The following is a 72089-nucleotide window of genomic DNA, read 5'->3' as shown; positions in this document are numbered from 1 at the left end:
TTATGAAAACACTCATGTTGCTAATGATGCTTATGCAATTTATGTATTAGCAAGTTATGTTGCGTTCCTGCATGATTTGGGGAGAAAGTGAGGACTGCAGATGCTGGAGATCAGAGCTGAAAATGTGTTGTTGGAAAAGCGCAGCAGGTCAGGCAGCATCCAAGGAGCAGGAGAATAGACGTTTCGGGCATGAGCCCTTCTTCAGGAATGAGGAAAGTGTGTCCAGCACGCTAAGATAAAAGGTAGGGAAGAGGGACTTGGGGGAGGGGCGTTGGAAATGCGATAGGTGGAAGGAGATCAAGGTGAGGGTGATAGGCCGGAGTGGGGGTGGGCACGGAGAGGTCAGTAAGAAGACTGGAGGTTAGGAAGGCAGTGCTGAGTTCGAGGGATTTGACTGAGACAAGGCGGGGGGAGGGGAAATGAGAAAACTGAGAAATTTGAGTTCATCCCTTGTGGTTGGAGGGTTCCTAGGCGGAAGATGAGGCGTTCTTCCTCCAACCGTCGTGTTGCTATGGTCTGGCGATGGAGGCGTCCAAGGACTTGTATGTCCTTGGTGGAGTGGGAGGGGGAGTTGAAGTGTTGAGCCACGGGGTGGTTGGGTTGGTTGGTCCGGGTGTCCCAGAGGTATTCTCTGAAACATTCCGCAAGTAGGCGGCCTGTCTCCCCAATATAGTGGATGAACTGTTCAACCTTCTCGTGGGAGCACGAGGCAGCGCCGATACAGTCATTGATGTAGCGGAGGAAAACGTGGGGGGTGGTGCCAGTGTAGCTGCGGAAGATGGACTGTTCCACATATCCTACGAAGAGGCAGGCATAGCTGGGGCCCATGCGGGTGCCCATGGCTACTCCTTTGGTTTGGAGGAAGTGGGAGGATTGGAAAGAGAAGTTGTTCAGGGTGAGGACCAGTTCAGCCAGTCGAAGGAGGTTGTCAGTGGAAGGGTACTGGTTGGTACGGCGGGAAAGGACGAAGTGCAGGGCTTTGAGTCCTTCGTGATGGGGGATGGAGGTGTACAGGGACTGGATGTCCATGGTAAAGATAAGGTGTTGGGGACCGGGGAAGCGAAAATCATGGAGGAGGTGGAGGGTGTGGGTGGTGTCCCGAACGTAGGTGGGGAGTTCTTGGACTAAGGGGGACAGGACCGTGTCGAGGTATGCAGAGATGAGTTCGGTGGGGCAAGAGCAGGCTGAGACAATGGGTCGGCCGGGGCAGTCAGGTTTGTGGATTTTGGGCAGGAGATAGAAAGGGGCGGTGCGGGGTTGTGGGGCTATGAGGCGGTGGATGGGAGATCCCTGAGGTGATGAGGTTATGGATGGCCTGGGAGATGATGGTTTGGTGGTGGGAGGTGGGGTCATGGTCAAGGGGGCAGTAGGAGGATGTGTCCGTGAGCTGGACACCTCCAGCCACAAGGGATGAACTCAGATTTCTCCAGTCTCCTTATTTCCCCTCCCTCCACCTTGTCTCAGTCAAATCCCTCGAACTCGGCACCGCCTTCCTAACCTGTAATCTTCTTACTGACCTCTCCGCCCCCACCCCCACCCCCACTCCGGCCTATCACCCTCACCTTGATGTCCTTCCACCTATCGCATTTCCAACGCTCCTCCCCCAGTCCCTCCTCCCTACCTTTTATCTTAGCCTGCTGGACACACTTTCCTCATTCCTGAAGAAGGGCTCATGCCCGAAACGTCAATTCTCCTGCTCCTTGGATGCTGCCTGACCTGCTGCGCTTTTCCAACAACACATTTCCAGCTTCCTGCAACATTTGTCAACGACAGATAAGCTGCAAAGACTATTGCTTCAGATAGCATGGTATGTCTTACTTTTGGAACTGGTGAAGATGGTATCGTTACCGACATCCAAGAGGAAAATAAGCTGCAGAAAGAGGCTAAATCAGCTGGGGCTACATTGTCTAGATTATCGGTGTCTGAGGGTTTATAAAACCATGACGGGCATCGATAGGGTAAATAGAAATCATCTTTTCTCTGGGGTGGGGCTGTGCATAACTAAAGGGCATAGTCCTAGAGAGAGGAGGGACGTTTTAAGAGGGATTCAAGGGGAACCTTTTCACGCAAAGGGTAGTACATATATGGAATGAGTTGCCAGAGGAGTTGTGGAGGTCGGTACAATTATAAATAAAATGACATCTGGACGTGTATATGGATAGTGTTTGGAGGGACATTGTCCAAGTGCATGCAAATGGGACGAGATTTGGTTATGATATTTGTGTGGCATGATTGGACCAAAGTGTCCGTTTCTGTTCTGTCCATCTCTATGACTCTATAATATCGTTACATGCGTTAATAACTCTGGGAGAGGGTTATATTATAACTTCAATGTCGATGCCCTAGAGGTGAGCAGGGTAAATCATTCCCCTACCGGTCATGTCCAAAGTGTTGATAGACATCCAGCAGAATAAATTTGAAGAACCTTCCACCTGAATTGATAACTGAATTCTGTTTCACGTGCTAGCTTGTGCCAAATCTGCTAAGTTTCTCTACAGTTTTTTCCATTTTTTTTTTCAAAAAGACTGAGACAGCCAGCATCAAACCGTCATCGAATATAGAGCTACAAAGTTCTGTATCTATCACTATTGATTTTTTTTTAATGCAGGTGAGGTTATCTGTTTAGTGGCTGCATGCCGGCATGTTGTTTGGAAATGCAGCAGTGCAGCTCCGATCAGCTCAGCTCAGCCTAGACACTGGATGAATCCGATGAGGCTCCATGAAACCAATCGCAGGCTGTCAAACAGAAAATACATCTAAACGAATCACATTTCATTTTCCTGCTGTTGTTGAAAAGAAAAGCAAAGACTAACGCGAATCCCAAACCTTCAAATCTCAACTACCACCTGCTTAGAGTGGCAATCGAATGCACCACATTGGCATTACTCACACCACGCTCTCACAGACTAAGCTAATTGACAGACCCGTATACTGCTATTTTCAGTAAATGAATGACCATTATCTTGATGATCACAGCTATGGCAGCCAAGAATTTTCTGTTTATCATTGATTGCACAACAGTCAGAAGTCCTTTAGTCACTCATCTTATTTCAACAAAACAAAGTTCGTTTTACAATCGTGCAAAGTCGAGATAACCATTTGATCTGCAATCCACGTTCTCAGCAAAGTCCGGATGTATGCAACTTCAGGCACAATGCCACCAGCTCAGGTCATGACTGTCATATTGACCATTAACCTTTGAAGCAGGTTAGCATCAACTCTTGCACACTATGTTGCCTGTACCTCTCAGACATTAGGACTCGTAACGATACTCTGCTGATGTACTGCAACGAACGTCATTCCAAATTTATTTGAATTGCAAACTTCAGCAAGGTTCTTTGCGTTGTGAAACGAAACAGTCTTCTGGCGTCAGCAACAGCTCAGCCCTCAGCTGGACGTTTTGCTAAGAAGACCCATGTTGTTTATGCAATCTTCCTTTGACAGCAAATGCTAGGAAGTTGCCACGCCATCCTACAGAATTTATCAAACACAGGTAAGATGCAAAGAATATTGCTTCAGACAGCATTGTAAGTCTTACTTATGAAAATGGAAAAGATGGATAAGTTCTGGCGGACATACAAGAGGAGAATTAGCTACAGGGAGAGTTTGAATCGACTGGAGCTATTTTCACTGGAGCGTTGGATCTTGAGGGTTGATCTTATAGAGGTTTATAAAATCGTGAGGGGCATGGATACGATAAATAGACAAAATTTGTTTCCCGGGTGTGGGGCAGTCCAGAAATAGATGTCATGGGTTTAAAATCAGAGGAGAATATTTAAAAGGGATGTACGGGCAACTTTTTCACACAGAGTGTGGTGCGAGTGTAGAATGTGTTACCAGAGAAGGTGGTGGAAGCTGATAAAATTACAACATTTAAATGTGTACATGAAGAGGAAGGGTTTACAGGGATATGGGCCAAGTGCTGGCAAATTGATCTAGATTATGTTAGGATATCTGTTTACCGTGGACGAGTTGGACCGAAGGGTCTACTTCCATGCTGTCCAACACGATGATCAAATTATATCGCTACATGTGTTGCTAACTCTGGGAGAGGGTTATGAAGAACGCCTCATCTTCTACTTTCGGGGCCCTCCAACCATATGGCATTACTGTGGGCTTCACCAGTTTCCTCATTTCCCCTCCACCCACCTTACCCCAGATCCAAACTGCCAGCTCTGTACCATCCTCATGACATATCCTACCTGCCAATCTTCCTTCCCACTTATCCACTCCACCCTCCTCTCCGACCGATCACCTTCTTCCCCACCTCCATCCACCAATTGCACGCTTGGCTACCTTCGCCCCAGCCCCACGCCCTCCCATTTATCTCTCCACCCCGGAGGCTCCTAGCCTCATTTCTGAGGAAGGGCTCCTGCCTGAAACGTCGCTTTTCTTGCTCTTCAGATTCTGCTTGACAGCTGTGCTATTCCAGAACCACTTTAATCTTGACTCTGATCACCAGCATCTGCAGTCCTCACTTTCAACGCAGCACTGCAAATACCTCACTTGCCCTGCCTACCAGCTTAGTATAAACTAGCCCTGCCCAAATGTTCTCTGACAAATTACATCTGCCTATCCATTGTTTTCATGTGAACTAAAGGCTTCAACATTTTGCTCATCTAAATGTATGAATGTTTTACATATTTGTATACGTCACTACCTGCTAACTCTACTGCACTTGTCTCTTTCTCTGACACACCTCAGTGCTTGACCAACTTCATTTCAGTTTTAACTTTCCTTTTGTCCCCGCTTAACACAATTCTAACCTATTTGCTAATTCTAAAATAATGTCCTTCCTTTTATCTTTCTAAACATTCTTGGCAAATTTCGGAAGCAGCTTCAAACCCCATAATCTCTTTAACAATATGAGTAGCCATTTCTCTCAGTTTTAATTCAACCCATCACAAGTAACCGAAATTAAACAAATTGTCTCATCTACGTTTTATTTGAAGAACAAGGCAACTAATCGGCAAGTGTTTAAATCTGCTGAGATCTATCGTACCCCACATTTGTTCAAATCTGCCCAAATCTCAGACTGGATCAGTCGAAACCTTTCCAAATCTCAGACTCGTGCCCCCAAAGTCTTATGACATGGAGGTGAAACCTTCTGTTAGTTAAACCAAATTCCCAGAAATGCACACCTCGCCTCGTAATCTGTTTAAATATGACTGAGAACTCCTAAAATCCACTGTTTAAATAACATAATATCAATTTATTCTTTAACTATAAAAGTGAACATTAATTAGCAACTATTTACAACTGTAAGACCCACATTTCTCTTAACTGCTTATGATCTGCCTCCAAATCAATAACAATATACTGTTTCTATAAAACACTTTATAGAATTACATCAACTTAATTTCAAAACCATACAGCGTCTGTCACCTTTGGTGTCTGTCTTCTTCCAGCTGATGATCTCCCAGGGTCTTCTTTTTGCATTTTACTGTGAAGATGTTTCATACGAATGTGATCTTTGAATGTCTTTGGTCGGTCTCTCTTTCATTCGTTCTCTCTGTCTCTCTCTCACTCACACACACACACACACACACACACACACACTCGCTCTCTCTCTGGGTAGCAGTTGCTCTGTCTGATTTTCAAAATGTCTGCCTTTCTGTAAATCCGCAAAATCGGATCATCTTAATGGTTTCGACTTTGTTATTAGTGTGGGGCATAACCTGAACTGATTTGTTAATTTGAAATTGTTGTCAAAACAGCAACCAACTCAGCTAAATGTCAATGTTTTCAATTTTCGAGTATATTCGGAGATAACCATCCAGCCATATGGCATTTGTTTGTCAGATATTGGTGCAGAACAGCATTCACTCTCTCTTCACGTCTTCATTCATGACACTTTATTTTTACAGTGAACATGCTTCATATGTAAAGGTACCTTTGATAGAGTGTTTCCAAATTTCGAGGAAAACAATATTTTCGATCTCCAGGCGTTTGTGGCTTGACAGCAGTTGCTCTCACTTTATTTTCAAAATGTCTGCATTTTTATACTTGCAACATCATATCTTCTTATTGGTTCAACGTTGGTAAAGCAATAAAATGCAAACTCGATAGAGTTTTACTTTCATGAAGCTTAATTTAAAATAATTGGTTAAATTAGAATTGTTGTCAAAACAGCAACCAACTCAGGTATCCATTTCACAGGCAAATGTTAATGTTTTCAATTTTCCAGTACATTCTGAGATTGCCATCCAGACATATACACGGGAGCTTTCGAGTTACCATTTCAGAACAGCATTATTTCTCTCTTAAAGGTACAGTACATGTCTTCACCGTCATAACAATGCTTCATCGAAATTGCATCACATTGCAGTTTGGAAACAGCTCATCCCAACACCACAAGAAATTTCAGTGAATCGTGAACATGGGCTGGTTTCCGTGATAGACTGGGCTTCCATTCATTGATTGATGCCTCGGGAAAGCATAAAAGGTCCCTCCCATCCTATATGTATACTCTTCCACCCTCCTCCGTTGGTTAGATATCATAGAAGTCTGTTTGCACGTCCGAATAGGTACAAGAATAGCTTTCCTGCTAGATTAGACTTCTGAACGGATCCGTGAACTTTTAAATTGAATGTTTATCTTACTCCCTGTGCACGTCCCATACAGCCAGAGCATTGTATTCTTCACGTTTTTCTATTACACTCATGCACTTTGTATGATATGATAGACCTTTACATCATGTAAAACAAAATCTTTCACTCTACCTACGTACATGTAGCATTAATAAATCAAATCAAAGACATCTAAACAAGTACATGAATAAGAAATGTTTGCAGTTATATTTGCAATGTGCAGGCAGGTGGGACGAGTTTAGTTTGGAATTATGATTGGCATGAACTGAAGGGCCTGATTCCATGCTGTGTGTCTGTATGTCTCTCTCACCCTTTATTTGACTGAGAACTGCTGACTCCAATGACAAGCTTCTTACTTTTGTGCCCATGCTAAACGGCAAGCCAAGTCCGAATTAGTATAAGACTGCCATGTCTGGCTAAGCTGGCAGAGAAGACAGGGGAAGCTACAGCAGGGAAGCCTTAAGCAGCTCGGAAGCCTCAGAGTGAGCGAAAGCTTTGACAATGAGTGAAGATCCCAGAGATGCTGTCTGTTCTAGTCCATAAGCTGGGTGTGTCCCCTGTGAGCACTACAGTGTTACAGGGATAGTTGCTGGTGTAACACGAGGCGCAGTGATGAACTGCAAAACCATCTTGTAATTGGATCAAATATAAGTCATGAAGGTTCTTTGAGACTGGCACATGTTGGATACCGAAGTCCATGGATGAGGGGTGCATGTGACTGATGCCCGTGGAGCTTTTCTTAAACGGTGAGTGCCCAGTGACCTACATGTATACCATATCGATCAAGTGGGAAGCTGGCTTCATCAGGTACCCGTTCACGTTTTCTCAATATTTGCCTTGTTCCTCATGGTAGGAAGCTAAGTATTAATGATGCGAGTTGTAGTACTAATAAAGTATTTCAGAATCGAAAAGCCATTTAAATGCAACTTGCTGTTGTTTAGTCAGAAATTGGCCCCGTTATTTGTTGAAAGCACAGCCGCATCATTCAGATTCTGATGATATTTGTCTCTTGTATTGATAAAGATGTTTCTGTGAAAATATACCCTGCAGACGACATAAAATAAATTAGTTTCAAGTGGAATAACTGTTGCATCGCCAGATGCAAAGCTATTCTACAGTAGCCTTATCTTACAAGTATCAATGTGATGATGGCCATCTATTATTGCATGTTCACCGACCCACTGGAAAAACCTCATGCTGTTCTCTAAATAGGGCCATTTTAACTTAATGCTCCTTGAATACTAAAAACACTTCAGATGAAGGCTAAATGTGTACTGGATGCTAGCACTGAAGGCACATGGCGACGGTTATTGAATTAAACTATACTCTCTTGTAACATAGAACATAGAACATAGAACAATACAGCACAGAACAGGCCCTTCGGCCCACGATGTTGTGCCGAACATTTATCCTAGTTTAAGCACCCATCCATGTACCTATCCAATTGCCGCTTAAAGGTCACCAATGATTCTGACTCTGCCACTCCCACAGGCAGCGCATTCCATGCCCCACCACTCTCTGGATAAAAAACCTACCCCTGACATCCCCCCTATACCTTCCACCCTTCACCTTAAATTTATGTCCCCTTGTAACACTCTGTTGTACGCGGGGAAAAAGTTTCTGACTGTCTACTCTATCTATTCCTCTGATCATCTTATAAACGTCTATCAAGTCACCCCTCATCCTTCGCCGTTCCAATGAGAAAAGGCCTAGCACTCTCAACCTATCCTCGTACGACCTATTCTCCATTCCAGGCAACATTCTGATAAATCTTCTCTGCACCCTCTCCAAAGCATCCACATTTTTCCTAAAGTGAGGCGACCAGAACTGCACACACTACTCCAAATGTGGCCTAACCAATGTCCTGTACAGCTGCAATATCACTTCACGACTCTTGAATTCAATCCCTCTGCTAATGAACGCTAATACACCATAGGCCTTCTTACAAGCTCTATCCACCTGAGTGGCAACTTTCTAAGATCTATGAACATAGACCCCAAGATCCCTCTGCTCCTCCACCTTACTAAGAACCCTACCTTTAACCCTGTATTCCACATTCTTATTTGTCCTTCCAAAATGGACAACCTCACACTTGACAGGGTTGAACTCCATCTGCCACTCCTCAGCCCAGCTCTGCATCATATCTGAGTCCCTCTGCAGCCGACAACAGCCCTCCTCACTATCCACAACTCCACCAATCCTCGTATCATCTGCAAATTTACTGACCCACCCTTCGACTCCCTCTTCCAAGTCATTAATAAAAATTACAAACAGCAGAGGACCCAGAACTGATCCCTGCGGAACTCCACTTGTAACTGGGCTCCAGGCTGAATATTTACCATCTACCCCAACTCTCTGACTTCGACCTGTTAGCCAGTTTTCTATCCAACTGGCCAAATTTCCCTCTATCCCATGCCTCCTGACTTTCCGCATAAGCCTACCATGGAGAATCTTAACAAATGCCTTACTAAAATCCATGTACACTACATCAACTGCTCTACCCTCATCCACATGCTTGGTCACCTCCTCAAAGAATTCAATAAGACTTGTAAGGCAAGACCTACCCCACACAAATCCATGCTGGCTGTCCCTAATCAAGCAGTGTCTTTCCAGATACTCATAAATCCTATCCCTCAGTACCCTTTCCATTACTTTGCCTACCACCGAAGTAAGACTAACTGGCCTGTAATTACTGGGGTTATCCCTATTCCCTTTTTTGAACAGGGGCACAACATTCACCACTCTCCAGTCACCTGGTACCTGAACCTGTATGGCCATACCTCTCACAACATAAAGATTGCATAGCATATTTACAGTTTCCATCAAGTTCACCACTCTCTTGTCATTTGTACTGCAAGACTCCTGGAGTCAAAATTGGAGGTGAGCAGTATAAGCGATTCCATCTCTATTAGACATGGATTAACGACTGGAAAGTGTATGGGACAAGAAAAGAAAATGCTTTAAACAAGATGTAACACTTAACAGAGGAGGCAACATCTGTACAAAGTGCAGGGTGGACCAACGCTCCAGGATTACCTAAAATCTCCAAGAATTGAAGATTAATCTCTTAGAAGTGCCAACGGCAAAAGAATCACAGAGAATAAGGAGATGGCAAAGATATTGAAAAAAAACCTTATGTCTGCCTTTACAGTTGAAAATGCTGTTCACCAAAGTTATGCACCAAAAATAAAGGATAACCCAGGTGACCACAAAGAATAAAGAAATATAAATAATGAAAATGAACAGAAGTAACTTCAGAGGCTAGAATCTGATAAATCCTAAATGTCGTCTAGAGATAGAAGTTTGATTAGTCTGGATTACGTTGACGTAAGTAGAGAAAATATGTTGGGTAGGCTAGAGGTTATTAAGGTGCACAAATCCCCAGGACCGGATGAGATCTATCCTAGGTGGCTCAGGGAGGCGAAACGGGAAGTAGCTGGGGCCCTGGCACATATCTTTGTGGCATCCTTTAATACAGGAGAGGTGCCGGAGGACTGGAGGTTTGCTCATGTCGTCCCCCTGTACAAGAAGTGTTGTAGGGAAATACCAAGTAACTACAGACCAGTGAGCCTGACGTCGGTGATGGGAAAGTTGCTGGAGAAGGTACTGAGGGATAGGATCTATCTATATTTTGAAAAAAATGGGCTCATCTGGGATAGGCAACGTGGTTTTGTGTAGGGGAGATTGTGCCTTTCCAACTTAATAGAGTTCTTCGAAGAAGTGACCAAGTTGATAGATGAAGGAAGGGCTGTTGATGTCATATACATGGACTTTAGTAAGGCGTTTGATAAGGTTCCCCATGGTAGACTAATGGAGAAAGTGAGGTCACATGGTGTGCAGAGTGTTCTAGCTAGGTGGATAAAGAACTGGTTGAACAAAAGGAGACAGAGAGTAGTAGTTGAAGGGAGTTTCTCGAAGTAGATAAAGGTGACCAGTGGTGTTCCACAGGGGTCAATGTTGGGGCTACTGTTGTTAGTAATATACATAAATGATCTGGAGGAGGGTACTGTTAATATGATCAGCAAATTTGCAGATGACACGAAGATTGGTGGAGTAGCAGAAAGCATAAGTGACTGTCAGAGAATACAGGACGATATAGACAGACTGGAGAGTTGCGTGGAAAAGTGGCAGATGGATTTCAATCCAGAAAATGTGAGGTGATTCATTTAGGCAAGACTAATTCTAGAGCGAATTATACAATGAACGAAAGAGCCTTGGGGAACGTTGATGGGCAGGGAGATCTGGGAGTTCAGGTCCATTGTACCCTGAATGTTGCTGCACAGGTGGATAGAGTGGTCAAGAAGACAATAATGTTTCAGAGAACACCTCTGGGACACCCGCACCAACCAACCCAACCGCCCCGTGGCTGAACACTTTAACTCCCCCTTACACTCCGCCAAGAACACGCAGATCCTTGGCCTCCTCCATCGCCAGACCATGACAACACGACGCCTGGAGGAAGAGCGCCTTATCTTCCGCTTAGGAACCCTCCAACCACAAGGGATGAATGCTGATTTCTCTACCATCCTCATTTCCCCCTCCCATCTTTTCTCAGTCCCAACCATCGGACTCAGCACCGCCTTCTTGACCTGCAATCTTCTTCCTGACCTCTCCGCCCCCAACCCCTCTCCGGCCTATCACCCTCACCTTAACCTCCTTCTGCCTATCGCATTCCCAACGCCCCTCCCGCAAGTGCCTCCTCCCTACCTTTTATCTTAGCCGGCTTGGCACACCCTCCTCATTCCTAAAGAAGGCCTTATGCCCGAAACGTCGATTCTCCTGCTCCTTTGATGTTGCCTGACCTGCTGCGTTTTTCCAGCAACACATTTTTCAGCTCTGATCTCCAGCATCTGCAGTCCTCACTTTCTCCAAGAAGACATATAGTATGCTTGCCTTCATTGGATGGGGTATTGAGTATAAGAGCTGGCAAGTCATGTTAACATTGTACAAGACATTGTTTCGGTCGCATTTAGAATACTGTGTACAGTTATGGTCGCTACATTACCAAAGGATCCGGACGCTTTGGAGAAGGTGCAGAGAAGGTTTACGAGAATGTTGTCTGGTATAGAGGGTGCCAGCTATGAAGAAAGGTTGAGTAGGTTAGGTTTACTTCCATTAGAAAAAAGGAGATTGAGGTGGGACCTGATTCAGGTGTAGAAAATCATGAAGGGTATAGACAGTGTGGATAGAGACAAGCTTTTTCCCAGGGTGAAGGATTCAATAACGAGAGATCACACTTTCAAGTGAGAGGTGTGAAGTTTAAGGGGGGTACACCCGGTAAGTACTTCGCACAGAGGATGGTGGCCGTTTGGAATGCGTTGCCAGCAGAGGTGGTTGAGGCAAACACGGTAGATTCATTTAAGATGCGTCTGGAAAAATGCATGAGTAGCTGGGTAGTAGAGAGGTACAGATGCTTAGGAAGTGACCGACAGGTTTAGACAGTACATGTGGATCGGCTCAGGCTTGGAGGGCCGAAGGGCCTGTTCCTGGGCTGTAAATCTTCTTTGTTCTTTGTCTCCTGGTCTCTGTCCTACAGTTGTAAAAGAGATAGCAGGTGGAATTTTACCAGAAATCAACACAGAGTCATTTTCGTCTTTTTTTTTGGAAGATTTTATTCCTAGAGCGTTCTTTCACATGATCATCGCAAACCCATCTCAGTGATTTCAGAACAATGTCCCTATGCCAGCCTAGTGACTCGATACTAGATGTATTTCCTACTCCCCATAAGCACTTTGCCGCCAAAAAAACTATGATCTTCATAGTACACAATAACCCGTTTAGCAAGGCCTGTTCACTTGTTGGTCCTGAACGTATTGTTTCAGAAAACCACATAGTACACATCTAATCGGCAAGACAATGGCCTTTTAATTCAGACGCACAGGTAGCATTCTGGGGTCCTGGGTTTGAATCTCACCCCATGGCAAATGTTGGAATTTGAATTTAATAAAAATCTGGAATTAAGAGTTTAAAGATGACCATGAATCAATCGCCGAAATAATTTAAAAAACAAACGCTGATTCAGTATTACCCCTTAGGGCAGGAAACTGCCATCCTTATCCGATTTGGCTACATGTGACTCCAAATCCACAGCAATGTGGTTGACTGTTAACTGCCCCCTGCACTTAGATATGGGTAATAAATGCTAGCCTAGTCAGTGATGTCCTCATAACGCATATGACTTTAAAAACACTTCAGGAACTCCTCCTCTCTGGAATAGTAACTGATTTGTTTTGTCCAATCTCCTTGCAGGTTAAAGTCACCTGACTCTTATAGTCAGAAACTCACCATCTTAATTAGATCTACACCTTTATTACTGGTGGCTCGAATTTCCCGTTTAGTGCCTTCCCGAAAACTTACCAGTAACGTTTAATGGGCTTTATATAAACTTTCTATCCTTGTTTTTTTTTAACTCAACCCAAGCTGACACCATTTCAGTTGAACTAATATCCGTTTTCATTGCCACATTAATGTTACTGTATAAGCCGTAATGCAAACTCACCTCTTTCTTCATAATGCCTGTCCTTCCAAGAAACTAAGTACCCCTAGAGTCTAACTTCAGACATAGTGGATGTGTTGGCTTCTGTTGGATTCTAGAAAGGTCTGAGTGGAGTGGAAGTTAGCTGATGTAACACTGCTATTTAAAAACAGAGAAGGTTAAAATAAGGAAGTAAGGCATGACATCCACTAATTGGGAACGTGTTTCATAAAGTTTCTTAATTAAGTATATTTCAGCAATAAACGAAGAGAAAAGTCGTGATGAAGGAGCTGCGCTACGAAAGCTAGTGCTTCCAAATAAATCTGCTGCATTATAATCTGGTGTTGTGTGATTTATAAAGAAAGGGTAAAAAAGACGGCATTATCCAATATAATTAACACGGTTTTAGAAAGGGAAATCATCTTTGACAATATATTTTCATTTTTAAGTGTCTAATTAATGAGGTAGTTAAGAGGGAACCATTAGTTGGATTACCAAAAGGCATTCTGGAAGATGTCATGCTGATGGTTAATAGGTAAGAAAGTGCTGTGGGGCTGAGGGTGAAGTATGAGCGTGAACAGAGGGTTGGTTAACATAAATGACATGAGAACAAAGTATTGTTGCGTCTGTGACGAAAGGTGGGTAATGATAATCAAGCCCCAAAATATTACCAGTTGCACCACAAATATACAAAATTGTTGATTCAGTTACCATGAGGAGCAATTGCTTTTCTATTGTCATATTATCCAGGATAAAAGAAATGTTAACCAGTCTTCCCTAATGAACTCAAAGCAATTCATTTATAGGAAGGATGTGGAGACTTTGGAAAGAATTCAGAGGAGATATAGTGGAAGTTGCCTGTATTGATAGAAGGTCTTATGAGGAAAGACTGAGGAAATTGAGGCTGTTTGCGTTAGATAGAATAAAGTTGAGTGATGACTGAATTGAGGCATATAAGATAATCAGAGGGATAGACAGGTTGGACAGTGAGAACCTTTTTCCTCGGATGGTGATGGCTAGCACGAAGGGGAAATAGGATTAAATTGAGAGCAGATAGATATCGGACAGATATCAGGGGTAGTTTCTTTACTCAAAGAGTAGTAGGGATGTGTAACGCACCGTCTGCAACAGTAGTAGACTCGCCAACCTTAAAGGCACGTAAAAAGTCATTGGATAGGCATATCGTCGAGAATGGAGTAGTTTAGTTAGCTGGGCTTCAGATTGTTGCTCCGACCTGTGGAACCATCGAGGGCCGAAAGGCTTTACTGAGCTGTAATGTTCTATGATGTAAATTCTATATTCACAGTACTGACAATGGTGTGATGTCATGTCGGACTTTAAGAAATATCCAAGCATTCAACACACGACAAGATGAATGACAAAGTCTATCAACACCAAACACAAACCCAGTATATCACCTATATTCTCAGCCTGCAGATCAAAAGGTGTTGGTGGAGTCTTTTGAGGCTTCACAGGCCAATGTATAAGCTGAGCGCAACAGTAGAGGTTTGCAGATTAATTTGCTTTGGAGGGACTTTAAGGACTGATGTGATCACTCAAATGATATTCAATTCAATTCCTGAGAGCAGACACGCCAGCCCAAACACAAAAGCAATTAATTGACCTTTTCAACACATTTGGCCTGACCGCCTGTGCCTTCACCCCCACTGGTAAGGTTGTAGGGAGGGTGTTGCTGGAGCTGAGAAACTGTATCCATGACATGCTGCCCAATTTTTCCAACAGACACTCCCCACGTGACGACCATGTAAACAGTGATGAAGTGGAAAACAACAGCTAACTGCTAGAGCAGACTTCGTGTTCCTTCTCGGAAGCTTTTGTCTTGTAAAAAAATAAATGTGTCCTTTGATTTCACGATGGTTTGACGATGATATCATAGATCAGTAACCATGGAAACTGTTTTGACAAGTCAAACCACAAGAACCAAAAGCTGGTGTACCCCCATTTCATGTTGAGATAACGTGAATCCAACATCGAAACCATTAAGTTGTGGATTTTCAAATAAGCATTGCTTATATTTTTAATATCCTTCCCGTTAGTGTAACGAGAACAAACACTACTTGAAACAGAGAGAAAGGAGCAATACCGACGTGGTGTCAGTCCCAGTTGTGAGAGAAGTATTGAGGTATTTTGAAATAAGTTTGCACTGAGCAGAATTCGTAAAGAAATTACTTTGTAATCCACATTTCAAAGAAAAGGAAATTGGAAACATGAATGCGAATATGGGGCTAACCCTTCGAATTCATATGTGCATGTTGCAGTTGGCAATGAATCCATGCCCTGCCAAAATGAAAACTAAATTTGTCATTTTTTTATGTGTCTACTGTTTGGACTAAAAGGAAATTGAAAATCATGTTCACTTAACACCGTTCCCATCAAGCAGTCCCAAGACAGGGGAAGAAAATTTTCTTTTCTTCATGGGAAAGCACACTTACTATTGCACCACCCTCCTGTGCCGTTATTTGATTTCAGTTAAAGCTTTTTAAAGATATGAGTGCCAGAACTCCTTTTCAGAATCACACGGGAACAATGAGGCAGTGGGAAATAGAACCAGTTGGAATTGGCTTGGATGAAAAGGTTGGGGTTATTGAATTTGGATAGATAAATGGATAAGTATTAAGTGTATAGTCAATATTGAGTAGGCTAAGCAATAGTGGAAGAAGAAAATGAAGTGTTTGGTATATATTGATGCATTGAAATTCGACTGCAGAATTACATATTTTGTGACTCACCAGGACTGACGTCACCACCCATGCAAAGATCTGACTATTCAGCCCAAGCACAACACTAATTAATTGAAATTTAAATCGCATGTGGCCTGACGTTCTGTTTCCATCACACCCACTGGCAAGATTGCAGGGAAGCTGTTGGTGGTGTTGGAGTACTGCATCAATGACATGGTACTTAATTCTACCAAGAGACCCTCCGCATGTGACGGTCATTTAAGCATTGATGTAATGGAAAGCAAGAGATAACTGCTCAAGCAGCCTTTGTGTTTCTTCTTGGAAGGTTTTCTTTTATAAAGAATATGTACAATGACTTCACGGTGGTTTGTCTGGCTGGACAGATAAAAGTGATAGATCTATTAAAAAGTGGAAATAAATGATACAAGCTGGGATACAGATAAGCCTTGACCAAAGTGATTGTGCTCAAAGCCTCAGAAATAAACAAGATGCAGAAATCAGATATGCTGCAGCTAAAGTAAGACTGCATACAACTGGCCATCAGCTGCAGACAATTTAACATACGCTTAGCATCATAGAGGTATCAAGATGTACAGCACAGAATCAGACTCTTCAGTCCAACTCGTTAATGCCGAGCAGATATCCTAACCCAATCTAGTCCCACCTACTTGGACATAGCCCATATCCCTCCAAACCCCTCCTTTTCACATAGCCATCTAGATGATTTTTAAATGTTACAATTGTACTAGCCTCCACAACTTCCTCTGGCAGATAAATAAATACACGAACCAAGCTCTGCCCCTTATATTTCTTGTATATCTTTTCACTCTCACTCTAAACCTATACCTTCTAGTTCTGGACTACCCCACCCCAGGGAAGAGACTTTATCCGATCCATGGCCCTGATGATTTTATAAACCTCTATACAGTCACAACTCAGCCTCCAATGCTCCAGGCAAAACAGCCCCAAGCTATTCAACCTCTCCCTATAGCTCAAATCCTCCAACCCCGGCAGCATCCTTGTAAATCTTTCTGAATCTTTTCAAGTATAATAATATCCTTCGGCTAGGAAGGAAACCAGAATTGCACGCAATATTCCAAAAGTGGCCTAACCAATCTCCTGTACAGCTGCAACATGACCTCACAACTCCTATACTCAACTCTGACCAATAAAGGAAAGCATACCAAATGACTTCTTCACTATCCTATCTACTTGTGAGTCTAGGTTCAAGGAGCTATGAACCTGCAACACTCCCTTGGAGGTTACCATTAACTGTATATGTCCTTCTAAAATTTGCTTTCCCAAAATGCAGCACCTCGTACTTATTTAAATTAAACCCCATCTGCCAGTTCTCAGCCCATTAGCCCATCTGATCAGGATCCAATTGTAATCTAAGACAACCTTCTTTGCTGTCCACTACACTCCAATTTTGGTGTCATCAGCAAACTTACTAACACTACCTTTTATGCTCATATCCAATCATTTATATAAACGACGAATGATAGTGCACCCAGCAACCATCCATGTGGTACTCCACGGTCACAGGCACCTACACTAAGAAAAACAATTCTCCAGCACCACCATCTGTCATCCACATTGGAGCCAGTTCTGTATCCAAATGGCTAGTTCTCCCTGTAATCCAGGAGATCTACTCTTGCTAATCAACCTCCCATGGGAACCTTGTCAAATGCCTTACTGAAGTTCACATAGATCACGTCCACCACTCTGCCCTCATCAATCCCCTTCATTACTTCTTCAAAAAAACTCAAATAAGTTTGTGAGAAGTGATTTCCAAAGCACGAAGAGAGGTTGACTGTCCCTAATTAGCCCTTGCCTTTCCAAATATGCATAAATCCTGTCCCTCAGGATTCCCTACAACAGCCTGCCCACCACAGACTTCAGGATCAATGGCCTATAGGTCCCTCACTTGTCCTTACCACCTTTCTTAAACAGTGGCATCACGTTAGCCAACCGCCAGTTTTCTGGCATCTCACCTGTGTCTATCAATGATAGAAATACTTCAGCAAGTGGTCCAGCAAGCACTTACGTAGCTTCCCACAGAGTTCTAAGGTACACCTGATCTGGTCCTGGGGATTTATCCTCTTTTATGGGTTTCAAGACAACCCAGAGCACTTCCTCCTCTGTAATATGGAGATTTTTCAAGATGTCAACATCTATTTCCTGACATTCTGTATGTTCCATGTCCTTTTGCGCAGTAAACACTGATGCCCTCTAGTTCTGGGCTCCCCCACCAGATCGAAAATACTTTGTCTGTTCGTCCTATGCATGCCCCTCATCATTTTGTAAATCTCTATAAGGTCACCCCTCAGCCTCCAACGCTTCAGGGAAACAACCCCAGCCTGTTCAACCTCTCTATATAGTTCAAATCCTCCAATCCTGGCAACATCTTTGTAAATCTTTTCTGAACCCTTTCAAGTTTCACAAAATCATTCCAATGTCCTGTACAGCCGCAACATGACCTCCCAACTCCTGTACTCAATACTCTGACTGTTAAGGAAAGCATACCAAACACCTTCTTCACTATCCTAGCTACCTGTGACTCCACTTTCAAGAAACTATGAGCCTGCATTCCAAGGTCTCTTTGTTCGGCAACACTCCCTTGGACCTTATCATTAAGTGCACAAGAACTGATAAGAATTGCTTTCCAAAATGCAGCACCTCACATTTATCTGAATTAAACATAATCTGCCAATTCTCAGCCCATTGATCTATCTGACCAAGATCCTGTTGTAATCTGAGGCAACCTTCTTCGCTTTCCACTACACGTCCAATTTTGGTGCTATCTGCAAACTAAGTGGGCGGCACGGTGGCACAGTGGTTAGCACTGCTGCCTCACAGCGCCAGAGACCCGGGTTCAATTCCCGACTCAGGCGACTGACTGCGTGGAGTTTGCACATTCTCCCCGTGTCTGCGTGGGTTTCCTCCGGGTGCTCCAGTTTCCTTCCACAGTCCAAAAGATGTGCAGGTCAGGTGAATTGGCCATGCTAAATTGCCCGTAGTGTTAGGTAAAACGGGTAAATGTAGGGGAATGGGTGGGTTGCGCTTCGGCGGATCGGTGTGGACTTGTTGGGCCGAAGGGCCTGTTTCCACACTGTAAGTAATCTAATCAAAGTAACTATACCTCTTATGCTCACATCGAAATCATTAATATAAATCACGAAAAGTAGTGGACCCAGCACTGATCCTTGTGGCACTCCACTGGTCACATGTCTCCAGTCTGAAAAACAACACTCTCTGTCTTCTACCTTGGAACCAGTTCTGTGTCCAAATGCCTAGTTCTCCCTATATTCCATGAGATCCATCCTTGCTCACCAGTCTCCAATGGAGAACGTTGTCAAACACCTTGATGAAGTCCATATCGATCACATCTACTGCTCTGCTCTCATCAATCTTCTTTGTTATTTGTTCAAATAACTCAATCAAGCTTGTGAGACATGATTTCCTACGCACAAAACCATGTTGACAATCCTTAATCAGTGCTTGCCTTTCCAAATACATCTACATCCTGTCTCTCAGGATTCCCTCCAACAATTTGCCCACCACCAACGTCAGGCTGATTGGACAATAGCTCCCTTGCTTGTCCTTACCGCCCTTCTTTAATAGTGGCACCACGTTAGCCAACCTCCAGTCTTCTGGCACCTCACCTGTGACTAGTGATGATACAAATAGCTCAGTAAGCTCCCCAGCAATCACTTCCCTAACGTCTCACAGTGTTATAGGGTACACCTGATCAGGTTCGAGGGAATTATCCACCTTCATGTGTTTCAAGGCATCCAGCACTTCTTCCTCTGTGGTATGGACATTTTTCAAGATGTCGCTATCTATTTCCCTACATTCTATATCTTCCATATCCTTTTCCACAATAAATACTGATGCAAAATACTCGTTTAGTATCTCCCCCATTTTCTGCGTCTCCACACAAAGGCCGCCTTGCAGATATTTGGGAGGCCCTATTCTCTCCCTAGTTACCCTTTTGTCACATTTGCTCCCAATGCCTCGTGATAGTGAGAACAGGAATAAGAGGACAGATGAGATGATTTTGTGGCTGGAGAAATGGAACACCAGAGAAGTCGTCAGATTCTTCAGGCATTGACACAGTTTCTGGTTGAGGTGGGACATTTACAAGCTTTATCGGTTACCCAAGGGCAGAGCTGGAACAAATCATATGGAGGGGGCGTTTGCTATTCCGATTGGGAAGGGTTTAAACTAGTCTGCCGGGATTGCGAACCAAAATACAGGCTTAGGTAGATCAGATTCAGATCAGGAAATGGAATGTAGAATAATAATAATTGATTCAGCGGCTCAGGAACACACACAAAAAAAGTAAGATTAAACAAAGATAGATTCTCTCTTCACACAACCGTTCTGACATACCGGGAATCAGTCTGGTGAACCTCATTTTCACTCTCTCAATAGCCAGTATGGAATCCTTCCTCTGGAAAGGATAGCAACGTTGCGCACAGTAGTAAAGGTATGGTCTCACCAAAGTTCTTCTAGAAACATATCCCTGCTTCTGTACTCAAATCCTCCCACTATGAAGGCCACATTTCATTGACATTCTTCACTGATTGCCATTCCTTGCTGCTTCCTAAAAGAGAGAATCATAGAGAAAAACGGAATAAAATGTGGTCAGAGTCTCTGATATAAAAGTTTTGATCACATTGACCCATCTTATCCATGCTGGTCATCAAGCAACTATTTACTCCAGTCCCATCTTCTGGCACTCAGCGTGTAACCGATACTGTAGCGCCTTGCATAATCATCTAAAGTTGACCTCACGATTCAAATGATTGCTGCATCTGCACCATTTCAAATGCTGACTTCCCTGCTGAATATCCCCAAATTTCTTTGTCTTTGTTTCAGATTTCCACCATTTTGCTAAAACAGGTAGAGTTATTGAGTTATACTCCATGGAAACGGAGCCATCACTCCAACCATCCATGCCAACCCGCTCCATCTGTACATGCACCACCCTCTGTATCAAAGAAGCCCCTTTTAAATCTATCCCCACTCATGTTAAATCTATGTCCTCTAATTTGAACCTCCCCCCCCCCCCCATTCAAATTAATAAAATACCTTGTCTATTTACCTTTTCCATTCCCGTCGTGATTTTATGAACATCTATAAGGTAACCCATTCGTCTTCAATCCTCTCGGGGAAATAATCTCAACCTATCCAGCCTCTAACAATAGTTCAAACAGTTCAAACCATGGCAACATTCTTGGAAACCTTTCTAAACTATTTCAAGTTTTACAGCACCTTTACTATAGCAGGTAGAGTGGAATTGAACGCAATATTCCGAAAGTGGCCCAGCCAATGTCCTGTACAGCTGCATCATGACTTCTCAACGCCTATACACGATCTATGACAAATAACAGCAAGCATACTAAATGTCACCTTTATTATCCTTTCTCCCTATGATTCCACTTTCAAGGAACAATGAATATGCACTCTAAGGGCAATTGGTTGGGCAACATTCTCCAAGTGCTTACTATATAACATTCTTCTGAAATCAGAGAGACCAGACTTGAATGCAATATTTTGAAATTGGCCTCACCAATGTCCTACATGGCCGCAAAGTGTACACTCAAAACTCCTATACTTAATCATAGAATGCCTATAGTATGGAAGCAGGCCATTCGGTTCATGAGTCCACCAACCATCCGAATAACATTCCACCTTATCCCTGTAATCCTGCATTTCCCATAGCTAATCCAGCTAACATGCATGTCTTTGGACTGTGTGAGGAAACCAGAGCACTCAGAGGAATCCTGTGCAGATAAGGATGTGTAAACACCACATAGAGAGTGGAATAGAACCGGGTTCCTTCATTGATCAATGCACTGACCAATAAATGGAAACATACCAAACATCACCTTCAGCACCCGGTCGACCTGAAATTCCACTTTCTGAGAATAATACACTTGTTCCTAGCCCTTTGGCGGGATTGAAGGGTATAGGGATAAAGCAGGAACGTAATTGAGTTGTAGATCTAAAACATGTCTCTCCTTCATGCCTGTCAATCCCACCCCTCTCTCTTTCTGTAGTTTTGTGCAAACACTGGCTGGTTCCCTTCCCTGAAGGACATTTAAAAAGCGATTCAGTTTTTATGATAATTCATCAATGATAATTAACCTTCATCTGAAATATCCAAACTCTAGCGCAGTCACACTGGGGAAGATAGTGTGGAAATGTGCGTTTTGTGGGAATTGATTTCTTTACCCATCCCGCCTGGAAATGCACCAACACAGTCATACTTGGGAGAAACCATTGATCTGCTCTCGTTATGGGAAGGGATTCACTCAGTTTTTCCACCTGCGGATATACAAGCGAATTCACACCGGAGGGAGGCCATTCACTTGCTGAGTGAGTGGAAAAGGATTCACTCTGTCATCCAGCCTGCAGATCCACCACCGAATTAAGAGTGGGGAGAGACCTTGTCCCTATTCTGATTGTGGAATGGAATTCATTCAGTCATCCAGCCTGCAAAACACCAACAATTTCACACTGGGGAGAGACCATTCACTTGTTCTTAAAGTGGGAAGGAACTCACTCAGTTATTCAGGCTGTTGATACATCATCAAGCTCATAATAGAGAGAGACCATTACCTGCTCTGAATGTGGGAAGGGATCAATTCGGCTATCTCACTTGCTGAGTCTACAGCAAGTTCACACTGGGGAGAGACCGTTCATTCTGAGGAGAGATCATTCATCTGTTCCAAGTGTGGGAAGTGATTTAACCAATCATCCCACCTGTGGAGGAACCAGAGAGTTGACACTGGGGAGGAACTTGTACTCAGTCAACTCACAAGCTTAAGTACCAGCATGTTCACTTTGGGGAAAGACTGCCCACTTGTCCCGAATGTGGGAACAGATTCACTCTACCATCTTAAACTGTTGACACACCAGTGAAGTGACACTGTGTCGATCGTGTTCACCTGCACTGCTTGAATAAAAGATGTTGCTGTTTGCAAACACACCTGAGCATTCACAAAGAATTGCAGGTGAAGGTTTTGCTTTTACTTATTCCAAGGAATGCATCTTGGCTGTTCGTATTTAATGTTATCAAACACTGCTTTATGAAAAGAATTGATATTGTAGATTGAAATGTTGATACAGTTGTGTATGCATATGTTAAGTTTTGCAAATGATCACAATGTTGCTGAACATCAACACACTGAAACTGAGTAAACTCTGTCCAAACGCATATTGTTTGTAAAGCGATTTTGTGGTTAATCAGGACTGGTTAAACAGCAATGACTTACTGAGTAACTGTCAGTGTTAGATTTTGATGCTGTTGTTATCTGTATCGAAATCACATTTTCCCGACCTGTTTCTGATTTTTTTTGTTAACACTACAGGTTCTGTGACTGACTTGGAATACAAATAACACAAATCAGCTTTTTAATTAAAATTGCGTTGCATTAAGTCTGCTCATGCTGAGTGCTTTAGAGATAAGATAATTATGTGTACCTTTCATATGAGCAGTTGGTAGAGGTCTTATCCAGGGTGAAACATAGCTTGTAACGTTGGAAATTTAGTTAAAAGTGCTGTTGGGCCGTGTATAACCTAACTTGAGAACGGGATGGGATCCAGAGAGAGTGTCCAAAAGGGTAAGAAGAAAAGGGAATAATCAACAAGTGAGTCAGGGAGACATCAACAGTACTCACAAGTTTGAGGTACAAGCGCGTTTGACCTGTTTGAATGACATTGGTTTGGATGTTGTGAGTTTGAGGAACAACGCAGGTGAGTTGAGGACACAAACTTAAGCATTGGAGTATGATAACATTGCTGTCACTGAGACATAGTTGAGAGAGAGGCAATATTGGAGTCTCAATACTCAAGGATACAGAGTCTTCATATGAGACAGTGAAGGAGGCAGAAGAGGAGAAGAGTGCCATAATTATCTTCAGACAAACAAGTAGAACAAGTAAAGAGGCAAATTTCAGGGAAGGATAACCGTAATAGAGTTATGAACGTGGGTAATTTCAACTTATCCAACATTACAGTGCTACAGTGTGAACGGTTTAGATAAACTTATTATATAGATGTAGTGCAGCTTTTGCAGCCAAGATGTTGAAGTCCAAATACGTAAGCGGGGGTCCTGAACTTAACTTCGGTTAACCAAGGCAGACAAATGGACGACGTATCAGTGAATGAGCGGTTTGCAGTCGGTCATAATAATTCCTATAGAAAGATTCAGGATTGTTATGAAAGAGGATGGGCCTGCAATCAACGTTCCAAATTTGGTGATTTTACTAAGACCAGAAATAATGTGGCCAAGTATGGAGAGAACAGATGCTTTCACGTAAATGTACAAGATGGAAATTAAACGTGGAGTTAAGGAGAACTTCAGGTTCGGGGGTGGCGGGGGTGGGGGGCAGGCAGTAATACTGTTCAGTCAAATAAAGGAAAATGCTCAGTTGTTTTACAGGTACATTAATGGTTAAAAGATAATAGACAATAGAGACAATAGACAATAGATGTTCATTAGCAGAGGGATTGAATTCAAGAGTCGTGAAGTGATGTTGCAACTGTACAGGACTTCGGTTAGGCCACATTTGGAGTACTGTGTGCAGTTCTGGTCGCCTCACTTTCGGAAAGATGTGGAAGCTTTGGAGAGGGTGCAGAGAAGATTTACCAGATGTTGCCTGGAATGGAGAATAGGTCGTACGAGGATAGGTTGAGCGTGCTAGGCCTTTTCTCGTTGGAACGGCGAAGGATGAGGGGTGACTTGATAGAGGTTTATAAGATGATCAGAGGAATAGATAGAGTAGACAGTCAGAAACTTTTTCCCCGGGTGCAACAGAGTGTTACAAGGGGACATAAATTTAAGGTGAATGGTGGAAGGTATAGGGGAGATGTCAGGGGTGGGTTCTTTACCCAGAGAGTGGTGGGGGCATGGAATGCGCTGCCTGTGGGAGTGGTAGAGTCAGAATCTTTGGTGATGTTTAAGCGGCAATTGGATAGGTACATGGATGGGTGCTTAAGCTGGGACAAATGTTCGGCACAACATCGTGGGCCGAAGGGCCTGTTCTGTGCTGTATTGTTCGATGTTCTTTGTTCTATAGGTGCAGGAGTAGGCCATTCAGCCCTTCGAGCCTGCACTGCCATTCAATATGATCATGGCTGATCATTCCTAATCAGTATCCTCTTCCTGCCTTATCTCCATAACCCTTGATTCCACTATCTTTGAGAGCTCTATCCAACTCTTCATTAAATGAATCCAGAGACAGGGCGTTCACTGCCCTCTGGGGCAGAGCATTCCACACTGCCACCACTCTCTGGGTGAATAAGTTTCTCCTCATCCCTGTCCTAAATGGTCTACCCGTATTTTTAAGCTGTGTCCTCTGGTTCGGCACTCACCCATCAGTGGAAACATGTTTCCTGCTGCCAGAATGTCTAATCCTTTCATAATCTTATATGTCTCAATTAGATCCCCTCTCAGTCTTCTAAACGCAAGGGTATACAAGCCCAGTCGCTTCAGTTTTTCAGTGTAAGGTAATCCCGCCATTCCAGGAATTGACCTCGTGAACCTACGCTGCACTCCCTCAATACCCAGAATGTCTTTCCTCAAATTTGGAGACCAGACCTGCACACAGCACTCCAGGTGTGGTCTCACCAGGGCCCTGTACAGCTGCAGAAGCACCTCTTTGCTTCTATACTCAATTCCTCTTGTTATGAAGGCCAGCATGCTATTCGCCTTCTTCACTACCTGCTGTACCTGCATGCTTGCCTTCATTGAGTGGTATACAAGAACACCCAGATCTCTCTGTACTGCCCCTTTACCTAAATTGATTCCATTGAGGTAGTAATCTGCCTTCCTGTTCTTGCCTCCAAAGTGGATAACCATACATTTATCCACATTAAACTGCATCTGCCATGCATCTGCCCACTCATCTAACTTGTCCAGGTCACCCTGTAATCTCCTAACATCCTCATCACATTTCACCCTGCCACCCAACTTTGTACCATCAGCAAATTTGCTAATTTTATTGCTGATACCAGCTCCTATATCATTAACATATATTGTAAAAAGCTGCGGTCCCAGCACGGATCCCTGTGGTACTCCACTGGTCACTGCCTGCCATTCCGAAATGGAGCCGTTTATCACTACCTTTTGTTTCCTATCAGCCAACCAATTTTCAATCCAATCTAGTACTTCGCCCCCAATACCATGCGCCCTAATTTTACTCACTAACCTCTGTATGGGACTTTATCAAAAGTTTTCTGAAAGTCCAGGTACACTACATCTACTGGATCTCCCTCGTCCACCTTCAGAGTTACATCCTCAAATGCAGAATGCATAATGCGGACTGAATAAGGACCACATCTGTATTCCATGTGGAACAAGAATGTGAAGGACTGGTTCGAAAAGAAAACTTTCTGTCAGTTTTCACTTGTGAGAGAGATGAATCAAGGTGAGTGTCTGAGACAGAATTTGAAGAAATAAGCAAAGAGAGACAGACGAAGTATCGAGTCGTCTGGCATGCTTAAAGACAAATCAATATTCATGCTTATGCCAAATGTATCTTTCATTATTGGGATAAAAGAGCTGGGGCGCTTGCAAACATTTTCAGCTCCCCTATGAACACAAGAAAGGTGCTAAAGGACTGGAGGACATTGAAAGCAGAACTTTCGTTGAAGAAGGGAGCAAGTGATAAAACAAGAAACTGCAAGCCAGTCAGTCTCACCTTTGTGGTGGGGAGACGATTAGAAAAACAAATTGAAGGACAGACTTAATTCTTATTGAGAGAGGCAGGGATTAGTCGAGATCGGTCAGCATGCAATTTTTTTTAAGGACAGTCCACGGCTGATCAACTTAATTCAATTGCTTGATGGCTATCCAGTTGTGTCAATTAGGGAAATATTTTTCATGTAGTCTCCATGGATAGCAAGGCATTTGGTAACGTCCTGCACGGTAGACTGAGAGCAAAGGAAAGAGCCCAGGGGATCCACTGAAATTTGGCAAATTGGATCCACATGGGCTGAGTGACGGGAAGCAGAGGTTAAGGGATCGTTTTCCGACTTGGTGGCTGTGTTCGTTGGGGTCCCACAATACTCAGTGTTGGGTCCTGGCTGTTTATGGTTTATTTAAATAATTTAGACTTGAACGAAGGAGGGTTGGTCAATTAGTTTGCAGAATACAAAAATAATGAGTCGTAAAAAATTAGGATAGCCTTAGCTTACATGAGGATATAGAAAGATTTGTTATATTTGGACTGGTTAATTTGTTAATTACGTTCAGCTATTTCCCAAAAGATTAGTGGTTGGTAGACGAGCCAGGAAAGAAAGCCAATTTCATTTACTCATCAGCATAGTCTGTGACACAGTCCTGAATTGTCATTCAGGATTTTGACTGCAAGAGAACTTTCTCCAAATGTTGGTTGCTCCACAGCTGTGAGTCCTGAAACAGACAGCTTCCACTTCACATTGTTGTTAATTATGAATAAGGAAAATGGAATATTAACCTTAATTGTTAATTAAACAGCGTATTTTCTACCAACTGAGTTCACCTTACATATATAGCAAGTGTACTAATCCTATTTACAATGAAAGAAATGTACTACTCACGTGACTAACATTAAGATTTAGGTCTCCAATTTCTTCCCTTCTAATATCCTTTAAAGTGAGTTTAAAAAGTTACCACTGATGCTGTTCGGTCATAATTCAGAATCGACTTTTCCAGTTGTAGGTGAGATCAGCAGATCTCTGCTCAGTGCTTACCGTCATAGAGCATAGAACATAGAACATAGAACAATACAGCCAGAACACGCCCTTCGGCTCTTGGTGTCGTGCCGACCTGTGAACTATTCTCAGCTCGTCCTCCTTCACTATCCCAAAATTATCCATGCGCTTAGAACAAAGAACAAAGAAAATTTACAGCCCAGGAACAGGCCCTTTGGCCCTCCAAGCCTGAGCCGATCGAAATGTACTGTCTAAACTTGTCGGTCAATTCCTAAGCATCTGTAGCCCTCTACTCCCCAACTACTCATGCATTTTTCCAGAAGCATCTTAAATAAATCTACCGGGCCTGCCTCTATCACCTCTGCTGGCAACGCGTTCCAAACGCCCACCACCTTCTGTATGAAGTACTTGCCTCGTGTACCCCCCTTAAACTTTCCACCTCTCGTTTTGAAAGCGTGACCTCTCGTTATTGAATCGTTCACCCTGGAAAAAAAGCTTGTCTCTATTCACCCTGTCTATACCCTTCATGATTTTTTAAACCTCAATCAGGTCCTCCCTCAATCACCTTTTTTCTAATGAAAATAAACCTAACCTACTCAACCTTTCTTCATAGCTAGCACCTTCCATAACAGGCAACATTCTCGCAAACCTTCTCTTCATCCTCTCCAAAGTGTCCACATCCTTTTAGTAATGTGGCGATCAGAACTGTACACAGTATTGTAAACGCAGCCGAACCAATGTCTTGTACAATGTTAACATGACTTGCCAGCTCATATACTCAATACCCCGTGCAATGACGGCAAGCACACTTTATGCCTTCTTGACCACTCTATTCACCTGTGCAGAAATCTTCAGGGTACAATGGACTGCACTCCCAGATCTCTCTGCCCATCAACGTTTCCCAAGGCTCTTCTATTCATTGTATAATTCGCTCTAGAATTAGTCTTGCCTAAATGCATCACCTCACTTTTTTTTGGATTGAAATCCATCTGCTACTTTTCCGACCAACTCTCCAGTCTATCTATATCGTCCTGTATTCTCTGACAGTCCCTTATGCTTTCTGCTACTCCACCAATCTTCGTGTCATCTGCAAAATTGCTAATTATCTAGAAGTAATCTCTCCTAGATCATTTTAGTATATTACCAATAACAGTGGCCCCAACACTGACCCCTGTGGAACACCACTGGTCACCTTTCTCCATTTTGAGAAACTCCCTTCAACTATTCCTCTCTGTCTCCTGCTGATCAACAAGTTCAATATCTACCGAGCTAGAACTCCCTGCACACCATGAGACTTCACTTTCTCCATTAGTCTACCATGGGGAACCTTATCAAACACATTACAAAAGTCCATGTATATGACATAAACAGCCCTTCCTTCATCTATCAACTTGGCCACTTCCGCGAAGAACTCTATGAAGTTGGTAAGTCACGATATTCCCCGCACATAAAAGCATGTTGCCTATCTCTGATCAGCCTATTATTTTCTAAAACTAAATAGATCCTATCCCTCAGTACCTTCGCCAGCAACTTTCCCACCACTGACATCAGACTCACCGGTCTATAGTTACCGGGAATGTCCCTACTATCCTTCTGTTATAGGGGGACAACATGAGCAACCCTCCAGTCCTCCAGCACCTAAGGCTCGGTGTTGCGCCGAGAAAATGTTCTGATTCACTATGTGGATGAACCTAACAGAGAAGTTGCAAAACTTGATGTACTTTCGGGAAATAAGGCAGGGCAGGTGACTGCGGTGTCAGTGGGGGAGATATTTGGGGCCAGATAACATAATTCTATTTGTATTAAAACAGTCATGGCAGAGGATCATCATGTAACTGATGGAACAGCTCTGCCTGAATGATGTTGGGACCAGAGTCCTGTAGAATCCCATAACGAATGGTCTGTGGATACGACTTCAATATAAATGATGGGGTTGGTTCATTGCACAATTAAGGAAATTTTTTAAGTGGGGGAGGACTCAGCATAGGTTAAAGTTTCCAGAAACAATAATAGGACAGAAAATCTGGAAATGATCAGAAATCTAACTCCAGGCACAGCAGAAAAGTGTTCAATTCTGAGAAGGGGTGCATTCAATGCACGGCTGAGGTTATAGCATCTGTTTGAATCCTCCATTCCAAAACAAATATTATGCCAAATGCTGGAGCGTGTATTCATGGCCGATTGGTGTGAGGTGATCGACTAAGTAACCATTGGGGTTTGCCGTGCAGGTTCCCGTCCTGACAATTACGTTTCTTCAAACTGCAAGTTTTCACTGGCTTCCTGCAGGACACATTCTTGTGAAATCCTGTGTGATCAATTTTGTACCTTTAGGAAACTCAAGTTCTGAGCCATTAATGTACCACAGTCAAAACTTTAGTTCTGTTTCTCTTCCCATGGATAGTGTGAGATACGTCAAGCTTCTACAATATTCTCTGAATTTATTCTGCACATCTGTTACTTTTTATTAAATATCTCCAATCCCAGGCCTCCGGCAACTGACTGGTCAGTGGCAACATTTGTGATTGCTCCTCAAACCGCCCCTCCCGATTGGTTTCTCCCTCATCATTATGAGCAGCCACAGGAAATCTCCGGCTAACCTTCGTTGCTCCAACCAGAACATTCCTTATCTCTGGACTCTCTCCACAAAACGGGATTTCCTCATTCCCAAACGTGGTGCAAGGCGTTCACTAATGTGTCTGAGTGGACTACATTAGCAGTTAGGGCATTCCACGCCTTTACCACTCTCTGCATGAAGAACCTGCCTCTGACATCTGTCTTAAATCTGTCACCCCTCAATTTGTAGTTATTCCCCCATTGTACATGCTGACGTCATCAATCTAGGAAAAAGTCTTTACACCTCCACCCCACACCAAGATGGCTTGAAAGTTCTCTGCTTCTTTCTCGAACAGAGGCCCGAACAATCTCAATCCACCGCCACTCTCATCCAACTGGCTGAAATTGTTCTCTCTCTCAACAATTTCTCCTTCAATTCATCCCATTTTCTCCAAATCAAAGGTGCAGCAATGGGTACCCCATGGGTCCTAGCTATTCCTGCCTTTTCATGGTGTATGTGGAACATTTCTTGTTCCAGGCCTACCCGGGTCCCCTCACACAACTGCTTTATCGGTACATCGATGACTATTTCGGTGCAGCTTCGTGTTCACATCCTGACCTGGAAAAATTCATAAACTTCACTTCCAGTTTCCATCCCTCCATCGCCTTCACCTGGTCCATCTCCGACACTTGCCTTCCATTCCTTGACCTTTCTGCCTCCATTTCCGGCAATAGCCTATCCACTAATATACATTAAAAGCCCACTGACTCCTACAGCTATCTGAACTGCAGCTCTTCACACCCTATGTCCTGTAAGGACTCTATCCCTTTCTCTCAGCTCCTTCATCTCCGCTGCATTTGTTCCAATGAGGCCACTTTCCAAAGTTGTGCTCTTAATATGTGATCCTTCTTCTTCAACCGAGGCTTCCCACCTACAGTTGTTGACAGGGCTCTCGACAGCGTGCGGTCCATCTCCCACGCCACGACCTTCACCCCTTCTCTCCTCTCCCAGATCAAGGATAGGGTCCCTCTTGTTCTCACCTTTCACCCCACCAGCCGTCACATGCAAAGAATAATCCTCCGCCATTTTCACCAACTCCAACACGACGCCACCACTAAACACATCTTCCCTCCCCTCCACCGTCTGCATTCCGCAGAGATCCTCCCCTCTGGGACAACCTAGTCCACTCCTCCATCACAGCTAACATCTCTCCCATCACAGACAGCACCTTCCCATGCAATCGCAGAAGGTGCAACACCTGCTTCTTTACCTCTTCCATGCTCACCATCCAAAGACCCAAATACATATTTCAGATAAAACAGCATTTCGCTTGTACCTCTTTCAATTTGGTCTATTGCATTCGTTGCTCCCAATGTGGTATCCTCTATATCGGAGAGACAAAATGCCGACTGGGTGATCACTTTGCTGAGCACCTTCGGTCTGTACGCAATCAGGTCCCGGACCTTCCCGTGGCTTGTCACTTCAATACACAATCCTGCTCCCATGCCCACATGTCTGTCCTTGGCCTACTGCAATGTTCCAGTGAAGCTCAACGCAAACTAGGCACGTTACAGCCTGAAAAAGGACTTTGATTAAGGGCCAGTTATACTCGAAACGTCAGCTCTTTTCTCTCCTTACATATGCTGCCAGACTTGCTGAGATGTTTCAGCATTTTGTCTTTTGCTTCACTGTCTGCGCTATCTAAACGTCTGATCATCTTATGTGTCTCTATCAAATCCCCTTTTAGCCTTCTTCTTGCCAATGAGAACAGGTTCAAGTCTCTCAGCCTTTCCTCATAAGATCTTCACTCCAGACCAGGCAGCATCCTGGTAAATCTCCTCTGCACCTTTTCAAATGCTTCCACATCCTTCCTGAAATATGCGGACCAGGCCTTTGCACAATATTCCAAGTGTGGTCGCACCACTAGTTCAAACAAACCTGAAAATCTAGCTCCAAACCTAAACATATATATGCAGTTGTTATGACATGGATGCAAATCTTTCTGTTAATTAAACCAAACACCCTGAAAAGCTCACCTTGCCTCATAATCTGTTAAAATGTGCGTGTCACAGAACTCCTAAATTCCACAATTTAAAGAAAATGGTATCAAGTTATTTTCTCAATTTAACAGTGAACATTAAACAACAAAGTTTTTAATCTAAGTCATTCCTTCTTTTAACTGCTGACTCGCTGCCTCCAAATCGACAACAATATGCTCATCCAATAAGAGCCTTTTTAAAAATGATATCAACTTAATTTCAAAACAAGACAGTGTTTTCTTCTGTGTCTTCACCCTTCCAGCTAAGGATTTCCCTGGGTCATTTTTTTTTTATTGTGAGTATGTTTCATATGTAAAAAGGACCTTTGATACAGAGCGTTTCCTAATTTCGTTGAGAGCAAGATGTTAGATGTGCAATTAGCTCTCTGCAGTTTCTGTCTCTACAGCAGTTTACTCTCAGACCAATTTTCGAAATGTTCTCATTCTGATATGGCCCAACATCGGATTGTTTCATTTGTCCAATATAGGTAAAACAATAAATTTAAGATCTAGTAGATTTTATTAACGAAGGGCGTCAATTGAACTGATTAATCAAATTCTAATTGTTGTCAAAACGGCAAGCAAAACTCGGATATATGTTTCACAGACAAATGTTACATATTTTCAACTTTCCAGTACATGCTGTGATGCCATCTATTCATATACACAACTGCTTGTAATCTCTTAGTTCAGAGCAGCATTCTCTCTCTCCTAAAGGGACAGTGCATGCCTTCAAGTTCATAAACGCTTCCCCCTCCTTTAGAAAAAAAAAACAGAAAGAACAGAAGAAATTTTTTTTGTTTGGAGTCATAGAGATGTCCGGTATGAAAACAGACCTTTTGGTGCAACTCGTCCACGCCGACCAACTATCCCAAGAAAATCTAGTCCCACTTGCCAGCACCTGGCCCATATCCCTCCAAACCCTTCCTATAAACATACCTATCCGGATGCGTTTTAAATGTTGCAATTTTTCTCGCCTCCACTACTTCCTTTCACAGCTCATTCTATACAAATACCACTCTCTACTTAAAAAAACCCTTAGGTCTCGACTGTATCTTTCCCCTCTCACCCTAAAACTATGCCCTCTACTTCTGCATTTCCCAACGCCACGGAAAAACACCTTGTCCATTTAACCTATCCATTGGCCCTCGTGATTTTATAAACGTCTACAAGGTAATCCCTCAGCCACTGTCTCTCCAGGGAAAACAGCTGCAGCCTAATCAACCTCTCCCTATAGCTCAAATCCTGCAACCGTGGCAATATGTCCCTCTGAGACAGGCAAGAAGTAAGATAAAGGAACCTTGGATGACGAAAGCGGTGGAGCTTCTCTTCAAAAGGAAAAAAGTAGCTTATGTAAGGAGGAGGAAGCCAGGGTCAAGCTCAGCTCTACAGGATTACAGGCAGGCAAGGAAGGAGCTTAAAAATGGTCTGAGGAGAGCCAGGAGGGGGTACGAGAAAGGCTTGGAAGAACGGATTAGGGAGAACACAAAGGCATTTTACACTTATGTGAGGAATAAGAGAATGGTCAAAGGAAGAGTAGGCCCGATCAGGAATATCATAGGGAATTTGTGTGTGGAGTCTAAGGAGGTAGGGGAAGCCAGAAATGAGTTTTTTGCTTCTGTTTTTACGAAAGAAACGAACTTTGTAGTGAATGAAGAGCAGGTGTGCATGCTGAAATGGATAGAGATAGAGGAAGCTGATGTGCTGAAAATTTTGTCAAACATTAAGATTGACAAGTCGCCAGGCCCGGACCAGATTTGTCCTCGTCTGCTTTGGGAAACGAGAAATGCAATTGCTTCGCCACTTGCAAAGATCTTTGCATCCTCGCTCTCCACTGGAGTCGTACCTGAGGACTGGCGAGAAGCAAATGTAATTCCTCTCTTCAAGAAAGGAAATAGGGAAATCCCTGGCAATTACAGGCCAGTAAGTCTCACATCTGCCGTCTGCAAGGTGTTAGAAAGGATTCTAAGGGATATGATTTATGACCATCTGGAAGAGCATGGCTTGATTAAATGCAGTTAACACGGCTTTGTGAGGGGCAGGTCATGCCTCACAAACCTTATCGAGTTCTTAGAGGATGTGATGAGAAAGGTTGATGAGGGTCGAGCTGTGGATGTGGTGTATGTGGACTTTAGCAAGGCATTTGATAAGGTTCCCCATGGTAGGCTCATTCAGAAGGTCAGGAGGAATGGGATTCAGGGGAACATAGCTGTCTGGATACAGAATTGGCTAGCCAACAGAAGACAGCGAGTGGTAGTAGAAGGAAAATATTCTGCCTGGAAGTCTGTGGTGAGTGGTGTTCCACAGGGCTCTGTCCTTGGGCCTCTATTGTTTGTAATTTTTATTAATGACTTGGATGAGGGGATTGAAAGATGGGTCAGCAGGTTTGCAGATGACACAAAGGTTGGAGGTGTCGTTGACAGTATAGAGGGCTGTTGTAGGCTGCAGCGGGACATTGACAGGATGTAGAAATGGGCTGAGAGGTGGCAGATGGAGTTCAACCTGGATAAATGCGAGGTGATGCATTTTGGAAATTCGAATTTGAAAGCTGAGTACAGGATTAAGATAGGATTCTTGGTAGTGTGGAGGAACAGAGGGATCTTGGGGTGCAGGTACATAGATCCCTTAAAATGGCGACCCAAGTGGACAGGGTTGTTAAGAATCATATGGTGTTTTGGCTTTCATTAAGAAGGGTATTGAGTTTAAGAGTCGTGAGATCTTGTTGCAGCTCTATAAAACTTTGGTTAGACCGCACTTGGAATACTGCGTCCAGTTCTGGTCGCCCTATTATAAGAAAAATGTGGATGCTTTGGAGCGGGTTCAGAGGAGGTTTACCAGGATGCTGCCTGGACTGGAGAGCTTATCTTATAAGGAGAGGTTGACTGAGCTCAGACGTTTTTCATTGGAGAAAAGGGGGAGAAGAGGGGGCCTACTTGAGGTATACAAGGTAATGAGAGGCATAGATAGAGTCGATAGTCAGAGACTATTTCCCAGGGCAGAAATGACTAACACGAGGGGTCATAGTTTTAAGCTGGTTGAAGGAAAGTATAGAGGGGATGTCAGAGGCGGGTTGTTTTCACAGAGAGTTGTGAGAGCATGGAATGCGTTGCCAGCAGCAGTTGTGGAGGCAGGGTAATTGGGGACATTTAAGAGACTCCTCGACATGCATATGGTCACATAAATTTGAGGGTGCATACATGAGGATCAGTGGTCGGCACAACATCGTGGGCTGAAGGGCCTGTTCTGTGCTGCACTGTTCTATGTTCTATGTTCTATATCCTTGTACATCTTTTCTGAACCCTTTCAAGTTTCACAACACCTTTCCGATAGGAGGAAGACCAGAATTGCATGCAATATTCCAACAGTAGTCTAACCCATGTCCTATACAGCCTCAACATGTCCTCCCAACTCCTTCAATCAATGCTCTGACCAATGAAAGAAAGTGTACCAAACGCCTTCTTCATTACCCTGTCGACCTGCGGCTCTACTTTCATGGGTCTATGAACCTGCATTTCTGTAATTATTGATCCGTTTACTATGAAATGTATATGTCATTATTCTAAGTTATACTTTCCATAATGATGTCTTCACAAATACATTATATTGGAATCAGCCAAATCTTATCTATAGTTTTGTTTTTCCTTTAAACCAGCGATAACGCATCTGCTATAGCTTTTTTTTATGATCTACAACATTCACATTGTAAGGTAAAAGTTTGGAACATAAGACTCCAACAAAATAGTCTCATGTTTTTATCATTAAATCTTTCCAAGAATGTGAGAGGGCTATGATCTGTGCACACAACTGTTTCCAACACATGTTCATCACATTAAAATTCATATTTTGTAAGGCCAGTACCAAATATAATAATAACTTTTCGATGATAGAGCATTTTTACTGGTGGGTAATGAGTTTCTTGAAAAAATAGCGAATTAACAATTTAATTCCATCATTATCTTCCTGTAACTGTACAGCTCCAACGCCCGAGTCGATTGAAAATTTGAAGGGTTTCAAAACATTTGTTGCAGTGAAAACTGTTGCGTTGGTTAATGCTGATTTTAAGCACTAAAAAGCCTCCTGGCACTGTTCTGTCCATCAAAATTTTGCTTTATTCTTCAGCAAATCTGTTAGCAGTGCCACCAGACTGCTGACGTTTGGAACACACTTCCAATCTGCTTCGTTCCAAAAATCGAAGCACCTATTTCTTTCAGGATGGTCGTGGAAATTACTCGATTGCCTTTATCTGGGTGTTCCTTGGGGTCATTCTTCCATGTCCGATGTTATGTCCCAAGAACATGCCTCTTCCTTCCCGAATTCTGTTTCCTTTAAGTTTATTGGCTTTTTTTGCTTCACATAATCGACCAAAAAGCTGTGCTAGCAGTACCATGTGATCTTCCTATGACTCGCTAAACATCACTACGTCACCCAGATAAAATGCACAATTTGTTATTCCGGCCACAACTCTGTTCATGTGTCTTTTTGAAATGTGGCTGGTGCGTTCTTTATTCAAAAGGGTGTCACTTTGGATTGATATGGCCCATTTGGGCTTACAAATGCAGAAACGTCCTTCGCTTTCTCTGATAAATGTACCACACAGTAAGTCCAACTTTGACATGTAAGTGGTTTATCCCACTTTCTGTATATTCCTCCAATCTTGGTATTGGATAGCAGTCAACTCTGTTGGAGTTTATTGGGGTTTCTTTGTTGGACTTTTCTTGGGGTTTCCTTTACGACTTCCATTTATCCCTTTGGCTTAGCCTGTCTTAACGCCTTTTTTACTCACTGTTTCGTTCTTCAATGACCAGCACTGTGATCTCATGTGTTCCACCTTCTGGCAGTGAAAACATAATTTCCCAAAGCTTTTCACTCCATTACAGTGAAAGAACCTGAGACCTTTCACGTCTTTTTTCACCTCTTCTTTATTTTAACCTGCGGCAAACTATTGCCAATATGCTATACACCTTATTTTGTAGTGGAGGATCAGCTGTTCTCCTAATTTCTAACCATCATAGGATGAAATTCCTGTCAGAATCTAAAGTTCACCTTCTGCACCAATGCATATTCATCTGTCATCTCTGCTGCAGTTCTCATTTCTTGAAATTTATATTCATCCACAAGAACTCTTATCATCGCGAGAAGTGAGTATTTAAACTCCTCCAGCAGAATAATTTCTGTTAGAGCCTAATAGGTCTTATCTATTTTTATCGTCTGCAACCATCTGTCAAAATTACAACTTAATTATAAATTAATTATTTCCAACTCAGAAAAAGTCTGACCTGGTGCCTTACTTATGTTTCTGAACCGCTGCTTCTGGTACCAATTCATAAGGACTCAAAGTAACCCGTTTAACATCTGCATAATCTCTTGATCACTCATCTGACAGCGCTGCAGATACCACACTAATTCTGCCAACCAGCTTAGTTTGAACAAGAGTTCCCACAAGTTCTCTGGCCACTCCATTTACCTGGTGAACTTTTCACATGAAATAAGAACTGTTTCAAAATCTGTCTCATCGAAATGTGGGAAAATTCTAACATATTTGTGTACATCATGACCTTTTATCCTCATTTCCCTCCTGTTAACTGGACTTTCCTGCATAGCACTGCTGTCTCACAGCGCCAGGGATGTGGACTCGAATCCAGCCTCGACCGTTCGGCTGTGTGGAGTTTGCACATTCGCCCCGTGCTTGCGTGGGTTTGCTCTAGTTGCTCCGGTTTCCATCCTCCATCCAAAGGTGTGTAGGTTTGGTGAATTGGTCATGCTAAATTTTACATAGTGTACAGGTATACGTAAGTTAGGTGCATTCGTCTGAACTTGTTGGGTCAAATGGCCTGCATCCACACTGTAGTGATTCAATGAATTCGCAACTTCTGAAGTTCAAATTATCTCTCCCCTTATTTTCTCTTTCTTGTGTCCCTCTTTACGAGGCTCAGAACCTCCTCTCCCTTTTCTTTTCTTCTTTCTCTTTTTTGCCCATTTCTCTCTTTTTGGTCAACTAATAACCTACTCTAACTTCCTTTTTCCTCTCTCTGTCTCTTTGTCCTCTCACTGTGTTCCTTTGCTTCTCTCTTTTTCTTTCTTCTGACATGCCTCTTCTTTCCCTTTCTTTATTTTCTAACTCCACTTGTCTCAACTGCAATTTCAGTTCTTCTAACTCTGCTTCACTTGTCCCGTTCTCTGACCTAAGTGCTTGACCGTTTCCATTACAAAGTCAGCTTTCCATTTGTCCCTGGTTAAACCCAATACTAATTGATTCGCTAATTCTAAAAGTATGTCCTTTCTTTGTCTTAGTAAACTTTCTTGGCAAATTTGGGAAGCATCTTCAAACCCCGGGATCTCTTCAGAAACCTAAAGAGCCATATCCCACTTCCTTTATTCTTCCACACCGGACTCTGCTTGGCACTTCGAAATAGAAGCATTTTTCCTCTTTTCTCTGTTTTACTCTTGTTTAGTTCATGGGTTTACTTCTACCACATCCGCGCCATTCTCCTCAGAACCCAGGACTCATTGTGGCTTGGCTCTGTTGGATTGGAGTGCTCACGTACCTTGCAGCTCCCTTCAGTGGCATAGGAAACTAAAGTTCCAGTCTCGGATAACTGACCCTGTTTATGTCTCCGTGAACTCCCGAAAAGCGCACCCATATACGATTGGCAAAGGCAGCGTGGCGTTCCCCTTCCTTTTTCCTGCACTTGTTGAACCAGTCTATGAGGTCTCCTTTATTTTACTCAATTGCCGTTCGGATCACCCTTGTCATATTGGCTAGGGTTCCTTTCCCGACGTTTATTGTTACTGGGATTGCAGACTGAACTGACCGGCTATCACCTCCTTTCTCTTTCTAACCCATGAAAATCCATTTGTTGTCTGCTCTTTTCAAAGAATGCAAATGGATCGTTCAGTGGCTCAAAGTCTGGAAACATTTGAGCGATTTCCATTAATTGCGCCATGGTAAATGGAGTAGTGTATGTTACAGCTGTGGCATCAGCGTCTGCGATCTTTCTTTCGGTGGAAATCGGTTTCATTGTGACAGGGGGTGCTTCTGGCGGCGCTGAACAAGTAGATTCCTTTGGGTAGGGTGGGGGCAGAACTCCATGCACATAGTGTACTGCTGCATGTCTTTCCTGAGCTCATCCCAGTATGTCTCCTGTCCTTCAACTTCCCCTCTAACTTCGCCAAATTGCACGTTATCCATTGCTTGAGAGCTGGGTTTTCACGTCTTAATCACCCGGAGGCACTTAGTGTGGTCTGCTGTTGCCTCTTTCTTCTCCCTACCTCCCTCGTGCATCACCTTTAGTGTTGCATGTAAATCTGCATATTTATTTCTTAACTGGCTCACTTCATTCTCTTTGTATCTTGTTTGCGTTCACACACTGGGTTTGGAATTCCCCCAGGTGTAATAGATTTGACTCAGTTCTTTGGTCCTGATCTGCGACTTTCACTTTCAACTTCGCTATTTCGTCCTTTGCATCTTCTAATTCTTTACGGACTGCTTTCAATTCCTGCTCCGTACTGACCAATTGTCCGAGACAGCAAATAATTGTTGTGACCATTTCAAGTTTGGAAGTACACATCCCTTGAAAATTCCTCAAATCCTCCTAATATTTTCGTCCTCGTGCTCCTGGTCCAGTTTCGTCATTACAATAAAATTCTGCCTCTATTGGACTACTTTTTTCTTACTCAGGAGCTGCCTTAGCTTAATTGCCCATGTAGATCGATCTTCCACTCCAGCACCTTTCTCTGCCATTCTCAATTAACTAATGATTATGGTCCTGGATTAGTGGTGCTGGAAGAACACAGCAGTTCAGGCAGCATCCAAGGAGCTTCGAAATCGACGTTTCGGGCAAAAGCCCTTCATCAGGAATAAAGATGAAGGTTTTTTGCCCGAAACGTCGATTTCGAAGCTCCTTGGATGCTGCCTGAACTGCTGTGCTCTTCCAGCACTACTAATCCAGAATCTGGTTTCCAGCATCTGCAGTCATTGTTTTTACCACCTTAATGATTATGGTGTTGGATCAGAATAAGGGCATGGCTTTTGTTACGTTGCAGTCATAATCCCACCGGGTTTATGGACGTTCGGGGTTTTATCTTATCAAACCCACGAAGGATCCCACACACACTCAAATGAAACAGTTGTTTGCCTGAGCAGGAGAAAACATCTGTTGGCTTTATCCTTAAAAGAACAGTTCGTTGGCAACCTTTCTATTCACTTTGATTTACTTGAATTCCTGGCCTTCCCGTGGGACAACTGTACTCTTTATAACTGGCTCAGGCATAATCGCAATAATGTTATGTTCCTACGGGGTTCTATCTCAGAGCAACAAAGTCCCTTCTTCTCTAGTTCACACCTGGGATGCCAATTTGTTATGCTTGCCATGGTGCATTTGAACTCTTATATCTAGTGATGAAATTGCGACTTGAATCTTAATAATAATAAATGACAATGTTTATTAAAACAATTCGTTTCATAATACAATACACTCCAAACTAATAAATTATACAAAAATCTAATCAACTAACTTGTGGTTTATCTTAACTCTGGCTGCTCATATCCCACCACATTGAATCTTGGGCAATGATCATCTGGCCGTCTCTGGAGGGTCCCAGGGGTGTCTTCTCTTGTCGGTATTTGGTCTCGAATTACTGCTCCTGAGCATGGTGCTCCTGTGGTTCTTATATTTAGAAGTCTTCGCGCCGTTTTAGAAGGGGCTTTGATGTCCACCAATAGATCAATCAAAGGTCGATCAAGCTGATCGATTGGATCCAAGCAGGTGTTGACATATTGATGGCAGGGTGGTCCTTGGGCAACCATTCCTGGAGATGTTAGCTGCACGTCAGTTAGGTTTAGGGTGAGAGGGGAAAGATATAAAAGAGACCTAAGGGACATTTCTTTCGGGCAGAGGGTGGTACGTGTATAGAATGAGCTGCCAGAGGAAGTAGTGGAGGCTAGTACTTTTGCAACATTTAAAAGGCACTTGGATGGGTATGTGAATAGGAATGGTTCAAAGGGAACTTGGCCCAGTACTGACAGGTGGGACTAGATTGGGTTGGGATATCTGGTCTGTATGGATGGGTTGGAGTGATGGGTTTGTTTCCATGCTGTACATCTGTATGACTCTATGACTCTATGATGGTCTCCAATTTCTTTTCTGCCTGTGTAATCCTCACCTGCGATGTTACCAATTTATTAAACGTGCCCTCTATGGGATTCTCAGTGTCAGGGATGCTGTAGAGTGAGATCCAGTTGCGAAAAAGTAGTTAGCCAGTAACCACAGATGAACACACTTGCTGTACAAAGTTAAAAATCACACAACACCAGGTTATAGTCCAACAGGTTTAATTGGAAGCACACTAGCTTTCGGAGCGACGCACCTTTATCAGGTGATAGTGTAGGGCTCGATTGTAACACCCTCCACTATCACCTGATGAAAGAGCGTCGCTCCAAAAGCTAGTGTGCTTCCAATTAAACCTACGGACTATAACCTGGTGTTGTGTGATTTTTAACTTTGTACACCCCAGTCCAACACCGGCATCTCCAAATCATGACACTTGCTGTACGCATCGACATCAGCAAAACTGGAAGTATCCCTCATTTCTCGTCATTATGCAAGAGCAGCACGGGTCTGAGGTTTCCTGTCATACCTACTCTCTTGTTTCATTTAGTTAATTCTCTCAAGAGAATTTAGAAGAGGAAGTGATCTTTCTTTGATGAAACATATGCACTCTCATCGAAATCCCCTACTTTTACTTTAAATATTGTTAAACAAAATGCTCCGTAAGTATCACTTACGTATCGGCTGTTCACATTGGGACTATGCGACTTTGTGACCGACCCAGACTGAGAAAGAGCACCGGACAAAATATTTTGGTTTCACCTTCTCCCTGTCTCACTTCACTCTCTGTTTTCACCAACTCCACTGCACTCTCATTGCGGAGAAAGTGGGAATAGCAGATGCTGGAAATCAGAGTCGGGAGTGTCGTGCTGGGTGCATAAACAAAATTTTTTGCCACATCCTAAAATAATTTTACGTCTTGTGAGAAAGGACCTGCCCCTCACAGCCTCATTCCTGATGAAGGGCTTTTGCCTGAATCGTCGTTTCTCCTGCTCCTCCGATGCTGCCTGACCTGCTGTGCTTTTCCAGCACTACCCTCTCGTCTCAGCACTATCATTGAGGCACGCCGCACTCACAGTGCATCCTTGTTATTTTCATTGTCTGCTCACACCTACACTGACCACAGTTTCCAGAACTGTATTCATGCAACTTAATGAGAGCACAAGGAACAGCATCTGATCTTTCAATTCAATCCATTATAACCTCCAGACTTAACATGGATATCAGCAGTTTCTCGATCAGCTGAGTGGTCAAGATCTTGAACATTCCACCTGAAAAGGTGACGGGAAATCGAGTCCATAAGAAATTTTAGAAAGATGTTTGCATGTAATTGAGATTGAAGAATTTATAGGTCAAAATTGTGCAGTGAATGACTGGGGCGAAATATGACAGCTCATTCAAAGAGACATGGGGTAATTTGGATGAATCTGTTCTCCCTGTCTAATACCTCTTTCACCAGCTGCAGAACCCAGGAACAGGACACAAACCACAAGGGTGATCTAACCATACATTTGAACACTTTGCTGCGTTTTGCTTTACAAACAAAATTGGAGATATTTTCCCACAGATAGAACTGACAAACATTTGTCCTTCCATAGTCAAGTGCCAATGATATTCAGATTCTCATGATTTCACTGACTATAAAAACATCTTCGTTTGGATGTAGGTTTTGTCGCTGAACTGGAAGGTTCATTTCCAGATGTTTCGTCACCAAACTAGGGAACATCTTCAGTGGGCTTCCAGGCAAAGCACTGTTAATGAATCCTGCTTTCTATTTTTATGTCTGGGTTTCTTTGGATTAGTGATGTCATTTCCAGTGGTAATGTAATTTCCTGTTCTTTTTCACAGGGGGTGGTAGATGGGGTCTAACTCGATGAGTTTATTGATAGAGTTCCAGTTAGAATGCCATGCTTCCAGGAATTCTCTTTTTGGCTTGTCCTAGGATGGATGTGTTGTCCCAGTCAAAGTGATGTCCTTGCTTACCTGCATGTAATGATACTAGCGAGAGGGGATCACGTCGTTTTGTGGATAGTTGGTGTTCATGTATCCTGGTGGCTAGTTTTCCGCCTGTTTGACCAATGTAGTGTTTTCCAATGTAGTCAAAACTCGCTAACATTTTTTTTGAGATCCCAGTTTAGTCTCAATTAATATCCTATAAAACGAATTCACCATTTTAAAAAAAAGATCGTCACTCCAGGATAGAATAGAAAACATAAACTTTTCTGTTTGTTTTAGTTTGATGTGTAAATGCTCCTCTTAAAATTGCCCCTCCCCCTCCGAGACATGTTCTTGCGCATGCGCGTCACTGTACCTTGCACTCCAATGAAGAAGATGTCTCCAGCCATTTCCCTGGTTGCTCAAACACGAGACCGAGCGTTTCCAATTCAGGTCTAGCGGCCTCGACCAGATGCTCATAAACCCTCTCAGTCAGGAAGACTCAATTTTGTCCAGGTTTACACACGCTTCTTTCCTTCCTCCCTCACTCACTCAGGGCCTCAGTCATGTGGCACTCTTCAGACGGTGTAAATGGTCACATGTCGCCCCATTGGTCTGGCCCTCACATTCACTCCCATTTGTTAGAGGATTAGCTGCTTCAGTTTGGTCCACCAGCCTGACCCCACCCCCCCCCCCTTCCAATTGATTGTTGAGCTGCCGTCAATCAGTCGGGCGCCATTATGAAGTCAGTGGACGGTCCTCCATCTCTCTGAATCAAACCCGAAAGAAATGTGGATGGTGTCAATCAGGAACAACAAGTAGAAGGTGCTGGGAAAGCTCAGCAGTTCAGTCACGATCTGGGAACAGAAATCAAAGTTAATGTTTCGAGTCCAGTGACTCCAGAAGTGTTGATAGCTAGTAAAATGTCGTTTATGCGGAAGATAGCAGCTAAGGAGTAAATGGAAGGTGAGGATAGAGACGAAGGAGAGACAGACAGGAACAGTTGGATAGGGGATTAGATATAGTTCTGCCCGGGAGGGTGCATAGCTGTTAATGGAGAATGTTAGTGGCTAACAATAGGTAGCGTGTTCAGGCAGACTGTGTGATAATAAGGCCTGGTGTCTGGGTTTGTGAGCTAGAAAATTGGAGTGTTCAGGACCTAAAATTATTTAACTCCGTTTCGAATGCAGAGGGTTGTATAGTCCCTCGAAGAAAGGCTGTTGTTTGTTCTGCTTTCACTGAGCTTCGCTGGAACACTGCAGCAAGTTTGAGACAGAGAGCTTGGTCAGGGAACATGGTAACGTATTAAAGAGGCAGGCAACTGAAAGCTCAGGGTGCTTTTTGCAGGCAGGATGTAAATATTGTGTGAAGCAGTCACCCAGTCTATGCCTGTATCCCCAATGTAGAGTGTCGGACTTTGGCTCAATCTACCAACTTACTTTCTTCTATGTGTGAGCCAAGTCCTGCGTGTTCTTTAAATGAAGCAATAGGAGAAGATATTCGGTCTCACACTTTAAGTTTATTTTAACAGTAAGTGGATAAATCATTCAGAGCTTTGGGTCTCGACCTTTCTGTCCCTGACAAACTATATAGTGTGTCAGTTCACGAAGTCTGACCCCTATCATGCCCCTGACCCAGTCTTTTATACAGTACAAAACGTCATGTAATCACAGAACATTGTAAGCATTGAGGTGTGGTTGTCTTCTTGATTGACTGTTGACCTGACTCCATTCTCCGCCTTCTCGCATTCCCGGATATCTGACCCCATGTAACCTCTTTCTACAGGAGGTGGCGCGAAATACTTCTTGTTTTTTTTTTATCACAGCTTAAAACATGTCCTGCATCTGCACTCACAGGGCATCAATACTCCCACTGTCTGCTTCGCTTTCCCAGCCGCTACCAAGGCCACCAGTACACACTGTTCTTTATTAAAAGTCATTCCTATTGTGTGTTTACATCAGCTTATCTTTACAAGTCAGATGTACTCAGTACTTTTCCACTGTCTGTTCGTACATACAAGGGTTACATTACGCACTGTGCTAGTTAATAGTTAAGTATAACATTGTATTATAAGTACTGAAACAAATATATTATTAAAGGCCTCAAAATAAGCCATATATTTCCAATCCCCCTTTTGGTCTCATCAAAATGAGACCAACAAACCAGTTTTATACATCATAGTCGCTCCTCGATGCATAGTTTTCCCTTCTTGCCAGAGCCATGGTTTCCGTCTCCATCTGGTAGGGCGGGGAAGCCTTCCCTTCAATTGCTGTGATGATTATCCCTTGCAGTCTGACCGCATGGGATGTCCCCTCCATCACCCTGTTAGGTCCTGTCTACCTTGGCTCCGACCACCTCCGTATGATCACCTTCAGCAGGACCCATCCGTGGTAGGTGGCACCTGGCTCTGTCGGTCCCCCTTTTTCAATTCAACCTGTTTGGAGAAAGCTGACACCAAAGCTGTTAGTTGATCATAATAAGGTTTGTACCTTAGAGAGGCTCCTCCTCCCTCTAACATCTGTATTCCAGCTCCTGGTCCCGGGAACTGCTGCCCTGTTGTTAGCTCGTACGGTGTAAACCCTGTGATGGAGTTTACTGAACTTCTAATAGACAGTAAAGCTAAAGGTAGGGCATCCACCCAGCTTAACTTTGTTTGTGCACACACTTTTTCTATTTTTCCTTTTATGGACTGATTCATTCTTCCAATTTTCCCTGTGACTGAGGATGGTGCACTGCTCCAAACGCATGTTTCAGTCCTAAAGCTGCTGCAACTTCTTACAGGTCTTTGTTCTTGAAATGTGTGCCATCATCTGACCTGACTCTTTTTGGAAACCCATGCGTTGGAATGTATTGGTTTATCAAGAATTTAATCACTGTCTTTGCGTCTTCCTTTTTTGCCGGTATTGCTTCTGGCCAACCAGTGTATGCATCCACTGCTACCAAAAGGTACCGGTATCCATTTACTCTCTCTACAATGTCAGTGTGGTCAATCACTATTTCCTGACCTGGCATTCTTGGGAGAGGGAATTTTCCCTCGTGTGGTTTCACTGTTGGCCTCACATTGTATTCTGTACACGTTCTACATTCCCTGATATAATTTTCAATCATCGCTGGCAAGAACGGATGCCACCAATGCGTCAGATACCTCTGCATCTGTGTTTTTCCACAATGTGTGAGCCCATGAGCTTCATGGAGCATGGAAGCTATCAAACCTGAGGGTAGGACTGGTCTACCGTCCGGTGACCTCCAAATCCCTTCTGACTCTGTGGCCCCTCTCTCTCTCTCCAAACTGTCAGTTCATGAGGAGAGGCTTTCTGCTGGTCTTTGATTAACACATTTGCATCGCAGGCAGGCAGCAGGTCATACACTGTTCTCTCTGTTTGCATCATTATATACTGTGGGGTATACCCTGCTGCTTTCTTTGTCGCTGAGTCTGCTTCCTGATTACCCTTCGCTACTACTGTACCTGCTTTATCATGTCCTCTACACTTGACCACCGCCTCTTCTGCAGGTTTCATTCGGGCCTACGCTAATCTTTTCATATCTTTTTCATGTTTAATTGGGATTTTCACTGCTGTTATGAATCCTGCCCTGATCCATTGACTGAGTTCTACCTGTATAGCTCCTGCCTCATATGCAGAGTCGATGGATATTTACTCTTTTTCCCTCTGACCATTCTAACGCAGCTATCATTGCCTGTAGTTCAGCCAACTGGGCTGATTCTTTACCTGTCACTTTTCCTGTCAACACTTCCTCAAATCATAGAACATAGAACATAGAACATAGAAGAATACAGCGCAGTACAGGCCCTTGGGCCCTCGATGTTGCGCCGATCCAAGCCCACCTAAACTACACTAACCCACTATCCTCCATATACCTATCCAATGCCCTCTTAAATGCCCATAAAGAGGGAGAGTCCACCACTGTTACTGGCAGGGCATTCCATGAACTAACGACTCGCTGAGTGAAGAACCTACCCCTAACATCAGTCCTATATCTACCCCCCCTTAATTTAAAGCTATGCCCCCTTGTAATACCCGACTCAATACGCGGGAAAAGGTTCATACTGTCGACCCTATCTAACCCCCTAATCATCTTGTACACCTCAATCAAGTCACCCCTAAACCTTCTTTTCTCTAGTGAAAACAGCCCCAAGTGCCTCAGTCTTTCCTCATACGATTTTCCTTCCATACCAGGCAACATCCTGGTAAACCTCCTCTGCACCCGTTCCAATGCCTCCACATCCTTCCTATAGTATGGCGACCAAAACTGCACACAATATTCCAGATGCGGCCGTACCAGAGTCTTATACAACTGCATCATGACCTCAGGACTCCGGAACTCAATTCCTCTACCAATAAAAGCCAGTACGCCATATGCCTTCCTCACCGCACTATTTACCTGGGTGGAAAATTTCAGAGATCTGTGTACATGGACACCAAGATCCCTCTGCTCATCCACACTACCAAGTATCCGACCATTAGCCCAGTACCCCATCTTTTTGTTATTCTTCCCAAAGTGAATCACCTCGCACTTAGCTACATTGAATTCCATCTGCCACCTTTCTGCCCAGCTCTGCAGCTTCTCTATATCCTGCTGTAACCTGCCACATGCTTCCTCACTGTCAACAACTCCTCCGACTTTCGTGTCATCCGCAAACTTGCTCACCCAACCTTCTAACCCCTCTTCCAGGTCATTTATAAAAATGACAAACAGCAATGGTCCCAAAACAGATCCTTGCGGAACACCGCTAGTGACGGCACTCCATGAAGAAACTTTGCCATCAACTACTACCCTCTGTCTTCTTCCATCCAGCCAATTCCTAATCCAAACCTCCAACTCACCCTCAATGCCATATCTCCGTATTTTCTGCAGTAGCCTACCATGGGGAACCTTATCAAACGCCTTACTAAAATCCATATATACCACATCTACCGCTTTCCCCTCATCAACCTCCTTCGTCACCTTTTCAAAGAATTCAATAAGGTTTGTGAGGCACGACTTGCCCTTCACAAAACCATGCTGACTATCCTTGATCACATTATTCCTATCTAGATGTGCATAAATCCTATCCCTTACAATTCTCTCTAAGACTTTGCCCACAACAGAAGTGAGACTCACCGGCCTATAGTTACTAGGGCTATCCCTACTCCCCTTTTTGAACAAGGGAACCACATTTGCTATCCTCCAGTCTTCTGGGACTACTCCTGTAGACAAAGAGGACATAAAAATCAAGGCCAATGGCTCTGCAATCTCCTCCCTTGCTTCCCAGAGAATCCTAGGATAAATGCCATCAGGCCCAGGGGACTTATCTATTTTCACCTTTTCCAGGATTTCCAACACCTCTTCTCTACATACCTCAAAGCCATCCATTCTACTTATTTGTGCCTCAGTATTCTCATCGACAACAATGCCCTGTTCCTGAGTGAATACTGAAGAAAAGTATTCATTCAGTGTCTCCCCAATCTCTTCCGCCTCCACACGCAACTTCCCCCTACTATCCTTGACTGGACCTATTCCTACCCTAGTCATTCTTTTATTCCTAACATACCTATAGAAAGCCTTAGGGTTTTCCCTAATCCTATCTACTAAGGACCTTTCATGTCCCCTCCTTGCTGCTTTTAGCTCTCTCTTCAGGTCCTTCCTGGCTACCCTATAACTCTCAATCGCCCCAATTGAACCTTCACGTCTCATCTTGAGATAGGCCGCCCTCTTCCATTTAACAAGGGATTCCAATTCCTTATTAAACCACGGCTCCCTCGCACGACCCTTTCCTACCTGCCTGACAGGTACATAATTATCAAGGACACTCAATAGTTGCCCCTTGAACAAGTTCCACATATCATTTACACTCTTGCCTTGGAGTCTACTTTTCCAAGCCACACATCCTAAGTCATGCCTCACCGCATCATAATTTCCCTTACCCCAGCTATAATTCTTGCCCTGTAGTACACACTTATCCCTCTCCATCACGAGTGTAAAAATCACCGAATTATGGTCACTATCCCCAAAGTGCTCACCTACCTCTAATTCTAACACCTGGCCTGGTTCGTTACCCAGAACCAAATCCAGTATGGCCTCACCTCTTGTTGGCCTGTCTACATATTGTGTCAGGAAACTCTCCTGCACACATTGAACAAACACTGACCCATCTAACGAACTTGAGCTATAGCTTTCCCAATCAATATCAGGAAAGTTAAAGTCCCCCATAACAACCACCCTATTACTGTCACTCATCTCCTGAATCACCTTCCCAATCCTTTCTTCAATGATTCTAGGACTATTAGGAGGCCTGTAAAAGACTCCTAACAGGGTGACCTCACCTTTCCTATTCCTAACCTCAGCCCAAACTACCTCAGATGGCAAGTCCTCATCCATCGTCCTTTCCACCGCTGTAATACTATCTTTGACAAGCAATGCCACACCTCCCCCTCTTTTACCCCCACCTCTAAACCTACTAAAACATTTAAATCCCGGAACCTGCAACAGCCAATCCTGTCCCTGTTCTAGCCATGTCTCCGTAATAGCCACAACATCGAAGTCCCAGGTACCAACCAACGCTGCAAGTTCACCTACCTTATTTCGTATACTTCTTGCATTGAAGTATACACACTTCAAGCCACTTCCCTGTTTACAGGCACCCTCCTTGGAAATTGATGCCATGTTCCTCACCTCCCTACACTCCAGGCCCTGCACCCTGAAGCTACAATCTGGGTTCCCATGCCCCTGCCGAGTTAGTTTAAACCCCCCCCAAGAGCACTAGCAAACCTCCCCCCAAGGATACTGGTTCCCCTCAGGTTCAGGTGTAGACCATCCTGTTTATAGAGGTCCCACCGTCCCCAGAAAGAACCCCAGTTATCCAAAAACTGGAACCCCTCCCTCCTGCACCATCCCTGAAGCCACGCATTTAATTGTTCTCTCTCCCTATTCCTCGAATCTCTATCACGTGGCACGGGTAACAAACCAGAGACAACAACTCTGTTTGTTCTAACTCCAAGCTTCCAACCTAGCTCCCTGAAAGCCTGTCTAACATCCTCAGCACTCCTCCTACCTATGTCGTTGGTGCCAATGTGGACCACGACATCGGGTTGCTCCCCCTCCCCCTCCAGGACCCGGAAAACACGATCAGAGACATCACGTACCCTTGCACCTGGGAGGCAACATACCAAACGTGAGTCTCTCTCGTTCCCACAAAACCGCCTATCTGTGCCACGAACTATCGAGTCCCCAATTACTACTGCTCTGCTCTTCTTCACCCTTCCCTTCTGAGTAACGGGGACAGGCTCCGTGCCAGAGACCTGAGCCCCGTTACTTACCCCTGGTAAGTCATCCCTCACTTGTCCGTCGCACCACTGCATAGGCTGCTTTAAGTCCTTCAGTTGGATGTCTGTAACAGCAACCATCTGTGAACAGCACTTATTCTGGGTCGACTAGTGGAATTGCCTGTAAATCTGCCCTAACTTTGACGTCTCTCTGTATCCTTTCCTCATACATGTATGGCTCTCCTTCTCCCATGTTATCAGCCATGTTAATTCCGTCATGTGTAAAAATTATATGTGGTGCATTCAAAATTTTCTCTAACCTGCTTTGCCACAGTGACGTCATTGTAAAGGCTGTTGAGTTCACATAGGCCACTATACTATGTGTCGTCAGTACCGTTAGTGAATGGCCCATGACTATATGTGCTACCTTTTGAAGAACTTTTGCTACCCCTGCTGCATGTCTTGTACATGGCGGGTATCTGTCCTCTATTGGGTCAAGGGTAACACTTACATACATCAGCACCTGCCTGCCTCCCCCTTTTTTCTGAAAAAGAACACCATTTACTGTGTGTAATCTTTCAGAAATATCGAGGAAAAATGGCTCTTTGTAGTCCTGAACCGCTAAATCAGCAGCCCGCGTTAAGGCCTGTTTAAGAGAGATGAAACTTTCGTCTGCCTCCGTGGTCCACTGCAAATGGGCCGACAAATTTCTCATGCCTTGCTCATTTACCATGGCCCTGAGAGGGAAAGTGAACTCCCCATATGATGCAATAAATTGTCTACTGTATCCTGCCAACCCAAGAAATGAGAGCATGTCTTTTACAGTGACTGGTTTGGTATGATGCAAAATGGAGGATCTATGGAACGGAGAGACTCCTGTTCCCTTAGCGGAAATCACTCTATCCAAAAAAGACACCATTTGTCTGCAGCATTGTAATTTAGCTCGTGACACTTTGAAACCAATGTTACACAGTTGAACCAACAATGACTTTGTGGCTTCCAGACAAGAAACATGGTCTGGTGCCACCAGAAGAATGTAATCCACATACTGGACCAGTATCACCCCCTTTTGGAGTGTAAGGTCCTTCAGCTACCATTTTAGTACCTGATTAAACACCCCCGGCGACAAAATGAACCCTTGAGGGACCCTTGTATAACGTAGTTGTTGGCCTTTGTAGGTAAACGAGAAAATGTCCCTCAAATGATCAGCTGGGGCAAACAGAAGAACGTGTTGGCCAGATCAATGCACGAGAACCACTTATGGTCAGGGGTCAGCACAGACATCGCAGTGTATGGGTTTGGAACTGGAACTGTTGGAGTGGAAACAACACAATTGATCCGTCTGAGATCATGCACCATCCTATATCTACCTGTATCCTGCTTCTTTACCAGTAGAATGGGGGTGTTCCAGGCTGACTGGGAGGGTTCTAGCACCCCTGCTGCTAACAATCCTTCAATATCGCCAATGCCGGCTTCAGCCTCTGGTTTGTGTGAATATTGTCTCTGCCAAATTGGAGTGTGGTCAATTAAATCGAATGTGATTGGTGTGACGTGTTTGCAGTGACCAACGTCCGTTGAACCTGCTGAACACAAGGTATCTGGTAGAGTATCAAGCATTGCTGCAGCCTGTGGATGGTCTGTTTTTTCCCTGCCATGAAACCTTTCAATCTGCCTATGTTCCAGCAGTACCTTGTCAGTTGTCCTGTGCATAATTCTGTAGGCTTCCTCTGATGGTGAATATTGTAAACCGGGTAACTGAGTCCAAACCCAATCAGCTAGCGCCATCAAACGTTTGGACAAAGGTCCCAGATCCTTGGCCTGATATTTAGCATGCACGGCCAATGTGAGATGAGGTATAGCTTCTTCAGACATCTCATACCATTCCAACTGTTCTGCAATCAGTTCAACAACACCCGCCACACCTTCTTTCCCTATCAGAATACAACTAAAGGAAATATCCCATTGAGTCCCTTCTAAGTGCTGATAGAATGCATGCTGATAGATGTTATTATCATCTCGATCATAATACAGGGTAACGTGAAGGGGATCTGCAGGAGGAGCATAGGAATGCAGCATCTGAACCCAAGATCGCCATTGGTTGTATAAAGACGGTATGCCGTTGTTCTGCCTGTTTTCAGGTTCGAGGAGTCCCCAGTATATATCTGCCCACTGCCCTTCTGCCATTGGTAATGTGTCCGGTGATAGCATCATTTGGGATAGCCATTTGGAAAGGTCACTACCAGCCCGTCTAGTCCGCACAGGACCGAGACCCCACATCTCACCAGCAGGTCACGACCCATCAGATTCACAGGGCATGAAGGTGATGAAATATACCGGTGACGCAAGGTCTGTCCGGCCACTGATGTGATCAGCGGCGATGTCAAAGGCAGATTTTCTGATTTGCCCGAGAACTCTACTAACTGGATGCTGGAGGATGACATATTTGACCGAGGTGATGGTAGAAAATCTTGCACCCGTGTCAACCAAAAAAGACAGATTCTTGTCCATTACCCTCATTTGCATATAGGGGTCTAGCAACCCCACATGCCCCTGGATTCTCGGGCCCCGTCAATATTCATACCCCTGCCCGTCCAGCATAGTCTGGGGGTACTGTCGTTGCACCGGGGCTGTAGCTACATTTGGGGCTTGGTAAGGTTGAGGAACCTGTTGAAAAGGAGACTAACTTGAGCGGACATACTGTCCTCGGATCAATCCCTGCCCTGCCTGGGGTCCCCACAGCATGGGACAATTCATTCTCCAACGCCCGGGCTGGCCACATTCAAAACAGGTGTTGGGTGGCTGACCTCTTGGTCCTCCGCGGCCCCTCCCTCTGCCACGCTTTCCTCCGGAATCACCTAGAGGCTTGCCCCCATAGTAAGAGTAAGGAGGCATCCAATCAGGTGTTCGGTCCAGACTGGGCAGTTTGTTTTGTGGCGACAGCTGCTGAACCATCTGATTAGTCGTCTTTTGGGAGGCCTTCCTAGTATCATTAACTTCAGCAACTGCACTTGAGCTGACTCGTTGCTCTGTTTATCTTCATCCTGTTTTGTCCTGTAACGCTTCATGTGGTACGTCAAGTGTTTCTCCCACTGTTCTATAGAACAACCTGGGATATCAGGATTACTCTCCATTGCCTCTTTTACCTCCTTCGGCATCCCTACCATAACGGCATTCCTAAATAACGTGGTCTGTAGCTGACCTAACCCTGGATGGTTCCCCGCAGTATCTGTCCATGTGCCCTTCCACCTAGCCAAAAAGGCAGGCATATCCTCACCCTCCTTTATTGTGAGGGTGAGTGAGTGCATTGCTCCCGGTGGAATCGGAAATCTATCCCTCATTGCCCTTCCCACACAGGTGGCATGCTGCACAAACGGTTCTGAATCAGGTAGTAAGGTGGTCCCCGCAGACGCTTCAATCTGCTGTATTTTCCACATGTTCAATTGCTTGCCCAACAATGCTCTCCAATCACCCATAGCTAACTTGTGCCCTAATGTGTATTGGCAAAATTTAGTCATCCAAGGAACACCTCCCTCCATGGGTGGGGGCATTTTATCCAGGATGCAGTTCATATCAGTAATTGTGAAGGGCTGATAAACATCCCCCATATAAGAGCCTCTGTAGATTAATGGAATTTGGTGGTGCTGATACTGTCCGGGTTGTCGGAATGTGTCTCTGGGACGCAGGCTGTAACTTGATTCAGGTAGGGGCTTCAGTGTTCGGTAAGCATTGTGAGTGAGCCTTTCAAAGTGACGGGGTAGGTGTGTAGGTCATCCTCTGTCAGGGATTCTGCATCCTCAATATCTGTCGTATTTTCAGATTCCCCCCCCATCCAATTTGTCTCTATCTCGTTCTTCCCTCAAATCTCTCTTTCTTCTGTCTGAGAACCCGTCATCTAGTAACTGACCTGAACTATGTAATCTTCCCCTCCTTTCGCCCTCAACACTATACGGTGTCGAGTGAGCATCTGGCTCTTCCAGTAATGAATGTCTCCCCTATTTCGGCTGTTCTTTGTTTCTGCTGTGTGTCATTATCACACTGCTTGCCTCCTCCTCTTCTTTAACTCTCTGTGCAGCTTCTAGTGTGATACTAGTTTTTCTACCTTTCTATTTTTTCTACCTTTCTGATGCTTTCTTCTACTGCTACGGCCAATCTCTCTTTTACCGCTTCATACTCTCTCGTTCCTATTTCTTGCACATCCAACAACCCTTCTTGAACATACATAAGTGACATTTGTGGTACAGGATATGGGGCAGTGATTGTGCCCCAGGCAATTTAGAATATAATGGCACGGTTGGTCCTGCCTTTTCAGTCTCCTTTGCCAGTTCTGTTTTAAAGGTACCACCTACTCTCTTTTGTAATGTTTCTACTGCCATACAGGCTAATGTCATGTTGTGCAGATAAATCCTCCTCTACTCTTTCTCCTCCTCTTCTTTTGTCACTTTCTTCTAACTAATATTGACCCTTTCTTTCCCTTCATGTGCTCTTGAACTTCTAATTTAGCTTGCTCTTCTGCTTTTCCTAAAAACAGTGACAATTTCTCCCTCTCCTCATCTTTCAAGACTTTACCCTGTTGTTGTAATTCTTCCCAAATCTTATCATATTTCTCCATCATTGTTTTTTGTTTGTCCTTTGCAACCCCACTAACTAACTGAATTCTAGCTTTAGCCCACTGCTGTTTTACGGGCAACATTAAGTCGAAAGAACATCCCCCATATTCCTCACACTCTTTATCAAATCCCCCTTCCATTTTACGTATTTTGTTTTAATCCTCCCGTCTAGCAGTCAATTGGTTTGGATATAATATAACCGAGCAACTGACCCTTTCAGCGAGATTTACCAGCAGTGTCGCTGTTGTTACCATTAGATTCCCACTACCAACTCTCTCTCTCGCTGAGACACCACCGACCCGTACTTCAAAACACTACTGGCTTTTCTGCCACCTTCCGTACATTCCCCAATATAAGTTTTAAAACATACAACACAATCATACACCACAATTTGTGAGCGTTGCTTTTATGAGATCCTGCTCAATGGACTTTAAACCTCCTCACATTTACGTACCTTGTTGCTTTTATGAGGACTCTAACCCCAATGGACTTTAAACCTGTACGTACTAAGCTTTGTTGCTTTTATGGGGTCTCTAACGCCAAGGGACTTTAAACCCGTACGTACTAAGCTTTGTTGCTTTTATGAGGACTCTAACCCCAAGGAACTTTAAACCCATACGTACCTTGTTGCTTTTATGGGGACTCTAACCCCAAGGGACTTTAAACCTGTACGTACTATATCAATACTTTATCCACTTACTCTTATTCGGACACTTGCAGTGTAATGACAACAATTAATTTAATATTTCCAATTGCAGAACTTCGGTATAAACAGGTGTCTGCTCAACTTTTTTTTACGCGGCGCCGCTTGTTGTTGTCATCAGACATCAGTTGTCCATTGTTTCTATTTTTCTCTCTTTTCCGTCACTCCTCCGTCTTCATCACGTCGGGGTCACCAATTGTCGGACTTTGGCTCAATCTACCAACTTACTTTCTTCTATGTGTGAGCCAAGTCCTGCGTGTTCTTTAAATGAAGCAATAGGAGAAGATATTTGGTCTCACACTTTAAGTTTATTTTAGCAGTAAGTGGATAAAGCATTCAGAGCTTTGGGTCTCGACCTTCTGTCCCTGACAAACTATATAGTGTGTCAGTTCACGAAGTCTGACCCCTATCATGCCCCTGACCCAGTCTTTTATACAGTACAAAACGTCATGTAATCACAGAACATTGCAAGCATTGAGGTGTGGTTGTCTTCTTGATTGACTGTTGACCTGACTCCATTCTCCGCCTTCTCGCATTCCCGGATATCTGACCCCATGTAACCTCTTTCTACAGGAGGTGGCGCGAAATAGTTCTTGTTTTTTTTTAATCACAGCTTAAAACATGTCCTGCATCTGCACTCACAGGGCATCAATACTCCCACTGTCTGCTTCGCTTTCCCAGCCGCTACCAAGGCCACCAGTACACACTGCTCTTTATTAAAAGTCATTCCTATTGTGTGTTTACATCAGCTTATCTTTACAAGTCAGATGTACTCAGTACTTTTCCACTGTCTTTTCTTACATACAAGGGTTACATTACGCACTGTGCTAGTTAATGGTGAAGTATAACATTGTATTATAAGTACTGAAACAAATATATTATTAAAGGCCTCAAACTAAGCCATATATTTACAAGAGAAGACTACATTGTGATAGTGAACACAATCGAAAAGACTGTGAGAACTGATGGTAAAGTGCTTCTTCACCTGGAAGGTATGATTTGGACCCAAGATACTGAGGGAGGCTGTAAATGGATTGTTATGGTACATGTTGTGAGTGAAGGCGTGGATCAAGGTGAGGCATAGGGAATGATTCCTGCAGAAGACAGACAAGAGACGGGATGGGAGCCTATGGTTTATGGAAGTATCTCAGTGAAGGTGACAGAAGTGATAGAATCACAGAATCTCTACAATGTCCTTTGGTCCAACAAGTCCATACCGACTTCCGAAGAATAACCCACAGACCCATTCCCCTACATTTTTTCCCTGAGCAATGCACCCAATCTACACATCGTTGAACACCACTGGGGACACTTTAGCATGGCCAATTCACCTAACCTGCACACTTTTGGATTAAGATTGTGGGAGCAAACCGGAGCACCCAGAGGAAACCCACGCACACACGGTGAGAATATGCAACCTCCACACATCCAGGCACTCGAGTTTGGAATTGAACCCGGGTCCCTGTCACGCTAAGACAGGAGTGCTAACCAATAAGCCATTGTGCTGCCCAACAAGTGGTGGTTGATCATCCATGTTCTGCTTGGAGAAAAGACTCTGAGCTTCCATTTGTGTGTCACTTTAACACACTACCCTATTCCCTGTCTAAAGTCTCTGTCTTAGGCTTATGGAGTCTTCTAGCAAAGCTCAGCACAAGCTGCAAGAACAACACCTCATTTTCAGCTTGGGGACCCGGCAGCTCTCTCGGCTCAATATTGCATTCAATAATTTTAAGCCCTTGATTCTCGTGAGTCATAGTCTTCTACGCCACACACCAGACCTTGTTATCACATTGCACACTACATATCATTAGCCACAAATATTGTACCTGCATGGATAGAGAATTGGTTAACCGTCAGACATTAAAGAGTGAAGATAAATTAGTGTTGGGACTGCAATTGTTACGCAGATGAATTTGAGTTCAGGACCAAGTGTAGTGTATCACTGTTTGCAGATGTGACTAACATGAGTGGTAGAGCAAAATGTCCAGAGGTCACTGTAAGTCTGCACAAGGATGCAGATAGGTTACAAAAGTGTGCAAGGATCACCGAGATGGAGTACAATGTTAGTTAATGTGACGTCATACATTTTGATAGGTGTAACATAAAATCGAGATAGTACCTAAATGATGAAAAATTGCAGCATGCTGCTGTGAAGAATCAGCTAGTTGTTCTTGTGCTTGATTCAGAAAATGTTGGTTTTCAGGTGCAGCAGGTTATCCTGTAGCTGGATAGGGTGCTGGTGAGACAACACCTGGACCACTGCATAGAGTTTTTGTCTCCTGACTTCAGCAGGGATGTGCTGGCACAGGACCTGCAGAGGAGGTTCACCAATCTGATTCCGGAGTTGACAGGAGTGGCTTATGAGAAGAGATTGAGTATACTGAGATGGTACACATTGGAATTTAGAATAATGGGGGTAGAGGGGGTGCTTATAGCAAAAAACCTAAATGATGAAGGGAATTGTTATGATAGAAACAAGAAAGTTGTTCCTACTGATCGATGAAAGAGAGAACATAACGTCAAAACTCGGAAAGAGTTGCAGAGGAACTTCTTCAGTCAAAGCATGAGTGGACAGGAAAGTGGAGCTAAGTCCATGAAAAGATCAGCTATGGTCTTCTTGAGTGACTGAATAGGCTTGAGGAGGCAAATGGCCTACCACTGCCCTCCTATTTCTTATGTTATCAATTTCCAGCCGTCCCTTTACCAGTAAATAGTTTCTCCCAATAGGATTTTGAAATTTCTTGCCTTGCATTGTGAAAATTCGTCCAATTTAGAACTTTAACATCTGGATTATAGATTACTTACAGCGTGGAAACAAGCCCTTTGGCCCAACAAGTCCACACCGATCCTCTGCAGAGCAACCCGTTGCAGTACCGTTGGCAATGATCTTTTCATCTTCACTGTCAACTGGGGTGGTACCAGGTGACTGGAGAGTGTCGAATGTTGTGCCCCTGTTCAAAAAAGGGAATAGGGATAACCCTGGGAATTACAGGCCAGTTAGTCTTACTTCGGTGGTAGGTAAAGTAATGGAAAGGGTACTGAGGGATAGGATTTATGAGTATCTGGAAAGACAGTGCTTGATTAGGGACAGCCAGCACGGATTTGTGAAGGGTAGGTCTTGCCTTACAAGTCTTATTGAATTCTTTGAGGAGGTGTCCAAGCATGTGGATGAGGGTAGAGCAGTGGATGTAGTATACATGGATTTTAGTAAGGCATTTGATAAGGTTCCCCATGGTAGGCTTATGCGGAAAGTCAGGAGGCATGGGATAGAGGGAAATTTGGCCAATTGGATAGAAAACTGGCTAACCGGTCGAAGTCAGAGAGTGGTGGTAGATGTTAAATATTCAGCCTGGAGCCCAGTTACAAGTGGAGTTCCGCAGGGATCAGTTCTGGGTCCTCTGCTATTCGTAATTTTTATTAATGACTTGGATGAGGGAGTCGAAGGGTGGGTCAGTAAATTTGCAGATGATACGAAGATTGGTGCAGTTGTGGATAGTGAGGAGGGCTCTTGTCGGCTGCAAAGGGACTTGGATATGATGCAGAGCTGGGCTGAGGAGTGGCAGATGGAGTTCAACCCTGCCAAGTGTGAGGTTGTCCATTTTGGAAAGACAAATAAGAATGCGGAATACAGGGTTAACGGTAGGGTTCTTAGTGAGGTGGAGGAGCAGAGGGATCTTGGGGTCTATGTTCATAGGTCTTTGAAAGTTGCCACTCAGGTGGAGAGTGGATGAACAGCAAGTTCAGAAAGTGAGAAGTGCTGCAAAGATGGCGGATGAATACGAGTCAAGGTTTAGCTTTCACAAGGATTTCGTCTTCTGACCGATAGAAGTTGAGATAAGGGGAGATTCGACACTACGAAGTAAACAATAGAGAGCACTGGTAAATATTTACTGCAGATTAAAAAGGAAGCCCAAGAGGAAGAAAATGTGGTGAAAGACGTCAGGTATTTCCACTGTGGTAAAGTAGAACACGCAATGTTACAGCACCAATCATAAAATAACTTATCTGTGGGAAAAGACGTGGTAAAAGAAGCTAAGCCAGTGGCATCAGTGAAAGTCGTAAATGAAACCCAAACAAATTTCGAGGATCTGCACAAGAGGGCAGATCATAGGCAGGGCCTTGGTATGGAGTTAATGTCTGATCTCTCTAAAGGATTTGTCTCTGTTGTTAAAGTTTACTTAGAACGAACAGGGGGAGAAGGGTAATAGTTAGAATTTTGAGAATTACAGGATATAACCAGTCTCTAATACTAATAGATGAACGCATTTGCATTTTCCTGACCTCGTACCATAGAGAGTGGTAATTTGTGCGTCAGATGGACAGACATTTAGCGTTCCTATATGTAAGATCAGGATCGATTGCCAATTCACGACTGAGGATGTAACGGTGGCATTGATTGGCAGAGTGTCCGTTTCAGGAATTCGGTTTGTTCTTGGGAGAGTAACACCTCTTCTTGTGGAGAAGGCCAAGGAAGATCAGGGAACTGAATTTGACAAAAAATCTCCAGTTATTTTCCGAGACTATGTAAGAATAAGATCCCACCATCATAAGTCACAGCACGAAGCAAAAACTAAAGATAAACATGAAGGAGTTGACGTTCAATCAGTGGACATTGTCTTTGACATAATGTTGCAGGAAAAACCTGAAGAGAAGAGGGTCAGACAGAAGTGTTTAACCCTGAATGGCGAAGAGAATTGCTACAGAAAGACCAAGATAATAAAATATGCATATGTTGATGCGTATAGAATGGAGGCACAGAATAATTATTATTTGAAAGTTAAAATCCTAAGACGAAACTGGAGACTATGGCGGTTTGGTGCATCGGAGAAATGGGCTGAAGTGTACTAGAGTGTGTTGCTGGTGGCATACAGGGAGGAAGTGTTGCAGGTTGCATAGAAACTACCTGACAGAGGTCACTTCGGTGTATAAAAAACTAAGGACAAATTATAAAAAAAAACATTTCTATTGGCCTGGAATGCAAATGATGTGGTTAAATTTTGACGGACGTGTCATACATGCCACATGCTGCAGTAACAAAGCCAGCACACGTGTTGACAAATCCTGCATTCGAAGAACCGTTCTTGACGGTTATGATTGATTGCATAGGGCAACTCACGAGAACGAAAAAATGTGAACTAGTACTTGCTGACCATAATGGATGTTTCTACCAGATTTCTGGAGGAAATTCCATTAAAGCATTAAGGCAAAAAGTGTGTTAGAGGAGTTAGTAGCTTCCTTCACACGGTATGAGCTACCCAGAGTGACACAGTCATACCAAGAATCGAGCTTAACTGCTATGCTGTGTGAGGAATTCATGGATAGCTTAGGTAGACAGCACTTTAAATCAAGTGTGTACCATCCTGAATCCCAGCCTTCTTTTGAAAGGTGGCATCAGACCTTGAAGGTGTTGTTGGGAGAATACTTTCATGATTACAAAAATGATTGGCATAAAGGTATCCTATTCATATTATTTGTCATGAGAAATGCCTGAAACTAATCTACTCAGCATACTCAGAAATGAAGAAAGAGGCCTTTAAAATTAATTAGAGAGAAATTGGCAGGACCAAAGTCGGAGATCTCACACTTGGATTATGGATTGTAGGTGAGGGAGAGATTAAACCAAGTAAGTGAGTTAGCTCAGCAGCACATAAAGAGGGCACAGACTAGAATGAAGCAGGTGATAGGTAAACATTCTTAGATTCGAACGTTTTTGCGTGGGGATGACTTATTGATATTATCATCAGTGATAGGAGATCCCTTCAAAGCCATAGTTAGTGGCTCCAATAAAATCGAGGAACGGTTATGTCCGGTGATCTGTCTGGCAAAGATGCCAGTTGGTTAAATAAATTGTATCCGGTATGGCATGTGAATATGTTGAAACCTTACATTAAAAGGGATACGGAACGTTTAAAACAGATGTTAGTTACTCCTCTACGGCGTGAGGAATCAAAGCCAGATGAGGTGGAGTTTTAAGTGCCTCAAATAGGTTAAATAATGAGGAAGTCTTTGAGAAGTGGGATACGTTTGTGAACTATCAGCCTCAGGAGCAAGTATCATAATTGAGAGGTTTAGAACATTACGGTGCGTATGGAACCAGTCTGAAGCCCATCTATCCTGCACTATTCCATTTTCATCCATATGTTTATCCAATGAAATTTGAATGCCCTTAAATTTGGGGAGTCTAATACTGTCGCAGGCAGTACGTTCCACGGCCCGAAAACTCTGAGTAAAGAAATTGCCTCTGACATTTGTTCTATATCTATCACCACTCAATGTAAAGCTCTGTCATTTCGTGCTAGCCATACCATCGAGGAAGACAGGTTCTCACTGTCCACCCTATGTAATTCTCTGATTATCTGGTATCTCTCAGTTAGTTCACCACCGAAGCTTCCTTCTAAAGAAAACAACCTCAAGTATCTCAAACCTTCCTCATAAGATCTTTCCTCCATAATAGTCAACATCCTAGCAAATCTCCGCTGAACCCTCTCCAAAGCTTCCACATCCTTCCTATGATGTGGGGATGAGAACTGTATGCAAAGATCCAAGTGAGTCCGCACCAGTGTTTTGTACAGCTGCAGCATGATCTCCTGGCTCTTAAACACAATCCCTCTACAAATGAAAGCTAACACACTAATATCCCTATCAAACTGGATGGCAACTTTCAGAGATCTATGTATATGGAGGCCAAGATGTCGCTGCTCATCTACACTATGAATCTTACCATTAACCCAATAATCTTTATTCCTGTTGTTCCTTCCAAAGTGAAACACCTCACACTTTTCCGCATTAAACTCAATTGGCACCTCTCAGCACAGCTCTGCAGCTTATTTATGTCCCTTTGTAACCTGCCACATGCTCCAGCAGTATCCACAACTCCACCGACCTGAGTGTCATTCGCAAATTTACTAACCAATCCTTCCACGCCCCTATCTAAGTCACTTATAAAAATGAGAAACAACACTGGATCCAAAACAAATCCTTGCGACACACCACTGATAAGTGATAACTGAACTCCACGAAAAACATCTCCCATCAATCACCACCATCTGTCTTCTTTCAGCCAGCAAACCTCTGATCGAAACGGCTAACTCACTCTCAATACTATGCCTCTGCATTTTGTACAATCGCTTACCATGAGGAAATGTATCAAACGCCTTACTGAAATCCATATACACCGCATCACCCATTTACCCTCATCCGCCTGTTTGGTCGCCATCTCAAAGAACTCAATACTTTTCTGGGAAGAACGTCCTATCCTTCACAAAAGCGTGTTGACTATCCCTAATCAAATCTTTCCTCTCTAGATGATTATGAATCGTATCTCTCATAACTTTTTCCATCACTTTACCCAAAACCGAAGTAAGGCTCGCTGCTCCACAATTACCAGGGTTGACTCAACTCACCTTCTTCCTCTTGACAATACAGGCAACTTCTTTAGTAAACCACGGATCTCTCGTTCGACCACTTCCTCCTTACCTGACTTGAACAGACTTATCAAGGGCATGCAAGAGGTGTTCCTTGAGTAAGCTCCACATCTCAATTGTGCTCACACCCTGTAGTTTACTACCCCATCCTATGCATTCTAAATCTTGCCTAATCGCATCTCAATTGACTTTCCTCCAGCAATAACTCTTGTCCTGCGTTATGTATCTTTCTCTTTCCATCGCTAAAGTAAACATAACCGAATTGTGGTCACTATCATCAAAGTGCTCACCTACCTCCAAATCTAACACCTGGCCAGGTTCATTAATCAGGATCAAATCCAATGTGGCTTGGACACTTGTTGGCTTGTCTACATACTGTGTCAGGAAATCATCCTGCACACAAAAAATGTTTATTACAGAATTATGAGGACATATGCAGTAATACGATGGGGAGGACTATTGCCTACATCTATCCTATTGTGCATAGGATAAATGTAGGCAATGCTGTTCCGATAAAACAAAGCCCTTGCAGGCTTATTCCTTTCAAAGCCACACAGGTACAGAAGGAAGTGGTGGCAATGCTCAATGAAGATATAATTGACACGATTCAGAGCGAGTGGGGTTCGCTAATCGTCTCAGTTCCCAAACCTGATGGATTCAACGATTTTGCATGGACTGTCGGAAGGTCAATACTGTAATGAAATTGGACTCAGACTCAATACTGAAATTAGTGGACTGCATAGAGAATGTTGGACAAGCCAGGTCAATCACACAATTGGACTTAGTGCGTGGTTATTGGCAGGTACCTTTATTGGAGGAAGCGAAAGAGGTTCCTGCGTTTCTAAACCCAAATGGGTTATATCAATTCAAAGTGATGTCCTTTGAAATGAAGAACACACCTGCCACAGTCCAACTGGCTGAACACAGTGTGCAGTCTACCTGGGCAGGGATTAAATGATCTTGACTGAGTTCTGGAAAGATCACATGATACAGTTGGCATGTCTCTTTCAACGATTAAGAGAAGCAAAACTGGTAATAAACGTACAGAAAACAGAATTCGCGAAAGCAGATGTGACATTTTTTGGACATAACATTGGTCATGGAAGGTTGGTCCCAAGGAATGCAAAGATGAAGACCATCAAGGAATTTCCACGATCAACCTCGAAGAAAGTTTCTTCGATGTTTGAAACTAAACAGATTCTCTCAGACGTTTGTTCCAAACTTCAGCAGCATCGTGGCACTATTAACATATTTGCTAGAGAAGAACATTGAATTTCGATGGAAACAGCAATGCCAGGAGGCATTTGACAATTTAAAAGCAGTATTAGCCACTCCACCAGTTCTACCTACGCCAAACGTTTTGAAACACTTGAAAGTCGCAATTGAAGCTAATAACATAGCGATTGAATCTGTACTGCTGCAGGAAGATGATGATTGAATTGTCAGTTGGTTACTTTTCAAAGAAACTCAATACTCACGATAGAAAATACTCTACGATCGAAAGAGTTATTGTGTTCTGTATTGGCCTTACAACACGTTTATTTGAACGTCATGAACAATGTGGCGAATCACAAACCTCTTACCTTCTTAGCACTATTTAAAGACGACAAACTGAGACTATTTCACTGGAGTCTTATGTCGCAGATTTTTAATTTACAAGTCGTAAATGTTGCTGATCGTAAGAATGGAATATCAGATGTGGTATCACTGATTTGACTGATAAAGTTTGGAGGAGATGAATAGATATGTATGTGGGCAGAAGTTAACATGAATTTAGATAAATGTCCTATGTATGTCATGGTAACGTTGCTAAGAAATAGAAACAGAATGAAACAATCTTAACATGATGATGGTTCATTTTTGTTTTCCTTAATGGGGAACTGTTCTGAAGTTATCGGCATGTATTGTACCTTTAAGAGAGAGTGAAAGCTGGCAGGAAACTTGAAGGCTAGAAAATCGAAAAACATAAGATTTGACTGTGAAACAAATAGTTGACCTGTATTGCTACGTTCCGAAACAATTCCAATTTCCACAATCAGTTTAAATATGCCACAAGTTACTAAAACATTCTAAATTGAATTTTACTGTTTGAACAGTATCAAACCAATGAGACGATCCGATATTTTTGGCTGTAAACATCAAGTATTTTGAACAGTTAGCCAGCCAGACAAGGATCACCTACTGTGATCGATAGGGTGCCCGCCGACGCTCTCCCTAAAAACTACCTTCTCATATGAAGAATCTGTGCAGCAGAATACTGAAGACATACCCAGGAAGACACAGAGGATTTTGGGGGTTTGGGGGTTTTGAAAATTGATTGTTTTGTAAATTTAATTGACACATTATCGGATGAGTCGTTGTATATTGTTATAGAGCGGATGGTAGGTAAATCTTTCAGACAAAGGAGGCTTACAGAGTGGGCAGTTGTTGTTTAATGTTCTCCTTGGGAATGAAAGGATAAAATGTTTTTTTTTATTTAAGTCGTGGAATTTGGGTAGTTCTCTGTCACACATGCTACACCAGAGTACGAGGTGATGTGAGCTTTTCCGTGGGTCTGCATTAAATTAGCAGAAGGGTTTATCCTGTATCGTTGAAAAAGGGAATAGACAAAATAAAAGCAGGGAGATTGTGTCCACTGGCGGATAAAAGAAAAGCTGGGGCCTTGCCTGAAAAAAAGAGAGGAGCAGAATTAGGACTGATTTGAGGAGGTTTATGTATCTTTGCAATTCTCTGCTCAGTGAAGCAGTTGAGGCTATCTCGTTGAATATTTAAAGCAAGAATAGATCGATTTTTGAACAGTACAAGAATTAAAGGTTATGGTGAGAGGGCGGATAACTGGAATTGAGTCCGAGAAAAGATCAGGCCTGATCTTACTGAATGGCTGAGCAGGCTTGAGGTGCCAGATGGCATATATCGGCTCCTATATCTTATGCTTGTATGTATTGGTTTAATCATATTGTATTTTTGTGCAAAGTGACAGTTGATCTGAGCATGGGGAGAGATTCCTGTTATGAGGATGAGTGGATCTCACTATAATTCACCACATTAATTGGTGTTCGAGTCCTCACAGTCAGAATCACGTTAATTTCCCCCACTTCTTACTGCACAACATTCACAGACCACGTCACCAGTCTCCAGAGATTCTGGAATTAACAAACATCCTAGTAAACATTGTCAAACTTGAAAGTCCATTATGGACGAGAGGCACTCAGTCCGTTTGAACTACCCTGCACAGCTCCGATATTGAGCCTGTACTTGGTAAGCAGGGGGTAATTACTGCCCTTCCCAAGTCCTCAATGTGGCATTCACATGCGTGGGCAGGGTCACCAGCATGACTTCCCCTTACCCCAGGACCAGTAGTGCAGGCCATGACAGCAGACCATGACTGCCTGCCCTGAAGTTGACCCCGAGGTTAGAGCAGTCTGAGCCCTCTGGAGGAATGTATAGCATTGATGGGAGATCATTGTTATTCTCCACTCAACCAGTGTCAGGGGAGGCCGAGGGATAATATCACCACTCCCGATCAGAGTAACAAGCAATAGGCAGCAAGATTATTTTTCACATCAAGTTCGGCCTCAGGAAATATTCCCTGTTGAAACTCAACTGACTAAAGTTCTGAAATGAACCGCAGAACGAGAGTTGACCACGCCCCTTAATAATGCCTTTTTTTAAAGACACTGAAGTCTTAAGTTGGAGGCATTATCTGTTGGGTAAACAGAAAGCCCCAATGAACCATTCAAATTTCAATCAGAATGGAACCTGGCCAATTACCACCACCAACACCAACCCCACCGCCCCCACCCCTCCCCCCATTCCCCGCAAAAAAAAAATCAAAGATATTGTAACTTTCTAACAGTACCAGTACTGGGACACTGAAAAACAGGCCAGAGACAGGAGGTAATGCAGCAACCTGTGGGTTATAAGCAGCCGTTAAATTGAATATGATGGAAATCCCTCCCTTCTCAGATACAGAAGCACAACAAACACAATGTACTCCAGGACTCCTCTCAGTAAGACTTTGTACAGCTGCAGGAGCAATTAGAATCAGATAATCCCCATATTACAGAAACAGACTATTTGTTTCAAGAAACTCACACTGAACCTTTGAGGAGCATCCACCCAGACCCATCCCTCGATTACCATGCATTTCCCATGCCTAACCTACACATCCATGAACACCATGTGCAACTTAGGATGGCCAGTCCAGTTACCTTGCACATCCTTCAAATGTGGGAGGTAACTGGGGCATCCAGCAGAAATCCACACAGACATTGGGAAAACAAACTCTGCACAGCCAGGTCTCTAACACTGTCGGTCAGCAGTGTTAATCACTAAATCACTATGCCACACTATGTTTTCAATGATTCCATTTAGAAAATGTACTAATATTCCAGTTTTCCAACTCTTCAAATGATGAGAGACGAGTGTGGGCTGAATGGCAACCTCCTATCCCTCCGGAAGAGAGACATGGGGACAGAATTGCTTTCCCCATTCATAAGCAACTGTCTCTATGTTTTGAATATGTCTCAAGGTTATGCAGGCATTTAATACCAGGGCACTTAAAACTAGATACAACGTTACACAAGGTCATTGGACACCAAATACTGTTACCTTGGTTTCTGATCTCTAGAAATGTCCGTAACAGTCATTCTATGAAGCTGCTCTGTTATTATATCCTGGTCTACTTATATAATCAGGGTGGAACAGATACAACCCTGCAGTGCTCTGACACTGCCCCATATACAAGAAGAAATATTAAAAAGATTGAAAAGCTTATGATCCATCCCTCAGCAACCCTCATACATTCCATGCAGTCCGAATAAATGTTCTCTTTTATTGTGATATGAAAGTGTGATGTAAGGAAGAGATTAATTTATCCTATTTGTTCAGTGGCTATGATTAATGTCAGTCTCCATGGATTCTAATTATCCCAGTGGATGCCTTTCATATTTAAATGATAAATGGGCTTCGTTCAATGTATTTTTCCATTGCGTAAGTAGGAGCATTACCTACAACACTAGCAGGGCTCAACAGTTCCAGGAAGAAGGGGAGGAGAGATCAGATACGGAGAAGATTAGACTGAAATGTTCCATGAATGGATCAGAATCTGAGAAGATTAGACAGGCACGTTTCATCAATTAATCAGAATCTTGGAACATGAGACTGGAATGTTAGAACCATGAACAGTGGTTTATCTTATGAAATTTGGATGCTGTCTGCAAAATGGATGTCATTAGCATTAAGGATCTATCATACATTTTGTCTTATTCACTATTTTTATTTTCCTATCCTGGCTATCATTGGTGTTCCTGGTAAGACTCAGATGTTATTTATATCAGTTGATGTTGATTATATTACTGTTTATTCAGCTTACTCCGATGGATCTGTTTTGTCCAATGTGTACAGGAGAGTTTCCTGACACAGTAGTCGAAGGACCAATAAGACTGGAGGCCATACTGGATCTGGTGCTTGGTAATGAACCAGGCCAGGTGTTTGATTTAGTTGCAGGTGAGCACTTTGAACGGAGTCACCATAATCCAGTTAGGTTTAGTTTAGCGATGCAAAGGGATAAGTGCATGCCACACGTCAAGAGTTATTGATGGGGAAAGGGCAATTATAATGCGATTAGGCAAGAATTAGGATGCATAGAATGGGGCAGCAAGATGCAGGGAATGCAGCCAATTGAAATGTGGAGCTGGGTTAAGGAACAGATATTGCGTGTCCTTGATATGTATGTCCCTGTGAGTTAGGGAGGAAGTAATAAGGTAAGGGAACCGTGGTTTACTACAGAAATTGTATCTCTTGTTAAGCGAAAGAAGGAGCCTTATGTGTTGATGAGACAAGATGATTCAACTGAGGCAATGGAGAGTACAGATAAGCGAGGCAGGATTTAAAGAGAGACTTAAGAAGAATAAAGAGAGGACACGAACAGTCCTTAGCAAATAGAACAAAGTAGAACCTCAAAGCTTTCGATAGGTTTGTGAGGAATGAAAGGATGACGAGAGTAGAAATAGGCCACTCAAAGACAGAAGTGGGAAGTTGAGTGTGGACCGTGTGGAGATCGGAGATCTCGAACATTTCTCATCGGTTTTCAATCAGGAAAAGTAGAATATTGTAGACGGGAAGAATGAAATACGAGATATTAGACGAGAAAGGTTCGAGGTTAGTTACGAAGAGGTACTATCAATTTTAGAAGGAGTGAAAGTAGACAAGCCCCCTGGGCTCGATGAGATTTATCTGACGATTCTCTGGGATGCTAGGGTGGAGATAGCAGAGCCTTTGGCTTTGATATTTGAGTCGTCATTGACTACACGTTTGGCACCAGCGGACTGGAGGATAGCAAATGTTGCGCCTATGTTCAAGAAGGACAGTAGAGATGACCCAAGTAATTATAGGCCAGTGAGCCTTACTTCTGTTGACGGAAGGTTTTGGAAAGGATTATAAATAAGATTTATAATCATCTAGCAAGCAACAATTTGATTCAGGTAGTCAACATGTTTTCGACAAGGGCAGGTCATGTCTCTCAAACCTCATTGGGTTTTTTGAGAAGGTGACCAAGCATGTAGATGAGGGTAGGGCAGTTGACGTGGTATACATGGACTTCAGTAAAGCCTTTCATAAGGTTCCATATGGTAGGCTGTTGGAGAAAATGCAGAGGTTTGGAATTGATGGTGATTTAGCAGTTTGGATTAGAAACTGGCTTTTGGAAAGAAGGCAGCGAATGGTGGTTGATGGAAAATATTCAGCCTGGAGTCCGGTTACTAGTAGTGTGCCACAAGGATCTGTTTTGGGACCACTGCTGTTTGTCATTTTTATAAATGATTAAGACGCAGGCATAGGTGGATGGATTAGTAAATTTGCCGACGGCACTAAAGTCGGTGGAGTAGTGGACGATGTGGAAGAATGTTACAGGTTGTAGGGTGACTTAGATAAACTGCAGAATTGGACTGAGAGGGGGCAAATAGAGTCCAACGCAGGTAAATGTGAGGTGATGCACTTTGGGAAGATTAACAGGAAGGCAGAGTATTGGGTCAATGGAAAGATTCTTGATAGTGTGGATGTGCAGTGGGATCTTGGGATGCATGTACATAGATCCCTGAAAATTGCCACCCAGGTGGATAGTGCTGTTAAGAAGGCATATGGTGTGTTAGGTTTCATTCGTAGAGGGATTGAGTTCAGGAGCCGTTATATCATGCTGCAACTATACAAAACGCTGGTGCGGCCACACTTGGAATATTTTGTACAGTTCTGGTTCCCATATTTCGGGAAGGATGTGGAAGCATTGGAAAAGGTGCAGAGGAGATTTACCAGGACGTTGCCTGGTCTGGAGGGAAGGTATTTAGGAGGAAAGGCTGAGAGACTCGTATCTGTTCTCATTGGCAAGAAGAAGGCTAAGAGAGAATTTGATCGACACATACAAGATGATCAGAGGATTAGATAGAGTAGACAGTGAAAGTCTTTTTCCTAGGATGACGACGTCAGCTTGTATGAGGGGGCATAACTGCAAATTGATGAATGATAGATTTAAGACAGATGTCAGAGACAGGTTCTTTATGCAGAGAGTGGTAAGGGCTTGGAATGCCCTATCTGCCAATGTAGTCGACTCAGCCACATTAGGGAGATTTTAAACAATCCTTCGGTAAGCACATGGATGATTTTGGGATAGTGTAGGGGGATGAGCTGAGGATAGTTCACAGTTCGGCATAACACCAAGGGCCGAAGGGCCTGTTCTGCTCTGTATTGTTCTATGTTCCAGATCCCTTTCAATTCCTGTGTAACGCGCACAAAGCTTAAAATGTTCTGCTCAGATTTCTGCATAAGAGGCATGAGTGGCTGAATGGACACATTCTGTTCCTGGTTTAGAAACCCGATGGGCTGAATGTCCTCCTTCTGTTCCTACTTGCAGACTTGACTAACGGATTATCCTGTTCCTGAGTATGAGGCACAAGGCCTGCTTATCATTCTGCCATTTCTGTGTAAAACACTTGAGAATTTATGGAACTTTCCTGTTGCTGGGTAACTGTTGAGGGGTTGCCGGGTCTCCTAATATCCCTGCGTAACAGGTTCACTATAACGAACAATCTCGTTCAGCATCCCTGAAATAGGATCGTGGGAATGATTGGACTTCTCTTGATCCTATACAGCAATGAGGTGTTAAAATTATCTCCTTCCTGCTCACAACATTTCTCAACTATTCTCTCCAATTCCTGTGCACCAGCTAGATGAGCTGAGTGTCTTCCTGTTATCCCAGTGTAACAGCGTCCCATCACTTTGTGACCTCTTTCAGTTTCTATATTACAGCCATTGGCAGGCTGAATGAACTGATTCTGTTTCCGTTTAACAGGATTCTGGTGCTGCATGACCTGGTCTGGGTCCAGTATTATAGACTCGAGGGACTGATTGGCCTAAAGCTGTAACTGTATATCAGGCTCCAAGGGCTCAATAGCTTCGTCTATTTCTTGTGTATCAAGGTCCAAAGCCAGAACATGCTTCTGCTCTTCCGATGTAATAAGCTGGAGAAGTGGAATGGACTTCTCCGTTTGCTGACTCCTTCCAGTTCTCTTTGTAAAATTAAAATCACCTTAAGCTCTTGGAAGCTCAACCGTGTATTGGATCAGTCTTATCAAACTTTCTTTACAAGTAAACAACTTCATTGCACGAATAATTCGAGAGAACCAACTCTTAGCTGCTTCCAATGTAATAATATCCTTTATTCAGTGAGGAGACTAAATCTGCACACACTACTCCAGAGGTTATCTTACTAAGATCCTGTACAGCAGCAACAACACTTTGTCAGCCTGCTGTATGTTTCGCACACAGGTTAGAGCAGTCGCAGCTCTCTGGGGAAATGCTCAACATTGTTTTAAGGTCATTGTCCTTCTCTACTCTTGTATAAAAGAAACCTGGTAAAAATGTTACAACGACGCTTGAGAAGAACAGATAAGGCGTGGAGCGATTAACGTAACATTGAGATCAGCCTTGG

This window comes from Chiloscyllium plagiosum, unplaced genomic scaffold (genome assembly GCF_037043375.1).
Source record: "Chiloscyllium plagiosum isolate Xiang-an unplaced genomic scaffold, Cpla_swu_hap1 HiC_scaffold_46, whole genome shotgun sequence".
NCBI lineage: Eukaryota > Metazoa > Chordata > Chondrichthyes > Orectolobiformes > Hemiscylliidae > Chiloscyllium > Chiloscyllium plagiosum.
Note: the sequence above shows the minus strand (reverse complement) of the source record.